Genomic DNA, 72,089 nt, shown 5'->3' with positions numbered 1-72,089 from the left:
TACCCGTGTGTGTTGTTCAGTGTGAACTGGTGAGTGAGTGAGTGGGAATTGCAGACTGACAGCAACACGAATATCGGCCACTCGCAGCTCCGCCAAAACTTGCCTGGGGTCAGGTAAGTCGCTTGCACCCTGGAGATGGTGAATTACAGAGGTTAGGGCAGTGGATTCCATCCAGCAGGTAGTGTCTGGCAGTTCCACGTGTTATTCCAGATGCAATATGACCCCGCAAAAAATGTATTTACGTTTTTATACTCAATCCAATATCTGTTTCTCGAAACGCACCAGAGGCTGGGTTGCTTCCCCGAACAAGCTCAGAGCGGACTCGCGGTATAGACACAGCTTATGAAAGTTTGAAGCCTCTTGACGTGGTGGTTGGTAGTAACCTGTTTGGGAGAGATTCAAGTATAATGGGGTTTGTGCCTGCACCGTGGCGGGTACAGGAGGTAGGACGGGCAAAGAGTGGAGTGGACCGTACTAACGTAACACCTGTACCTGTTTGGCAGGGGCCAAAGCCATGATCCCCCTCGGAGAGTGTATGTACGCGGGCAGAAAACGGAGGAAACCGATCCAGAAACAGTGAGTATCGCAAAAGTTGGCCGTGAAACTTTTCTTTTTTTAATGATCAATGCCAGGGACCCGGGTAGCGATCGCTCAAATTCGCCGTTTTTTTGTATTTCACTGTAAAATATCCACTGAAAGATACTAGTAAACCTTGCTGTGAATTGAACCGTCAAACAAGGACGTTGAGCGTTGAAAGATCCGAGACTTTTTAAGTAATCAGATTTGGGATTATTGACTTACTTGTAAAGAGAGTTTACTTTTTACTTGTAAGAAACTTAAAGCGATTTTAACTTGTCAAATTGATCATTATGTGGATACCCGGCATCAATTGTAAGAATTTCTAATATATATTTAGGAATATATCCATCTACCAAACTTTAAATATGTATATGCATATCAAATTCTAAAATATTTTAATGTATGTTCGGCCACTGAATGCGCAGATAGATGTCTATTCCACTATTAATTATACTCTCTGTGGGTATTCGCAATTCATTAATTCATTTATTGATATCCATTCACTGAGCTAATTGCTTGAAAACACAAAAACATGAAGTTTCAGGATAAAATCTTTAAGGTAATTTTTTTTAAGACTAAAAGATTTTAAATATTCATAAGCAGTAAATGAAATGTCAAGGTTTCAGATTATTTGACAAAAACACTCGTAATTCCATTATCATAGGATCTTCATGTCCCTTTATCTTTGCAATAATTAGTCATGCAATAAGTCAGGAAATCGTGCAATTATATCATAAAATATATCTTCACAAGCATAATTCTTGCAAAGTGGTTCAGAAAAATATCTTCAATATCTTTTTGACTTCTTGCCTGCTTGAGGACATAGACATTGCATTAATTTCTTAGCTGAAGTTACTGTTTAAATCTTTTTTACTAAACTTTATTTCGGACTCAAGGTCCAGACAAGGGCAACATTACATAAAAATATACATTGCATATAAAAACATCGTAAATACATATAAAATCTTAGTATATCTATCTATTATATATTAAAACTGTGTGCCTGTCGCCTGCCGTCCGTCCGGCTGCCTTTCTGCCTTTCGATTCGTTCCCATCGTGTGATGCCACAATGCCCAATGCTCGCAGATGTCCAATCGCAATGCCCGATGCTCGCAGATGTCCAATCGGAATGGAACCATTTACATGTACGGCTTCCGGCTGCATTTCTTCCTTTGATGCATTTCATCATATTGAATGGTGGTGCAGGCTAGAAGGGCCGAATGGCCTACTCCTGCACTTAATTTCTATGTTTCTATGTTTCCCTCTCCCACCCATCACTCTCTCCCCCACCCCCCTTCCCTCTCTACCCCACCCCCTTCCCTCTCTCCCCCCCGCCCCCTTCCCCTACCCCTCTGTCCCTCTTCCACCAGTCCCTCTACCCCTCCCTCCCCACTCTACCACTTCTCTCCCCTTCCACCACCCCTCTCCCTCCCTCACCCCTCTCTCTTCCCCTCCCTGTCCCACCCCTTCCCCTACCCCTCTGTCCCTCTTCCATCATTCCCCCGTCCCTCTTCCACCACTCCCGCTACCCCTCCCTCCCTCCCCTCTTCCACTTCTCTCCCCCTTCTCTCCTCCCCCTCTCCCTCTCCTCACCCCTATTTCCCCCACCCCTTCCCTCTCTACCCCACCCCCTTCCCTCTCTCCCCCGCCCCCTTCCCCTCTGTCCCTCTTCCACCACTCTCCTACCCCTCCCTCTCCCACTTCTTTTCCCTTACCCCACCCCTCTCCCTCCCTCACCCCCCTCCCTTCCCCTCTCTCCCCCACCCCTTCCCCTACCCCTCTGTCCCTCTTCCACCACTCCCCCTGTCCCTCTTCCACCACTCCTGCTACCCCTCTCCCCCTCCCCCCCCCCCACACTCTTTCCCCTCTCTCCCCCCACCCCTCTCCCCCTCCAATTCCACTCTCCCCCTCCCTCCACACTCTTCCCCCTCTCCCTCCTCATTCCCTTACCGTGCACGGTCTCTGTCTTTAAGAAGGAACTACAGATGCTGGAAAATCGAAGGTAGACATAAAAAAAGCTGGATAAACTGAGCAGGTGCGGCAGCATTTATAGAGCGAATTGAATGGTCAACGTTTTTGGCCGAAACCCGGAAGAAGGGTTTCGGCCAAAAACGTTGCCCTTTTCCTTCGGTCCATAGATGCTGCTGCACCCGCTGAGTTTATCCAGCTTTTATGTTGTTGTACCAGCCTCTCTCTCTCTCTCTCTGCCCTTTTCTCTTCTCTCTACTCATGCATGCACGCTCCAACCCCTCCCCCCCCCTTCACTTCTCTCCCCCATCCTCTTCTCCCCCCCCCCCCCCACTCCCCCTCTCCCTCTCCATCCTCCTCCTCCCCTTCCTCACAAAATATTTTTTGTGGGGGCGGGTCCTCAGTGTGTGTGACTGTTTGTGGAGGCGTCCACGCGCTCCATTCAAGAAGACGCTCATCTGTTTGTGGAGGCGCGTGCTTAGTATGTGACCAAAGATCTTATAGCGGAGCTCTCCGCTACAAGATCTTTGTGTGTGACGACACACGCTGCCCCCCCCCCCCCCCCTTTGGTGCAGGTGGCGCCCGCAGCATCTGAACGCTCAGCGAATATTCAATTCTTCACTAACCGTCATTCTGACTTTGCTTGTGAAGTGAAAAGTCCTGAATTGCATTTGTCTGATGCAGGAAGATTGTTTCCTGATGTTGGGGAAGTCCAGGACAAGCGGGTCACAGTTTAAGGATAAAGGGGAAATCCTTTAGTACTGAGATGAGGAAAACATTTTTCACACAGATAGTGGTGAGTCTCTGGAACTCTCTGCCACAGAAGATAGTTGAGGCCAGTTCATTGGCTATATTTAAGAGGGAGTTAGATGTGGCCCTTGTGGCTAAAGGGATCAGGGGGTATGGAAAGAAGGCAGGTACAGGATACTGAGTTGGATGATCAGCCATGATCATATTGAATGGTGGTGTAGGCTCGAAGGGCCGAATGGCCTACTCCTGCACCTATTTTCTATGTTTCCCTCTCATCACCCCTCTCCCTCTCCCACCCATCCCTCTCTCCCTCACCCCCCTTCCCTCTTTACCACCACCCCCTTCCCCCTACCCCTCTGTCCCTCTTTCACCACTCCCCCTACCCCTCCCTCCCCACTCTTCCACTTCTATCCCCTTATCCCACGCCTCTTCCACCCCCACCCCTCTCTCTTCCCCTCCCTTCCCCTCTCTCCCCCACCCCTTCCCCTCTGTCCCTCTTCCAACCACTCCCCCATCCCTCTTCTGCCACTCCCGCTACCCCTCTACCCCTCCGTCCCTCCCTCCCCACTCTTCCACTTCTCTCCCACTCTCTCCTCCCCCTCTCCTCTCCCTCTCTCCCCCACCCCACTCTACCCCACCCCCTTCCCTCTCCCCCCCCCCCACCCCCTATCCATCTGGCCCTCTTCCATTGCTCCCCCTACCCCTCTCCTCCTCCCTCCCCTCTACCACTTCTCTCCCCCTTTCCCTCCACTCTCCCTCCCCACTCTTTCCCCTCTCTCCCCCTCCCTCCCTCCTCCCAAACTTCCCCATCCCGCCTCCCCCACAACTCTCTCCCCATCTCTCACCCCCTACCCCGCTCTCCTTTCCCTCCCAAATCTATCCCATTTCCTCCTCCTCCTCTCCCCTCCCCCTTCTCACCCCCCCTCCCCCCACCTGTGTGTTTGGGCGGTGGTTAATGTGAGTTTGATGCCGCAGCCCCCCCTCTCCCCACCCCCACGCAAAACGCCGTTGGGGAAACAGACCCAACGGGTCTGCACTTGGTCTAGTTATATATTAAAACTGTCGCCTGCCGTCCATCCGGCTGCCTTTCTGCCTTTCGATTCGTTCCCATCGTTTGATGTCACAATGCCCAATGCTCCCAGATGTCCAATCGCAATGCCCGATGCTCGCAGATGTCCAATCAGAATGGCACCATTTACATGGACGGCTGCTGGCTGCATTTCTTCCTTTGATTCACTGCAACTCCGAAACCAAACGTAGAATCGCCGACATCTTTTCCATTTCGGTAGAGATTTCACTTTTCTTTCTAAGTATCCACTCCTCATTACATTTCGTCGTGTTTAAGTACACGTTTTTAATCAAATCCTTCCCCCCCCCCCAATATATCAAAAATAAACTGGCTTCGCACCCATAGAAGCAGGCCCCTGATGAACGTTCCATCGTGTGATGTCACAATGCCTGATGCTCACAGATGTCCAATCGGAATGGATTCATTTACATATGCCTTTGCAGGAGCCCAGCCAATGGTGAACGTTCCATTGTGTGATGTCACAATGCCCAATGTTCACATATGTCCAATCGGAACTTAAGAGGGAGTTAGATGTGGCCCTTGTGGCTAAAGGGATCAGGGGATATGGAGAGAAGGCAGGTACAGGATACTGAGTTGGATGATCAGCCATGATCATATTGAATGGTGGTGCAGGCTCAAAGGGCCGAATGGCCTACTCCTGCACTTAATTTCTATGTTTCTATGTTTCCCTCTTAGCACCCCTCTCCCTCTACCACCCATCCCTCTCTCCACCACCTCCCTTCTCTCTCTACCCCACCCCCTTCCCTCTCCACCCGCCACCTTCGCCCTACCCCTCTGTCCCTCTTCCACCACTCCCCCTACCCCTCCCTCCCCACTCTTCCACTTCTCTCCCCTTACCCCACCCCTCTCCCTCCCCCACCTCTCTCTTCCCCTCTCTTCCCCTCTCTCCCCCACCCCTTCCTCCTACCCCTCTGTTCCTCTTCCACCACTCCCGCTACCCCTCCCTCCCTCCCCCACCCCTTCTCTCCCCCTTCTCTCCTCCCCCTCCCTCTCCTCATCCCTCTCCCTCTCCCATCCCTCTCTCCCCCACCCCTTCCCTCTCTCCCCCCGCCCCCTTCCCCCTATCCCTCTGTACGTCTTCCATCACTCCCCCTACCCCTCCTCCCTCCCCTCTTCCACTTCTCTCCCCCCACCCCCTCCACTCTCCCTCCCCACTTTCCCCTCTGTCCCCCCACCCCTCTCCACCTCCCTCCCTCTTCCCCTCCCTCCCCATCCCCCCCTCCCCCACATCTCTCTCCCCATCCCCCTCTCTCACCCCCTACCCCGCTCTCCTTTCTCTCCCAAATCTGTCCCGTTTCCTCCTCCTCCAGTTCCCCTTCCTCCCCTCTTCTCACCCCCCTCCACCCACCTGTGTGTTTGGGGGGTGGTTAATGTGAGTGTGATGCCGCAGCCCCCCCCCCCCACCCCCACCACCAACATTTCAAAAAATATTGGCTTCTCACCCATAGAAGCAGCCCCAGCCCCAGCCCCTGGTGAACGATCCATTGTGTGATGTCACAATGCCCAATGTTCACATATGTCCAATCGGAATGGAGTCATTTACATATGCCTTTGCAGGAGCTCCAGCTCCTGGTGAACATTCCATCGTGTGATGTCACAATGCCCAATGCTCAAAGACATTGTTGCCATAGAGGGAGTACAGAGAAGGTTCACCAGACTGATTCCTGAGATGTCAGGACTTTCATATGAAGAAAGACTGGATAGACTTGGCTTGTACTCGCTAGATTTTAGAAGATTGAGGGGGGAATCTTATAGAAACTTACAAAATTCTTAAGGGGTTGGACAGGCTAGATGCAGGAAGATTGTTCCAGATGTTGGGGAAGTCCAGAACAAGGGGTCACAGTTTAAGGATAAGGGGGAAATCTTCTAGGACCGAGATGAGAAAAACATTTTACACACAGAAAGTGATGAATCTCTGGAATTCACTGCCACAGAAGGTAGTTGAGGCCTGTTCATTGGCTATATTTAAGAGGGAGTTAGATGTGGCCCTTGTGGCTAAAGGGATCAGGGGGTGTGGAGAGAAGGCAGGTACAGGATACTGAGTTGGATGATCAGCCATGATCATATTGACTGGAGGTGCAGGCTCGAAGGGCCGAATGGCCTACTCCTGCACCTGATTTCTATGTTTCTAAGTTTCCCTCTTATCACCCCTCTCCCTCTCCCACCCATCCCTCTCTCCCCCACCCCCCTTCACTCTCTACCCTATCCACTTCCCTCTCTCCCCCCGCGCCCTTCCCCTACCCCTCTGTCCCTCTTCCACCACTCCCCCTACCCCTCCCTCCCCACTCTGCCACTTCTCTCCCTCATACCACCCCTTTCCCTCCACCACCCCTCTCTCGCCCCCTCCCTTCCCTCCCCTCTTCCCCCCCCCCCACCCCTTCCCCCTACCCCTCCCCACTCTTCCACCTCTCCCCCTCCCACTATCCCTCCCCACTCTTTCCCCCCACCTCTCTCCCCCTCCCTCCACACTCTACCCCCTCCCTCCACACTCTTACCCCTCCCTCCTCCTCTCCGTCCCCATCCCTCCCCCCCACATCTCTCTCCCCTCCCCATCCCTCTCTCCTCCCTCTCTTCCACTTCACTTCTCTCCCCCCTTCCCCCTCCACTCTCCCTCCGCACTCTTTCCCCTCTCTCCACCCACCCCTCTCCCCTTCCCTCCCTCCTCCCCTCCCCCCCCCTCACCCACATCTCTCTCCCCATCCCCTCTCTCATCTCCTACCCCGCTCTCCTTTCCCTCCCAAATCTGTCCCGTGTCCTCCTCCTCCTCCTCTCCCCTCCCTCCCCTCTTCTCACCCCCCCCCCCCCTCTCCCCACCTGTATGTTTGGGGGGTGGTTAATGTGAGTTTGATGCTTCAGCCCACCCCCCCCCCCCCCCAGCACTTGGTCTAGTCTATCTATCTATCTATCTATCTATCTATCTATCTATCTATCTATCTATCTATCTATCTATCTATCTATCTATCTATCTATCTATCTATCTATCTATCTATCTATCTATCATCTAAATATCTTCTATTATTATATAAAACTCTCGACCCATCCGTCCGACATCCGTCCGGCTGCCTTTCTACCTTTCGATTCGTTCCCGTCGTGCGATGTCACAATGCCCAATGCTCGCAGATGTCCAATCGCAATGCCCTACGCTCGCAGACGTCCAATGGGAATGGATTCATTTACATGTACGGCTTCCGGCTGCATTTCTTCCTTTGATTCCCTGCAACTCCGAAACCAGACGCAGAATAGTAAGATTAAACGAGAACTTACCAGTTTGAAGTTTGATCCTTATTTTATGAGGAGGAACGTTGTGGGACTACGTGAAGAACCCCGCTAGGACGCATGCGTGTCATTCTTCAAAGCAGCGGTGTGGAATCACAGATAACTATAATGACTAAACATAGTAAGATTAGACAACAGATACCAGTTCAGACTATGATCAAGGGTGGGAGCGGAGGGCACGTAGTCCCTCAACGTTCCTCCTCATAAAATAAGGATCAAACTTCAAACTGGTAAGTTCTCGTTTAATCTTACTATTTTACTTCGGAGTCACGTGAGTGACTACGTGAAGATTTTAAAGCTCTGTGATTTCATGCCGTGGAACGAGTCCATGCATCACATCTGCCTTGATTTTTGGGGAGAATAAAGTTAACATCATTAGACATCAATACGATATTGAAGTCCAACAGTAAAATTATGAACACCAATTATTGCCCCTATTTATGGGTCTATTATATCACAGAACTTAAATTTGTTTCTGTAAATGTTTCAGGTTCAATGACTGGTTTGTTATAAAGTCGTTGGAAAATTCCTCCGTTGGCCATCCTGCTGTCTTGAGGATTTTGTCCATTGATACGTCCAACTTCATAGCTGCCAATGTAGCTGCAGCCCTGGTGGAGTGAGATTTGAAATGCTAGTTTCCACTCCAGCCTATTTAGGACTTGTTTTAGCCATCTAGAGATGGTCTGGACTGTCACTGTTTTAAATGGCTGTTATTAGCTGATTAAAGTGACATTCCTTCCCTCTGATAATCTTAGTATACTTCATGTATGATAGTAAGTGTGTTATAATACAGAGACGACCATCTGTAGGGTAGGCCCTGAATTCTGTTTTTTATTTATTTATTTTTTTAGGCGTGTTGACCCCTGTCTGTTCTGTATGACTATTACACTGATGTAAACCTTAAATTCCAGATGAATTAATCATGTTGTCCAACCTTATTTTCTGTGGTAACTGGACCCTTGTGGCATGACCAGGACCATCAGCATGACTGTTTTCATAGTCAGTTTCCGTAGGAACAGAGCTGTAGCTGGAGACCAGTTTCTTAACATGGTCAGTACAATGCTCACATCCCATATTTGGGAGTACCTGGTTCTTGGGGACTAATTTTAAAAATGCCCCTCATGAGTTTGTTTACCAGGGTTTGTCCGAACAGAATGCCGCTCTGTACCTTCGACAGGTATATTGACAGAGCACCTCTGGCGCAGTTGATGGCACTATGACTGAGCCTCTCATCGTAATGGAGGCTTGCCAGGAATTCCAAAACAGACGGGATGTTCATAGATCTGTGGGTGATGATTATAGTTGTGACAGTACTTCCCATTACTAGATGATACCAAGTACTGATGTTTAGGTGAGCTGTCTGTGACCCGCTGAAATAATTCCGCATTCGGTCCGTCAGTCCCAGGTGTAGAAGAGGTGCTTTCAACTCTAAATAAATAGGTTAATATATAATAGTGACATGGGTAACTCCCCTTGTTGCGGGAAGACCCAGTAAGTTAGGTCTATGATGGATGGTGATGTATGGTTGTGGCCCATGTTGATATCACCAGTACCCCGGTTGCGTAGGGCAATCAGGTATATCAAGATTCGAGACGTGGAGTCTATAGTTTCTTCCTAAATACCCGACTGATGAGGCAAAGGGAGGGATGCATACATGATACCTCAATCAGCGAAGATACATCTGAACCACTGCCCCAGGTTCTGGCTCCCAAGAACATAATTTGATAACTGGTAAGAGCATGGATGTGAATAGGTCGTTATCTGGTGTTCCATACCAGCTGTTCCAGCAATACATATTTTATCCAACATCCATACAGAGTTTTTAGACTTAGCGTGACCTGTTGTCTGCCACTAAATTCAGTTTCCCTGGTAGTTGGAAGCTGATATCCAATCTCTATCTGGATACCCTATTAATCCAGATTAATAGAGACAGTGACTCTAAGACTATTGCCTGCATCACAGTGTGGAGGTACCCGGTGAACTCACCGCGGCGGATGCCAGCCCGTGTCCATTGTGTGCTGCTAGTATTACATGTATGGCTGCAGGCAACAACATCTCGTTCAGACCGAAAGGTCTGATTGACAAGAAGGATTCAATTCAATTCAATTCACAAATAGTGTTGGCCAGATAGTCACATGGTGTCGATATGTTTCTACCCATATGGTTGACATATGCTACCCCGGTGGTGTTGTCAATTTGTAGATTAACATACTGGTGTTATAACCCAAAACAATTTGACTTAAAGCCATGACTAGCTCTCACTTCCCCAGGTATATATGCCCAACGTTAGTAATGATGCCTCCTGAGCATTCCATCTCCCCCACAGCTGGAGATGGAATTAGTAGCATCCCAATCCAAGGCCCATCAGTATGTGGTTCCATAGACGGGTAACTGTGTTTGGTTGTTTCATAAGTCTGTCAGAATGACCCCCACATAATTTCTTGAGTGACGCGTGTAGCGCTCTGTACTATGATTATGTAAAGGTCCGATATCATGTGGCTGTCACACAGCCCCTAATGCCAATTATTCCACTACCAGTCTGATGGCTGGTTTGGTTCCCTGGAAGCCTCCATAAAGGCTATACCCTTTCGTACGGCAAAGTTACTGCCATGCGAAGTGTGTTATCGGTGGACCACAGACGATCTGTTGTGTTAAATACATCTGTGGGCACCTTCAATGAGTCCTATATAGCAAGCGTATTTTATAATAATAATAATGATGGATGGGATTTATATAGCGCCTTTCTAATACTCAAGGCGCTTTACATCGCATTATTCATTCACTCCTCAGTCACACTCGGTAGTGGTAAGCTACTTCTGTAGCCACAGCTGCCCTGGGGCAGACTGACGGAAGCGTGGCTGCCAATCTGCGCCTACGGCCCCTCCGACCACCACCAATCACTCACACACATTCACACACAGGCAAAGGTGGGTGAAGTGTCTTGCCCAAGGACACAACGACAGTATGCACTCCAAGCGGGATTCGAACCGGCTACCTTCCGGTTGCCAGCCGAACACTTAGCCCATTGTGCCATCTGTCGTCCCATGGTATTTTAATACCATGCTTGCCATGTAGTACCCTAGGATCAATCCCTTAGTTGCACCAAAGGTTCCCATCTGTAATGAATATAAAGTACGAAGTATTCAAATTAGTCAATCTAAGATGAAGTGGCAACCACCTCTAAATTATGATAAGGATATTTAGGACACGAATTCCTGTGCTTCGTGTGGATGTCCTCCATAACTCCTATAATATATGGGCACGGTAGTTCAGTATGTGCTTTAGTTGTTTCTTTCCCTGTAAGCATGAACATTCAGTTCGGTACATGCTGAACTGGAGGATAATGGAATGAAGAATTCTAAGGTATACCCCTATACTTCTGAATTTTAAGTGTCGGTAGAATAATTCTATGCATACAGATAGATCTGTTATCCACTACCAACCTCCCTGGTTCCTATTAGTAGGTTAGTTACTATTTCGGCATCCTCCGTGGTCGTTGAGGTGCCGGTGTCTGATGAGGGTAGCACATTTCTCAGGAAGTAGTTTTTAAGACGTTCCTTAATGTGTCCCAGAGTTCCCTCTATGTGAAGATCTTTCCCTGTTAAGATAAGATGCCTCCAAATTTTAATATTGGAGGTTGGGAGGTTCCAGGTTATCATCTGTTAGGACTTAGAACATTCTTTCGTTTCAATTCCCTGCCCTACCATGTTTTGGTTGATACTGGGAACATTCAGGTTTTGCAGTTCCCTGATGGTAAGTGTTTCCCCATAGGTTTGCCGCACCCTAAGTGTACTAGGGGTATGTTCTGCTCCCCTGTTCAAGTGGAGCCCAAACTTGACCCCCTATACTCCCCTCTGATGAGGGAGAACACTGTGCAGCCCTACAAGAGGTACTGCTGTAGGACTCACTAACTGCCCCTCTGTGACTAGTCTCCATCTCATGGAGCTGCCACTTACATGCTCCAACAGCCGCTCCAGCTGGTCCCGATGCTCTCCGGCACCCAACCGGCTCCAATGCACATGATCACTGGCCATCGCGGCTGCTCCTGAAGCCGTTACTCCTGAGGCTGCTCCTGCTGCAGTTCCTGCAGCCACTCCATCCGGCTCCAATGCTCAGGGGCAATGGCCGTCACGGCTGCTCCTGAAGCTGCTCCTGTTCCAGCTCCTGCAGCCAGCCCAGGATTGAATCTCGGTGTTCCCCTCTGATGAGTGAGAAACTCTGTGCCGCCCCACAAGGAGTACTGCTGTGGGGCTTATTAGTTGCCCACTGTGGCTTTGCCACTGGAGTATTTCCACTCTGCAGCCCCACAAGGGGTACTGCTCCTGCAGCCGGTCCAACCGGCTCCAATGCTCTCGGGCACTGGCCGCTCCCGGCTGCTCTTTATCCTGCATGCTGCAGCCGCTACAACCGACCTCGGTGCTCACGGGCACCGGCCGCTCACGGCTGCTTGTCATGCTGCAGCCGCTCCAACCGACCCTGGTGCTCACGGGCACTGGTCGCTCGCGGCTGCTCCTCTCCCGACCGGCCGGGGCCGGCGCGGGAGCGAAATCGGGCACAGCTGTGGGAGATCAGCGTGCCGTTTGCTGCTGCTGCTGGCGGCTGCCCGCAATTTTGCGGTTCTCCCCCGCCAGCCTCTTCCAGCCCCTCGGACCCATGTATAGGTCCGTGGGCTGTAGTCCGCGTCGTCGGAAATGACTGCTCCAAACATGCTCCACCGCTGTCGGCGTTCTCCTGGAGCTGAAGTCGGCTCCGGCTCCCGTTTAAAGGAGATAGCAGGGACCCGGCCGTTGCTGGCTGCCTGCAGTTCTGCAGACTCTCCCCAGCCAGTTCTCATCAGCCTTCTGTAGGAAAAAAAAAGTAAGTAAAAGAACGACGTTCCCTCACCTTACTGTTGCAGGTTCAACCCCTGCCGTTTGGGAGGAACGTCCTTCCTCCAGCAATGACGAGTTCGAATGCGTGTAGCGTAATGCACGCATGCGTCCTAGCGGGGTTCTTCACGTAGTCACTCACGTGACTCCAAAGTAAAATCGCCGACATCTTTTCCATTTCGGTAGAGATTTCACTTTTCTTTCTAAGTGTTCCATCGTGTGATGTCACAATGCCCGATGTTCACATATGTCCAATCGGAATGGATCCATTTACATATGCCTTTGCAGGAGCCCCAGCCCCTGGTGAACGTTCCATCGTGTGATGTCACAATGCCCAATGCTCAAATACATTGTTGCCATAGAGGGAGTACAGAGAAGGTTCACCAGACTGATTCCTGGAATGTCAGGATTTTCAAATGAAGAAAGACTGGATAGACTCGCCTTGTACTCGCTAGATTTTAGAAAATTGAGGGGGTATCTTATAGAAACGTATAACATTCTTAAGGGGTTGGACAGGCTAGATGCAGGAAGATTGTTCCGGATGTTGGGGAAGACCAGAACAAGGGGTCACACTTTAAGGATAAGGGGGAAATCCTTAAGGACAGAGATGAGAAAAACATTTTTCACACAGAGAGTGGTGATTCTCTGGAATTCTCTGCCACAGAAGGTAGTTGAGGTCAGTTCATTGGCTATATTTAAGAGGGTTAGATGTGGCCCTTGTGGCTAAAGGGATCAGGGGGTATGGAGAGAAGGCAGGTACAGGATACTGAGTTGGATGATCAGCCATGATCATATTGAATGGTGGTGCAGGCTAGAAGGGCCGAATGGCCTACTCCTGCACTTAATTTCTATGTTTCCCTCTCCTCACCCCTCTCCCTCTCCCACCCATCACTCTCTCCCCCACCCCCCTTCCCTCTCTACCCCACCCCCTTCCCTCTCTCCCCCCGCCCCCGCCCCCTTCCCCTACCCCTCTGTCCCTCTTCCACCAGTCCCTCCACCCCTCCCTCCCCACTCTTCCACTTCTCTCCCCTTAACCCACCCCTCTCCCTCCCTCACCCCTCTCTCTTCCCCTCCCTGTCCCACCCCTACCCCTCTGTCCCTCTTCCACCACTCCCCCGTCCCTCTTCCACCACTCCCCCGTCCCTCTTCCACCACTCCCGCTACCCCTTCTCTCCTCCCCCTCTCCCTCTCCTCACCCCTCTTCCATCCCACTCTCCCCCACCCCTTCCCTCTCTACCCCACCCCCTTCCCTCTCTCCCCCACCCCCTTCCCCTCTGTCCCTCTTCCACCACTCCCCCTACCCCTCCCTCTTCCACTTCTCTCCACTTACCCCACCCCTCTCCCTCCACCCCTGTCTCCCCCTCCCTTCCCCTCTCTCCCCCACCCCTTCCCCTACCCCTCTGTCCCTCTTCCACCACTCCCCCTGTCCCTCTTCCACCACTCCTGCTACCCCTCTCCCCCTCCCTCCCCCCCCACACTCTTTCCCCTCTCTCCCCCCACCCCTCTCCCCCTCCAATTCCACTCTCCCCCTCCCTCCACACTCATCCCCCTCTCCCTCCTCATTCCCTTACCGTGCACGGTCTCTGTCTTTAAGAAGGAACTACAGATGCTGGAAAATCGAAGGTAGACATAAAAAAAGCTGGATAAACTGAGCAGGTGCGGCAGCATTTATGGAGCGACGTTTGAATGGTCAACGTTTTTGGCCAAAACCCGGAAGAAAGGTTTCGGCCAAAAACGTTGCCCTTTTCCTTCGGTCCATAGATGCTGCTGCACCCGCTGAGTTTATCCAGCTTTTATGTTGTTGTACCAGCCTCTCTCTCTCTCTCTCTGCCCTTTTCTCTTCTCTTGACTCATGCACGCCCGCTCCAACCCCTCCCCCCCCCCTTCACCTCTCTCCCCCATCCTCTTCTCCCCCCCCCCAACTCCCCCTCTCCCTCTCCATCCTCCTCCTCCCCTTCCTCACAAAATATTTTTTGTGGGGGCGGGTCCTCAGTGTGTGTGACTGTTTGTGGAGGCGGCCACGCTCTCCATTCAAGAAGACGCTCATCTGTTTGTGGAGGCGCGTGCTTAGTATGTGACCAAATATCTTATAGCGGAGCTCTCCGCTACAAGATCTTTGTGTGTGATGACACACGCTCCCCCCCCCCCCCCCCCCCCTTTGGTGCAGGAGGCGCGCGCAGCATCTGAACGCTCAGCGAATATTCAAATTCTTCACTAACCGTCATTCTGACTTTGCTTGTGAAGTGAAAAGTCCTGAATTGCATTTGTCTGATGCAGGAAGATTGTTTCCGATGTTGGAGAAGTCCAGGACAAGCGGGTCACAGTTTAAGGATAAAGGGGAAATCCTTTAGTACTGAGATGAGGAAAACATTTTTCACACAGAGAGTGGTGAGTCTCTGGAACTCTCTGCCACAGAAGGCAGTTGAGGCCAGTTCATTGGCTATATTTAAGAGGGAGTTAGATGTGGCCCTTGTGGCAAAAGGGATCAGGGGTTATGGAGAGAAGGCAGGTACAGGATACTGAGTTGGATGATCAGCCATGATCATATTGAATGGTGGTGCAGGCTCGAAGGGCCGAATGGCCTACTCCTGCACTTAATTTCCATGCTTCTATGTTTCCCTCTCCTCACCCCTCTCCCACCCATCCCTCTCTCCCCCACCCCCCTTCCCTCTCTACCACCACCCCCTTACCCCTACCCCTCTGTCCCTCTTTCACCACTCCCCCTACCCCTCCCTCCCCACTCTTCCACTTCTATCCCCTTACCCGACGCCTCTCCCTCCCCCACCCCTCTCTCTTCCGCTCCCTTCCCCTCTCTCTCCCACCCCTTCCCCTCTGTCCCTCTTCCAACCACTCCCCCGTCCCTCTTCTACCACTCCCGCTACCCCTCTACCCCTCCCTCCCTCCCCACTCTTCCACTTCTCTCCCACTCTCTCCTCCCCCTCTCCTCACCCCTCTCCCATCCCTCTCTCCCCCACCCCCCTTCCCTCTCTACGCCACCCCCTTCCCTCTCTCCACCCCCCCCCCTTCCTCCTACCCCTCTGTCCCTCTTCCATCACTCCCCCTACCCCTCTCCTCCTCCCTCTCCACTTCTCTCCCCCTTCCCCTCCACTCACCCTCCCCACTCTTTCCCCTCTCTCCCCCACCCCTCTCCCCAACCCTCCCCTCCTCCCCTCCCTCCCCATCCCCCCTCCCCCACATCTCTCTCCCCATCTCTCACCCCCTACCCTGCTCTCCTTTCCCTCCCAAATCTATCCCGTTTCCTCCTCCTCTCCCCTCCCTCCCCTCTTCACACCCCCCCCCCCCCCGCAAACGCCGTTTTGGAAACGGACCCAACGGGTCTGCACTTGGTCTAGTACACATTTAAAAGCCCACTACAAACTATACCCTCAACGGGACAAAAAAAACACAGACAGACTGCAGAGGCCGCTGTGACGTCGGTGGCAAACGTTTTGGTGGCAAAAACAATATGGGCTGAAAAGATGAAGTACGGGGGGAAGCTGGCCAGGAATATAAAGAAGGACAGTAAACATAGAAACATAGAAACATAGAAAATAGGTGCAGGAGTAGGCCATTCGGCCTTTCGAGCCATTCAATATGATCATGCCTGATCATCCAACTCAGTATCCTGTACCTGCCCTCTCTCCATACCCCCCGATATCTTTAGCCACAAGGGCCACATCTAACTCCCTCTTAAATATAGCCAATGAACTGGCCTCAACTACCTTCTGTGGCAGAGAATTCCAGAGATAATGGAAAAGCTTCCAGTAAAAGCTTCTTTAGATATGTTAAGGGAAAAAGAGTAACAAAGTCAAATGTGGGTCCCTTGAAGGCAGACACGGGTGAAATTATTATGGGGAACAAGGAAATGGCAGAAGAGTTGAACAGGTACTTCGGATCTGTCTTCACTAAGGAAGATACAAACAATCTCCCAGATGTACTGGAGGACAGAGGATCTAAGGGGGTAGAGGAACTGAAAGAAATTTTCATTAGGCGAGAAATAGTATTGGGTAGACTAATGGGACTGAAGGATGATAAATCCCTTGGGCCTGATGGACTGCATCCCAGGGTCCTCAGGGAGGTGGCTCTAGAAATAGTGGACGCATTGGTGATCATTTTCCAATGTTCAATAGATTCAGGATCAATTCCTGTGGATTGGAGGATAGCTAATGTTATGCCACTTTTCAAGTAAGGAGCAAGAGAGAAAACAGGGAATTACAGACCAGTTAGCCTGACTTCGGTGGTTGAAAAGATGCTGGAGTCAATTATTAAAGAGGCAAAAATGGGACATTTGGATAGCAGTAAAAGGATTAGTCCAAGTCAGCGTGGATTTATGAAAGGAAAATCATGCTTGACTAATCTTCTGGAATTTTTTGAGAATGTGACAAGTAAAATGGATGAAGGGGTGCCAGTGGATGTAGTGTATCTAGACTTTCAGAAAGCCTTTGATAAGGTCCCGCACGGGAGACTGGTGACTAAAATTAGAGCACATGGTATTGGGGGTAGGGTGTTGACGTGGATAGAAAATTGGTTGGCAAAGAGTAGGAGTGAACGGGTCCTTTTCAGAATGGCAGGCAGTGGCGAGTGGAGTGCCGCAAGGCTCAGTGTTGGGGCCACAACTGTTTACCATATATATTAATGATTTGGAAGAGGGAATTAGGAGCAACACTAGCATGTTTGCGGGAGACACAAAGCTGGGTGGCAGTGTGAACTGTGAAGAGGATGTTAGGATGTTGCCGGGTGACCTGGACAGGTTGAGTGAGTGGGCAGATGCGTGGCAGATGCAGTATAATATAGATAAATGTGAGGTTATCCACTTTGGTGGCAAAAACAAGGGGCCAGATTATTATCTCAATGGGGTTATGTTATGTTAGGTAAGGGGGAGGTACAGCGAGACCTGGGCGCCCTTGTGCACTGGTCACTGAAAGTTGGTGTGCAGGTACAGCAGGCAGTGAAGAAAGCTAATGGAATGTTGGCCTTCGTAACAAGAGGATTTCAGTATAGGAGTAAAGAGGTTCTTCTGCAGTTGTATAGGGCTCTGGTGAGACCACATTTGGAATATAGCGTACAGTTTTGGTCTTCTAATTTGAGGAAGGACATCCTTGTGATTGAGGCAGTGCAGCGTAGGTTCCCAAGATTGATCCCTGGGATAGCGGGACTGTCATATGAGGAAAGATTGAAAAGACTAGGCTTGTATTCACTGGAGTTTAGAAGGATGAGGGGATATCTTATAGAAACATATAAAATTATAAAAGGACTGGACAAGCTAGATGCAGGGAAAATGTTCCCAATGTTGGGCGAGTCCAGAACTAGGGGCCACAGTCTTAGAATAAAGGGGAGGTCATTTAAGACTGAGGTGAGAAAAAACGTTTTCACCCAGAGAGTTGTGAGTTTGTGGAATTCCCTGCCACAGAGGGCAGTGGAGGTCTAATCACTGGATGGATTTAAGAGAGAGTTAGATAGAGCTCTAGGGGCTAGTGCAGTCAAGGGATATGGGGAGAAGGCAGGCACGGGTTATTGATAGGGGACGATCAGCCATGATGACAATGAATGGCGGTGCTGGCTCGAAGGGCCGAATGGCCTCCTCCTGCACTTATTTTCTATGTTTCTATGTTTCTAACCGAAGATTTCTCCTTTTGTCTTATTCGAATTCCATTTAACTGCAGCAGCTGTAGGAAATAGCTCATTCTGAATACAGAGTTTAATTGAAGTTATGACTCATTACTGCAACATTTTTTTTGTAGCCTCTGAGGCATCGCTTTCTGGAAACTCTTTAAATATTACTGCTTTCTTTTGATGAATTTGTTCAGCAAATTATATTATATGAACGTTAAAAGGTGAACATAAAGAAACCCAGGGTTGGGAAGATACAGTATTATTGATATTCACACAGCAGAAGACAATGAACATTAGAGCAGTAGAACAAACCATTCTTCAGAACAGTCTGACGGAGGCATCAAGACCCCAAACGGTGCCTACCCATGTTCTCCAGAGATGCTGCCTGAACTGTAGTTACTCCAGCACTTCTATGTTTTTTTTAAACTTCTCACCTTCTTGGTGTTGGCGCTCAGCTAGGTGAAACAACATTTTTTGCAGGGCAGCCTGATTAAGCGGCCTTATCTAATCTGCTTCGGAAAGCCGTATGTTTTGAGCTCAAACAATTAAGAGCGGGAGTGACTCAAATGTATGTGTTAATTACAGCACGTATAGTTTGAAGAAGGGTCCTGACTTGGAAACTTCACCAATCCATGTCCTCCATAGATGCTGCCTAACCTGCGGAGTTACTCCAGCACATTGTGCGTGTTTTGTTTGGTAAATCACCATCTGCAGATCCTTGTGTTTACATTTAGAAGGGCTTCAATGTAGCAGGAGATTTTATGGCCGTCCTTGCCACTAGCATTGTCAATGGGAGATGGGCCAAAGACGGTTCACCACTCCATCCCCACCTCAACACTCATTGATGTCTTCCTGTCTGATGTGTTGGTTGCAGTGAGGATCCATTAGGACATCTCTCTTAGCGACTGGATGGAGAAACCTACGGTAATACTGAAAGTGCTGAATTACTGCAGGATTAAGCATTGGGTTCAGAATCACGAGGAGTTGTACGAATGAATGATACTTTATTGAATTAATTTATTAATTACTGAGAAGTTGTACGGCGATATGTTTACATCCATCCTATCCTAAAGAGCATTTTACCCGCACCCCTCAATCTAATTTCTTAACTCCACTTAGACATGCCACTGGTCAATGCAAATTTGCATATGGTTCTCTCTGCTCGGGCACCTTTCTGCAATATTCCATGACCACAGGTGAAGTTGGCGAGGATAGGGAGTAGAGTGCTGAACCTGCTTTGGAAAGCATCTTTCAACCTCTGCACGGCTGGCAGCACACGGTGCAGGGGTTAGGTGCCAGGTGCTACCAAACAACGGGGCGATTCGGGAGCGGCAGAAAAGGGACGTCCGCAGAAATCTGCATTCATGTGCCGAGGTTGGTGGTGTCTGCAGGTGAGAAACAGCTAGGGACTAGCTGGGGATCTATGATCTCCCCCTGGATGCTGCCTGACCCGCTGAGTTACTCCAGCATTATCTCTCTAGTATTATGTTATCTCACCTTCATATCCACACCTGACATACTAGGGGATTATTGTTTTAAACAAAGGCCAACTAACCTTTCAAACCTGCACTTCTTTTGGAGGTGAAACGAAACGTGAGCACTTGGTGGAATCCCACAGGGTGGTGGTGGTGCTGGGGGTGTTATGGCCTGGGCATGAATGGCTGCTGAAGGAACTGGCTCAATTATCTTCATTGATGATACATTACGGTGGCGCCCGTAATGGTCGCCTCGCCAACAGTCTGTCGCGTCCCTTCTCTGTTTTTATTATTTTAAGTATGTCTTAAATGTATGTTTCAATGTTTCTTGGTTAGTTTATGTGGGGGGAGGAGGGGGAAACTTTTTTTTAAGGCACTTACCTTGACGGAGTTGTGATTTTCTTCGTTTCGCATCTACGCCCAGATGGATTAATTAAATTGTGAACACGTGAATCATTAAAACCGCAGTGTTCGATTGTCACTGCTGCCGTTGACACGTTATTACAGAATTCATTTTAACGGCAAATCAATGCTCTTAATATGGAGTATCAGTACTGTAGTTATTTAATGAGCAACATTCACAACTATACGTACGCATATATGTTACCATGGTCCAGGATTTATTGACACAGGTTGATCATACGCTGAATAATCTAATCACATTTTTGTTTGGAAGTGGAAAGAACTAATAGAAATTGCATTAATTGCAATGTGTAAAAAGAGTTAGGATATTGTCTTATAATTTTGCTGCATTGTGGGATATATCATGTCTTGATTGGTGAATATGTTTAGTTTGTGACTTTATTTGAAGAAGAAATAATATGTGAATGCTTCATTGAGCATAATTCCGACTGGTAACTACGCACTTTGTCCGAGCATATTATCGCACACGTCATGCAAACCGTCTTAAATGACCACCTATACTGTCATTTGGCAACCTAAAAAGCTGCCAAGGTTGCCCGGCTGGCAACAGGGAAAAAAAGTTAAGCGAGAGCCCTGGAGATGGTCGACTGGGAGCTCCAGGCCGTGGGGTGTGCTCGACCTGTGCCGACGTCGGTGTTCCGACCAGAGGGCTTGAGCATCGGGCCGTCCGTAGCGGCGACTATGGAGGGTCAGGTTCCCGACCACGGGTGAACAAGGTAGGAGGAGGAGGACTGTCTGAACTGTATTGCCTTCCACCACAATGAAGAATGCTGTATGTGTGTTGAATTATGTTGTGTGTTATATCATTCTTTAATTGTTACACTGCATGGTAAATTACATTTCACTGCACCTTATGGTGGATGTGACAAATACATTTGAACTTGAAGACAAGCATAAGCTCGAGATGGCTGCAATACAGGCCTGGCGGAGCATCACCAGAGAAGGCAACTGGTGATGTCCATGAAATGCAGACTTCAAGCAGGAAAATACTAAACATGACTACTTTAATTCACATGACATTGCTGCGTCCCAAACATTATGGTGCCCTGAAATGGGGGGGGGGGGGGAACCATGAATAAACACTGCTGTAATTTCTACATGGTGAAACCAAAATGTATAAAAATGGCCTTTATTAAAATCTGACAATGTGCACTTTAACCACATGTGATTTTTTTTCTATTACTAATCTCAAATTGTGCAGTACAGAGGTAAATAAATGACAGGTCTTTGTCCCAACATTATGGAGGGCACTGTAAGCCTATTCTACATTGAAAATGCAGAGTTTCGCTCAAGAGTATTATATTAATTCTTTATTACAGCTCCTGAAAAACCTGAATTATACATCAATTATATTTTAACTTCAAACTGAGCACATGGCTCTTTCAAACAGAAAAGCATTTTTTTTGTTGCAAAATCACAAAATTGGAACAAGAGATATTGTCTGAAGGCTTGTTACATTTGCACATAGAAAACTCAAAATATCTTCTGTATATTAAGAGACATTTTATTTCATCACATTCTCAGTCAGTGATGCTGAATATCAGAAAAGAAAGAAAATCCACCAATGGAACAGCTAAAAAACAATGTTTATGTCATGTCAGCAAAGTGCTCTAATTCGGTTAACATTTTGCACTGAGCATTATTAATAAACAATGAAGTGGCACGTTATTGCTTCAACCTTGCACTATTTTTGACCAGTTGCTGCCTGGATTAGAGGGTTTCGGCTACAGGGAGAAGCTTGGATGGATGGAAGTCAGAGTTTGAGGGGGGACGATAGAAGAATATAAAATTATGATAGATAGGGTAGACATTCATAACCTTTGTTCCAGAGTGGTCAAAGACTAAAGAATATAGCTATTAGGTGAGAAGGGGAAAATTTAATGGAGATGCGTAGTGCAAGTTTTTTTAAACACAGAATGGGGGGGGGGGGGGGGGGGGGGTTGGGGAGTGGAACACATTGCCAGGGGTGGTGGTGGAAGTAGATAAGATACTGGTTATTCACGAAGCTTTGAGATAGGCACATGGAAGTGCAAGGAATAGGGGGATACGTAACATGTACAGGTTGATGAGATCATTGTGGGCCAACGGACCCATTCCAATGTTGTACTGTTCTATGTTTAATGCAAAATGCTGCCAATTAACCCACAATTGGTTGTCCTTTAATTATTTTGCAACATCGCAGACGAGCACACAGATTTGCTCAACCCACTTGAGAGGTTATGCAAACTCAGCTGATCGTAGCTCCCCCCCCCCCCCCACCTCCTCCATTGGCTGCCTGAAACCTCATTCTCAGAGGCAATTCTGGAAGTTTCCATCTACAAAGCTGCAACTTCTCCCCATGAATCCCAGAATTATAATTGAACACTTGCTGAACCAGATGTTATAAAATGTTTAATTTGTCCAAGTGACTGAGTCGGACTCAAGTTGGGATGCATCATATCAGATCAGCATATTTACTCTTCAATCTGTTAATTCTTTCTTCCTTCCATGCTTTGTAATTTGCATCTCCTGTAAGAGATGGTCAGAGTTTCCAGAATGGCTGCGGTGCTGAAGGGAATGGATAACTTTGCTTTGGATTTTGAATGAAGTATAGTTTGTTCTGTTCTTTCAGTGTGGGGATCTCTCTTTCGATGTCTTCAAGCTCTTGACTGGTGAACTGCGATCTGTTCGTTGTAATCTTCTCTACTACCAGGTCAATTTTGACTTGTATCTTACTTCTACGATAATCACCCAGCTCTCTTTCTTTGGATTTCAGATTGGCAACTTTGGATAGGAGGTTAATCTTATGTCCAAGGGTGGTCAGCTTATGCAGACTTATATTGGATTCTTGTAGCTGAGATTGTAGATCCAGGGTTTCCTGAGGATAATATTCATATAATTCTTCCTTTTCTTCCAGAAACCTTTCAAGGCATGCCCTGCGGCATCTGACCTCTTTCTCATCTCCCACAATCTTGACTTTGAGACGCTCAATCTTAGCCAGAACATTTTTAATGAGGGTCCCGTAGCGGACATTGTTATGGATTGGGGTCAAGCATTTGGGGCAAAGAGGGAGCTTCGATGCTGAGGATTCGTCGGCTTCTGACTGTTGCATCAATGTGTCAAACTCTTTCACCGCAAAAATGTGCCGGCAGTCTTGCAGCTGCAGGAACCTGGTTTCAGGGTCGTCTTCCCCACCAAAGAATATCTTGGTGACTTTCTCCACGTGGCACACGCGGCACTTATTGGGGCAGGGCTCTCCGCACAGGCCGATGCAGGGATGGCCGCAGTCGAGCGTCAGGTGGCAGGGCTGGTCGCAAAGTGCCCGGTCACAGGGCTCGTGACACAGCCGGGTGCACTTGGCATGGGGGCAGGCCCAGAGGCAGGGTTGCTGGCAGGGTTGGCAAGGCTCGCCGCAGCTCCCGGGCACCTGCCGTGCGGGCAGCAGTTGCCGCAGGGCGGGCAAGCAACGCCGCAGATGCCCTTGCACAGGTGGGAACAGGGCAGTGGGTGGGCGCAAGGAACGGTGCAAACAGCGTGGAACGGCAGGCCACTGCATTCGAAGCAGCGAGCTGCGCAGGGATGATCGCAGGACAGCGGCGCCCCACAGATCGCGAGGCAGGGCTCGGGATCGTCCTCAGCCTCCTCCCGCTGGTGACACTTTATCATTCTCGTGTGGCCGCACGGCAGTGCCATCTCGACCCTGCTGGGGCACTTCTCAGTGCAGGCTTCCCCGCAGCAGCGCAGGCATCGGTGGCTGCAGTCCAGGGTCTTCTCGCAGGGTTCCTGGCAACAGAAGCGCTTTGGATTCACATAGCAGGGAACCTGCTGTCGGTGACCACACCCGGGGATGATCTGTTCCACCTTCACCGTGCAATCGCCGCAGGTCTGCCAGCAAGCTTTGTGGCAGGGGTGTCCCACTTTGCATTTGGTCTGGCAAGGTTCCGGGCACCGGTACTCAATATGCTTGGGGTCAAAAGGATGGCAGGGCAAAGTGCACTTGTGGCCGCACGTCAAGCTGAACTCACAGGGCACCAGGCACCCGCCTTTGGGAACCTGACTGAAATCCTCAGCCGTGGACACGAGGGTGTCTGTTCCCGGGTGGTTCTGGCAGCACAGCCGCAGCGAGGGGCCAATCTGGTTGTTCTCACGGAGGGTCCCCACAATGTTTGCCCACAGAGGGACCTGCTTTGCCAGCATGCCCATGTTGCCGATGCAGTAGAAGCCCTTCTTCGCCCTCGACAGAGCCACGCAGACTCGATTCGGTATCCGCAGGAACCCGACCACGCCCTGCTTGTTGCTTCGAACGAGAGACAGAATCACAATGTCATTTTCTTCCCCTTGATACTTGTCGACCACGCAGACCTTGACTCCATCAAATATCCTTTTGGGCATTATATTCCTCAAGCAGAACAGCTGACCAGAGTATGTGGTAAGGATGGTTATCTGTGATGGCTTATACTCCTGCTGGATGAAATATTTGCAAAGTAACTTGACAAAGTTCGCTTCATGAGAATTTTGGAAGCTTTTTCCTTCCTTGATATTGTCCTCTGGCTCCTGGTGTTCAATGAAGTAGAGGTTTGTGGAGATTCCCTGATTTAAAACAAAACACACAGTTAAGGAATCTTGATAATAAGGAGGGAATAAAATTTTGGGCAAAGCACAATGAGCTGGAGGAACTCAGCGAGGTCAAGTAGCATCTGGAGAGGGAATGGGCAGATGACAGCTTGGGTCAGTACCCTTCTTCAGACTGATTACCAATTTGGATTTGGTTATGTGGATAGATTCATACGTCTGCATTTTTAGCTAACACCCATTAATACCACAAAGACTGCAGGGGGGATCCAACGGAGATTTACGAGAAAGGTAACATGGATTAAAATGATGTTTTATTCACAATAAATGGGTGACAGCGAAAAAAAAAATTTCAAATCCAAGACTCAATTTTGAATCCAAGATCTTGAAGAGTTAAGGGCCTGTCCCACGAACATGCGACCTCCATGCATCAAGCGCGACCTAAAGGGCCGGTCCCACCAGCATGCGCCTGCATGTGGCAAGCGCGACCTAACGTGGTCGCTTGAGCCGTAAGGCCTCGCGGGGCCGGTCCCACTTCGATCGCCGGAGCCGTATGGAGTTGTGCGGAGCTGGTCCCGAAATCGCGCGGGGCTCCGAAAAACTGACCATGTTTAAAAATTCCGCGCGCCAATGGCCTGCCGGCCTGCAGCCGCCTCGACCTCGGCGCGGCTCCCGCTTCTGGTTTGGTCGCGCTTGCCGCATGCCGTACGGCTCAAGCGACCACGTTAGGTCGCCCTTGCCGCATGCAGGTGGGACCGGCCCTTTAAGTCGCGCTTGCCGCATGCAGGTCGCATGCCCGTGGGACAGGCCCTTAACTCTTCAAGATCTTGGATTCAAGAATGAGTCTTGGATTTGAATTTTTTTTCCGATGTCACCCATTTATTGTGAATAAACCATCTTTTTAATCCATGTTACCTTTCTCGTAAATCTCCTTTGGATCCTCCCAGCAGTCTTTGTGTTGTTAATGGGTTTTCTCGTAAACATGTTCCCGATGTTGGGGGAGTCCAGAACCAGGGGCCACAGTTTAAGAATAAGGAGTAAGCCATTTAGAATGGAGACGAGGAAACACTTTTTCTCACAGAGAGTGGTGAGTCTGTGGAATTCTCTGCCTCAGAGGGCGGTGGAGGCAGGTTCTCTGGATGCTTTCAAGAGAGAGCTAGATAGGGTTCTTAAAAATAGCGGAGACAGGGGATATGGGGAGAAGGCAGGAACGGGGCACTGATTGGGGATGGTCAGCCATGATCACATGATCACACTGGCTCGAAGGGCCAAATGGCCTACTCCTGCACCTATTATCTATTGATGCTGTCTGTATGGAGTGTGCATGTTCTCCCTGTGACTGCATGGGTCTGTGTCTATGCTGCATCTCTTAACGAATGTAATAAATAGAGATTGGCAATAGTTACATATTGATCAGAGGCAAGAAAAAAGGTTTTCAACTCATGTAATAGGACTATAACATCCAATCCAGGAGATGTCATTATAGAAGCTACACAAAATTGCTGGAGAAACTCAGCGGGTGCAGCAGCATCTATGGAGCGAAGGAAATAGACGACGTTTCGGGCCGAAACCCTTCTTCAGACTGATGGGGGGGGGGGGGGGGAGAAGGAAGGAAAAAGGGGGGGAGGAGGAGCCCGAGGGCGGGCGGAGGGGAGGGTGGGAGGAGACAGCTAGAGGGTTAAGGAAGGGGAGGAGACAGCAAGGGCTAGCAAAATTGGGAGAATTCAATGTTAATGCCATTCGGACGCAAGGTCCCCAGGCGGAATATGAGGTGCTGTTCCTCCAATTTCCGCTGTTGCTCACTCTGGCAATGGAGGAGACCCAGGACAGAGAGGTCGGATTGGGAATGGGAGGGGGAGTTGAAGTGCTGAGCCACCGGGAGGTCAGGTTGGTTATTGCGGAATGAGCGGAGGTGTTCGGCGAAACGATCGCCCAACCTCCGCTTAGTCTCCCCAATGTAAATCAGCTGACATCTAGAGCAGCGGATGCAGTAGATGAGGTTGGAGGAGATACAGGTGAATCTTTGTCGCACCTATTGTCATTATAGAACCCTGTTTGATTCTGCTCTGCAGTCTTAATGGGGATTTGATGCTCAATTCTCTGGACCCGACCTCTCAGAATCAGAATACACAAAATAAAGCTGGGAAACAAGGAACAGGATTTGAGTATAGGAGCAGGGAGGTTCTACTGCAGTTGTACAGGGTCTTGGTGAGACCACACCTGGAGTATTGTGTACAGTTTTGGTCTCCTAAACTGAGGAAAGACATTCTTGCCATAGAGGGAGTACAGAGACGGTTCACCAGACTGATTTCTGGGATGTCAGGACATTCATATGAAGAAAGACTACATAGACTCGGCTTGTACTCGCTAGAATATAGAAGATTGAGGGGGGATCTTATAGAAACTTACAACATTCTTAAGGGGTTGGACAGGCTAGATGCAGGAAGATTGTTCCCGATGTTGGGGAAGTCCAGAACAAGGGGTCACAGTTTAAGGATAAGGGGGAAATCTTTTAGGACCGAGATGAGAATAACATTTTTCACACAATGAGTGGTGAATCTGTGGAATTCTCTGCCACAGAAGGTAGTTGAGGCCAGTTCATTGGCTATATTTAAGAGGTAGTTAGATGTGGCCCTTGTGGCTAAAGGGATCAGGGGGTATGGAGAGAAGGCAGGTACAGGATACTGTGTTGGATGATCAGCCATGATCATATTGAATGGCGGTGCAGGCTCGAAGGGCCGAATGGCCTACTCCTGCACCTATTTCTATGTTTCTATGAACTGCAGATGCTGGTTCAACAAAAATAGATACTAGTGTTTTAGAGTAACTCGGAAGGCCATGCAGCATCTCCGGAGATTATGGATAAAAGACATTTTGGGTCAGAACCCTTCTTCAGACTGATTGTAATAGGGGGGAGAAAAATGTAAAAGAAGTAGGGTCGGGTCAAACCTGGCAAATGATATGTAGATGCAGATGAGGGGATGGGGGGTTTTGCGGGGACTTGCATCATGATGTGGAAAATTAAACAAATCTTTTTCTTTTTAAATATGCTCGTGGAGGTTAACAGCTCACAGCGACTCAAATCCTAACTATTTTAGCATATTAGAATAAAATAAAAATACCTTAATGTTTTCATACTCCTTCACAGACTCAGTGTTTTTCAGTTTGTCATAGATGTGTGGTGTTATCAGTTTTGCGATTTCAGGGCGCATTCGATGCTAAACAGGAAGACAAAGCAAGGATATTATTTTTAAATGCCGACATGCATAAATCAATAAAGAAGGATAAGGGGAAACTAAAACACAAAGCTGTTGATATTTAAAGATTAAAAGCTTGTGTATTGAACATTTCAGAAATATTCTGTCAGCTCTATCCACCCCTCTCCACTCTGCAACTTAAAACTCTTGTGCAGGAAGGAGAAGTGAAAACACAACTTGTAGCCCTGTCCCACGGTACGAGTTCATTCCAAGAGCTCTCCCGAGTTAAAAAAAAAAAATCAGACTCAAGGTAAGCACAGAGAATGAACGTAGCGGGTACGTCGGAGCTCGGACACGTCTCTTAGCGCTAACGACAGGTATTTAGGAAGACTCGCTAACGGCAGGTAAATACGGGAAGACTCGTGAAGATTTTTTAACATGTTGAAAAATGTCCACAAGAGCCCCGAGTACCGACAAGTGGCCATTACCGTAAATCTCGGAGTTCGAATCAGGGCAAACTCGGGAGAACTCTTGGAACAAACTTGTACCGTGGGACAGGGCTTTTAAAACTAACTGGTTTTCTCACTTTTTCAACTCTGATAAAGAACCATTGACCCGACACATTAAACCAGTTTCTTTTTCCACAGACGTTGCTTGGCCTGCATTTTCTGCTTTAATTGCATACCAAAAGATCCTTTGACTCAAGTAAGAAATAACCCTACTATTTTATAACAAGCCAGCACAATTTTGATTTGACACTATTTTGATTTGGTACATGGGACTTTATCAAATCCTTTGACTCAATGTCTCTCTACCGCTCCCCACCCACTCACCCCCTGCTACAATCCGTCGCAGACCCCCTTTTAAATAGAAAACATGGCAAGGAAAGTTAAAGGAAGAAAGACATATCAATAGTTTAATAGCGAGGGGGAAGCAAACATTTATCACAAGGTTGAATTCAAATATATTCGCTTAATTGACATACATCAGAAACTGCCATTATGAGAAACTCACTTGGTAATCAAGTCGGACAAAGGGCACTTTCATTCGTATCAGCCGCTCAAATAAGGAGACTTCCAAGTTGAACTTTCTTGCCAGCTCATACACTGTTGCACTTGGACGCAGCTAAAAATAAAAGATGGCACGGCAGTGAGTCACCGAATGTTGAATATGCAGTGCAGTTTCAATTTGTATGGCAGGCCAGGGGAGAATTGAAGCATGTGAGTGAAGTGGCATGAACTCAATGGAAGGATGGGTGTGTGTTTGCAAAATGTTGCTAAACCCAGGCGAATAGTTGTGTGCTAGCCTCAGAAGCAAATCTATAATCACATATTACACTCATTATAGACTCCGTATAGACTCGGCTTGTACTCGCTAGAATTTAGAAGATTGAGGGGGGAATCTTATAGAAACGTACAAAATTCTTAAGGGGTTGGACAGGCTAGATGCAGGAAGATTGTTCCCGATGTTGGGGAAGTCCAGAATAAGGGGTCACAGTTTAAGGATAAAGGGGAAATCTTTTAGGACTGAGATAAGAAAAACATTTTTCGCACAGAGAGTGGTGAATCTCTGGAATTCTCTGCCACAGAAGGTAGTTGAGGCCAGTTCATTGGCTATATTTAAGAGGGATTTAGATGTGGCCCTTGTGGCTAAAGGGATCAGGGGGTATGGAGAGAAAGCAGGTACAGGATACTGTGTTGGATGATCAGCCATGATCATATTGAATGGCGGTGCAGGCTCGAAGGGCCGAATGGCCTACTCCTGCACCTATTTTCTATGTTCCACATACCTAGCACCCTTTGGTTAAAAAAGTTGCCCCTCAAACTCCAATGAAATCTTCCACCCCTCATACCCATGTCATCTGGTTCCTGATTCCCCAACTGTGGGTAAAGGTCTCTGTAGTAGTTGCTTCGTACATTCATAGGCCCGAGTATTGTGTTGAGTTTTGGGCACCATGTTATAGGAAAGATGTTGTAAAGCTGGAAAGGATACAGAGAAGATTTATGAGGATGTTGCCAGAACTCGAGGGCCTGAGTAGGGGAATCAAGAGCCAGAGGACTTGAGTTGAGGGTGAGGGGGGAAGATTTAATAGGAATCTGAGGGTTAGCTTTTTCACACAAAGGGTGGTAGGTGTATGGAACGATCTGGCAGAGAGAAAGTTAGACAGGTACATGGATAGGACGGGTTTAGAGGGATATGGGCCAAATGTAGGTAGGTGGGACTAGTGTAGATGGGACATGTTGGCTGGTGTGGGCAAATAGGGCCTAAATGCCTATTTCCATGCTGTAAGACTATCTATCGTCAATAGTGAAGATGGTTGTGAAGCATTGCAGCAGGATCTTGATCGGTTGGACAGGTGGGCCTTAACCACAATAATTCCTACCTGCTGATGGTCACCAATTAAAATGAGATGTTCACAGGCAGAGCTGAGAGTGGTGATGATGTGGGCTTCCAGGACTTCAGCTGCCTCCTCTACAATGACAATCTTTGGTTGAATATCTTGCAGCAGATTTCTGTATTTTGCAGCCCCTTCAAAAGAAAACAGTGGACATTCTTTTAATACACCAGTCTGAAGAAGGGTCTCGACCCAAAACGTCACCCATTCCTTCTCTCCAGAGATGCTGTCTGTCCCGCTGAGTTAATCCAGCATTTTGTGTCTATCTTCGCCTTTAATCTCTGTCAGAGGAGTGGTGGAAATAATTTCCTTTGTGTGAGTATAGTTTTTCGGCAGGAATAAGCTGAAATTATTTAAAAAGTTACACAAACTCATATCCCAAGATGCTGTGGGGCATTCAATCACATGATGAACTTTTAAAATAGCTGTATATTGAAAAGAGATATTTTACCATACTAATCATATGCTGACTGATCACGGTCATATAGCAGGAATCTGAGGAAAGACATTCTTGCCATAGAGGGAGTACAGAGAAGGTTTACCAGACTGATTCCTGGGATGTCAGGACTTTCATATGAAGAAAGACTGGATAGACTTGGCTTGTACTCTGTCTAGATGCAGGAAGATTGTTCCCGATGTTGGGGAAGTCCAGATCAAGGAGTCACAGTTTAAGGATAAGGGGGAAATCTTTTAGGACCGAGATGAGAAAAACATTTTTCACACAGAGAGTGGTGAATCTGTGGAATTCTCTGCCACAGAAGGTAGTCGAGGCCAGTTCATTGGCTATATTTAAGAGAGAGTTAGATGTGGCCCTTGTGGCTAAAGGGATCAGGGGGTATGGAGAGAAGGCAGGTACAGGATACTGAGTTGGATGATCAGCCATGATCATATTGAATGGCGGCGCAGGCTCGAAGGGCCGAATGGCCTACTCCTGCACATATTTTCTATGTTTCTATAATAGGTTGAGCAAGTTGAGGATAGTACAATAGTTATGTCAAGTTATCACAGGTGACATTTTCAATTGTCAAATTATAAGGGATTATGAAACTGATCATCAGGGAGAGTTCTGCACAAACTCACCTAAAATTAAAAAAAGTAATACATAGAGGAAAGCCTTTAAGGCAGCAACCGTCAAACGTAATCACCAGTACAGAAATAGGTTAGGACTTCATCCCTTGGTGCACAGGGGATAATAGATGTGTATAAGATCATGAGGGGAATAGATAGGGTTGATGCACAGAATCTTTTACCCAGGGTAGGGGAAACCAAGAATCAGAGGACATACGTTTAAGGTGAGAGAGGCAAGATTTAATAGGAACCTGAGGGACATCATTTATAACTCGCACGGTGGTGGGTATATGGACAAAGTAGTTGAGACAGGAATTACAACAGCTTGTAAAAGACACTTGGACAGGTACATAGATTGAATAGAATAGAATAGTTTCTTTATTGTCATTGTAACATGAACCATGTACAACGAAATTGTGGCTTGGAGATGTTTAGAGGGATATGTGGAAAACGGGACTGGCTTAGATGGGGTATCTTGGGTGGGATGGACAAGTTGGTATGAAGGGCCTGTTTCCCTGCTGTATATGACACTATAACTCTATGACTGACTGCACAGTGTTACGTTCCGCTTGCAAATCTACAGATAATTAAGTGGTAAACACCCTTCAGTAAGACTTGGAGAGACAATTAGCTAGAAATATTTCCCACACACAAATGACAACCCAAAGATCAACTCAATTTAAAAAAACTGACCTACTCCTCATTTCATTTAAATAATGGAAAGTGAAGGGTATTAATATATAGCATTGTCTATGGTGTCCTTTCAGAAAGACAAAAAATATCACATCAAAATAACCTTAAATGATAGATGCATTTTTCTGCATTGTAATGCAAATAATAAATGAAACAAATTAAGAATTGCATTTATAATATCCAAAAAACAAGCAATCCAGAACTCAGAACAAGTTTTGTGTACCTGTGGTGGTCATTCCAACAACTTTTGACTGTCGGAGTATCATTATTTCTTCTTGTGTTCTCAGCTCTGCAAGACGATTAACGATTTCCTGGTATTTCTGCTCATACTTCAATATTTCATGTTTGATTTTAACTTGGTACTTTGACAACCACAACCTATAAAAAGATCACCCCATCACACCAATATCCAGACAGATATAACTGATGAGCACGGCCCTAGTTCACAGGCATGAATTTGAAATTTGTGCTATCACTCCACTTTACTATGTTAAGTGGACTCTCTCTAACTTCTACAGGTGCACAGTAGAGAGCATGCTGACCGGTTGCATCGTGGCTTGGTTCGGCAACCTGAGCGCCCTGGAGAGGAAAAGACTACACAATGTAGTAAACACTGCCCAGTCCATCATCGGCTCTGACCTTCCTTCCATCGAGGGGATTTATCGCAGTCGCTGCCTCAAAAAGGCTGGCAGTATCATCAAAGACCCACACCATCCTGGCCACACACTCATCTCCCTGCTACCTCCAGGTAGAAGGTACAGGAGCCTGAAGACTGCAACGACCAGGTTCAAGAATAGCTACTTCCCCACAGCCATCAGGCTATTAAACCTGGCTCGGCCAAAACCCTGAACATTAATAACCCATTATCTGTTATTTGCACTTTATCAGTTTATTTATTCATGTGTGTATATATTTATATATAATGGTATATGGTCACACTGATCTGTTCTGTAGTCAATGCCTACTATGTTCTGTGTGCTGAAGCAAAGCAAGAATTTCATTGTCCTATCAGGGACAAATGACAATAAACTCACTTGAACTTGAAAAAGTCACATTTCTGATATGCAACGGGATATAGAACCAATATCTGGGGGCGTATGATTTGCAGATTTCCGACTGTCCGGCACATGGAAGTAAATAAGAGTATTGCCTTTTCAAACAGTGTCACACTGTAAGATGCAATTATTTACCTTTTACAAGGAACTCGGTTGAGTGATATATTTGTGGACTTGTGAATTTACTGGAGAGTTCTTTTTCTATTTGCTTGGATTAAAAATGGCACTCATGGTGCAATTAGACTTTGGTGCATGATGTCTTTGAAATAACTGACACCATGATTTTCATTGGTCTACTGGACCAAGTGGGGGGGGGGGGGGGGGCGCGGGGGCGTGGAGTTGGAGCTCACCTCGGAGACAGGCGCCCTCCAGAGCCAATCACCCCCCACAAGGAAAGTTATGCAATTTATGGAGGCAAACAATCATCCCCACATGGGGGGCAGCTGAGAGGGGGGGGGGCAAGAATCAAGAGAATTATCATATGTCCCAGTTAGGACAATGAGATTCTTGCTAGCTTGGCTGTAGGGATGAAGCTGTTCCTGAACCTGGACGTTAGTTTTCAGGCTCCTGTAACTTCTTCCCGATGGCAATGGTGAAATGAGTGTGTGGCCAGGATGGTGTGGGTCTTTCATGATGTGGGCTGCCTTCGAGCGGGGGTGGTGAAATGAGTGTGTGGCCAGGATGGTGTGGGTCTTTCATGATGTGGGCTGCCTTCGAGCGGGGGTGGTGAAATGAGTGTGTGGCAGGGATGGTGTGGGTCTTTCATGATGTGGGTGCCATTTTGAAACGGGGGGGACGTATAAAATCCGGGGGGGGGGCGGGGGGAGTGGTGTGGTGAAATTAGTGTGTGGCCAGGATGGTGTGGGTCTTTCATGATGTGGGTGCCATTTTGAAGCGGGGGGGGACGTATAAAATCCGGGGGGGGGGGGGGTTGGTGGTGAAATGAGAGTGTGGCCAGGATGGTGTGGACCTTTGATGATGTTGGGTGCCATTTTGAGGCAGCAGGGTGGGGGGGGGGGGGACGTATAAAATCCGGGGGTGGGGTGGTGTGGTGAAATGAGAGTGTGGCCAGGATGGTGTGGACCTTTGATGATGTTGTGTGCCATTTTGAGGCAGCAGGGTGGGGGGGAGTGGGGGAGGGGGCTGTGAATAACCCGGGGGGCGATGGTGTGGCACTTGGCAACTTGAGAGGCCATTGTGATTGGTGCACTGAGAGTGGCATTGTGATCTCATCAATGGAAGCTCCTGGAAAAAAAGTCTGCCTGTGAGAAGCTGCAGTTACCGTTGGCAACGTCCCATTGTGATGTCATTTGTAAATGAGATCCATTGTGATTGGACCTCTGCGAGTGGCATTGTGACATCATCATTGAATTCTGCTGGAAAAAGGCTGTCTGTGAGAAGTGTCTTTTGGCTTTATGGTTAAACTTTAATCATGAATAACTTGCGAAATATAGCATGAAATGTGAAGGGAGCCCATTTATTGCGTCGCCCGGGTTAACGCGAGTAATAATCTGGAAACATTTCAACTGTAGCAGGTAGTGTTTTGACAAACGTAGAAAAACACATACGGAAACACACACACACACATACATACAAGATGAGTGTTTATGCGTATATATAGATAAATGTCATTTAGGAAGAGAAATGTATTGTTCTTCGCCAATCTAACTTACACATGACATCTGACCCAATAGATAGGCATGGGGCTAACTCCAAAATAAACTAGTAAGCCACTCAGTTGTATAGGTATTGGTGAGGCCATCTTTAGAATATTGTGTTCAGTACTGGGTGCCATGTTATAGGAAAGATGTTGTCAAGCTGGAAAGGGTACAGAGAAAATTGACAAGGATGTTGCCAGGACTCGAGGGTCTGAGCTACAGGGAAAGGTTTAGTAGACTGGAACTCTATTCCTTGGAGGGCAGGAGCACGAGGGGTGATCTATAGAGGTGTATAAATATAGAATGTTCCAGTATCCTTCCACACTCTACAGACGCTCAGGTTTGTAGGATAATTGGCTTCGGTAAAGATTGTAGACAGTTCCTAGTGTGTTGGATGGTGCTAGTGTACGGGGATCGCTGTTCAGCGCAGGCTCGGTGGGACGAAGGGGCTGTTTCTGTGCTGTATCTCTACTAAACCAAATGATCTAACCTGTACAGTCGCCAGCGATCAACCATGTCAAGATCCCAGATATTGACTATTTTTGTGGCTTCATCTTCTGACATGATGTCTGGGAGTTGCAACTGGTGCTTCATCTTTCTTTTCATTTTCGCCATGCTTTCTTTGGTGACCTTTACAAAACAGAAAAAAAGGGACTTGTGAGGTGATCATTTTGTCAAACAATGGCCACACATTTAGTTTATCTTATTATTATTATCACATGTACGGAGATACAATGAAAAGCTTATGGTTGCATGCTATCCAGTAAAAACAAACTGTACAGTAAACCCTTGTTATTACAGATCTCTTTATAGTAGATTTCAGTTATAGAGGATGTATCTGCAAAGCTTCACTGCCAGGCCAGACTGCCTCCCTGACCCCTTTTAGGCCGGGCCGCCAATGCTACTCTCGGCTCGGCCCGCACAGCCTCTCTGCTCGTTTCTAAGGCGGACCTACCAACCTTCACCACCAGGCTGGGTTGCTGACACCAGCCTTCACCGCCTCTTCAAAGGTCAGAGCTATGGCCACAAATGCTGGCCCACACAGTTCCCTCAGCCATTTCATTGTTATCCTGGGCAATATTTATTTGCCTGCCCTGCAATACTAAAGCTGATTCTCATCTTATTCTCACAGCAATGTGTGTTTGAAGAAGGACCTCGACCCGAAATGTCACCTATCCATGTTCCCCAGAGATACTGCCTGACCTGCTGAGTTCCTCCAGCACTTGTTGACCTTTTGTGTTTGAACTCACTATGCTGAACTTGCCTGCCTCCTTTACCAGAGTATAACACTAACAACATTGTATAATTGCTAATTATAATTAGTAATTATACTAATTTGCTGCTAATTAGCGACTACAGTTGCTAATGTAACTAATTATAGTTGATTATAACTACCCAGCCCCCCCCCCCCCCCCTCCACCACAACCGGGCATTGAAGGAACAGACCCAACGGGTCTGCACGGTCTAGTATATATTATAACTCTAGAGAGCATATGTAGCCGCTCCCTCTACATGACTTTCCTTAAAGTGCAACATTGTATGTCAGCTGTTTGGCAATGTCCACGACCTACAAATGAATCCAAAAATCATACCTGCCATTCACCACCATCTTGGTTCTTAGACTGGGATTTCAAAGGGGGTGCATCCTCGTTGGGATTGAATGCCAGAAATTGTTTTTCCAACGCAGCCCGGCGTGCACGTGCATTTTGAATTTGTTTCTGCAGGTCATCCTCATCAATCATTCTCTCCGCTTGTATCAGTTCTGCCTCCACAGTCACCTTAATCAGCTCATCATCGTCACCCCCCTCATCAATCAGGTCACTGAGGTTTCCTGCAATCAGCAAAGATTAGCAGGATCAAACTTTTAGTGGGGGAAACAAATTATTTGATAAAACTGAAAAAAAGTTCACTAACCGAGGAGAAAACAACATTGAGAGATGTTTATATGTAGGAGGGAACTGCAGATGCCGGTTTAAATCGTAGACAAAATGCTGGAGTAACTCAGCGGGACAGGCAGAGAAGGAATGGGTGACGTGAATCTGTGGAATTCTCTGCCAGTTGGGGAAGTCCAGATCAAGGAGTCACAGTTTAAGGATAAGGGGGAAGTCTTTTAGGACCGAGATGAGAAAAACATTTTTTCACACAGGTGAATCTGTGGAATTCTCTGCCACAGAAGGTAGTTGAGGCCAGTTCATTGGCTATATTTAAGAGGGAGTTAGATATGGCCCTTGTGGCTAAAGGGATCAGGGGGTATGGAGAGAAGGCAGGTACAGGATACTGAGTTGGATGATCAGCCATGATCATATTGAATGGCGGTGCAGGCTCGAAGGGCCGAATGGCCTACTCCTGCACCTATTTTCTATGTTTCTATGTTTCGGGTCTTCAGACTGATGTCGGGGGAGAGGGAGGTACATGGATGCATAAGGCATGAAAACAGGATAAGGGATGGAAAATGTACAATAGATCTTTGTTAGCAGGGAGACGGTAACAACAAAGCAAACAAGAGATAAAATGTACTCGGCAGACATGTTTAAAATAAATGCAAGAGTTTCAATAACTTCCATGATTAACATTTTTCTACTTAAAATTCTAGAAACACTATTATTTTTAAGTTGTATTTTGACCAGAATTACAATCTTGTTCAAAGTTGGATGTTCTATTTACCTAGGTCTCCCTCAGTAACACTTGAGGCAGTTTCATCCCAGTCATCTTCTTTGGACTGTTGTTGTGTTGCTTTGGTTGCGAAATAAAATTTGTGTGCTGAGGTCAACTTTAACCATTCCAGAATATCATATCTCTTCGATGGATTATATAGAGAGCCCACCTTAAAACATAAATCATCTCCTTATGTTAACACTTAATTTCCCTTTCATTTTCCCCCTGATTCGGGAGGCCATTGGGTCCATGCTGGCTATCAGACATTCACATCCATCCCACTCCACACTTATTCTCCTCTAACCTATTCTCCCTCACATGCCCATCAACTCCACTTTGATTTTCCTACCACACTTGAACACCAGGGACAATTTACTGCAGTCAATTAGTTTTATTTTAGTTTAGTAATACAGCGAGAAATAGGCACCGAGTCGCTGCCGATCACCCGTTCACACAACTTCCATGTTATTCCACTTTCCTTACGCATTAGGCCAATTAACCTACAAACTCGCACATCTTTGGGATATGGAAGGAAACCGACGCGGTCACCGGGAGAACGTTCAAACTCCACACAAACAGCACCCGAGGTCAGGATCAGACCCGGGTCTCTGGCACTGAGGCAGCAACTCTACCAGCTGTGCCACTGTGCTGCACAGTAGCTCTTCCCACATGGTCACAGAAAAAACATACAATCTCCACAAAGTTTTCAGTTGTCTCTGTACTGAAAACATACAAACTTTCCGTTGTCTCTTTACTGTAACTTTTCATTGTCTCTGTACTGTACACTGCACAATGACAATGAAGATTGAATCTGAATCTGAATCTGACATACAACAGCTCCTGAGGTCTGGATCAAACTCTGTGGCTTGAGCTATAAGCCACAGCACTACTTGCTGAGCCAGTGTGCCATTCATTAGCAAATATTTTCACTAAAACTGTCATTTAGTGAAATTGGCTTTAGATCCTTTCTTTCTCCAAAGGGTTCATTCAGTTCAGTTTATTGTCACGTGTATCGAGATACAGCGAAAAGCTTTTGTTGCGTGCTACTCAATCAGCAGAAAGACAATACATGATTCCAATTGAGCCATCCACAGTGTACAGATGTATGGGAAGTGAATAACATTTAGTGCAAGATAAATCCAGTAAAGTCCGATCAAAGATAGTCCGAGGTATCTGAGAGAAGATTGAGAAGTAAGAAATGTTGGTGTCGGAGTAGAGATTTAAAAGTGTGGAGCGATTGTAATGTGTGATTGCAGATCCGTTTTGGTGACTAGCACCTGGGTCAGAAATAGTCACCTGGGTTGGATGCCATCTTAGAAGCATCTTACGTAATCACATAGCCATAGATTAACATCCAAATAGCAACAGAGCTAGATAGATGGCCCTGAGAGAGCCAATCACCATCAAACAAGTGAGCAAGATCAGTTTAACACTACGGGTGAACAGTAAGGAGTTCGAGATGTTTTTAACAATGAGATTGGTAATGTATATTTTGAATGAAAAATGATAACTTGAGAAGAGCCAAATTCAAACCTCCGTGCTCAATGGCCTATGTTGGCTATGAATGGCCAGAGATTTGAACAGGAGGAGGCCAATTCTGGAGTATGGTGTACAATTTTGGTCGCCAAATTATAGGAAAGATGTCAACAAAATAGAGAGAGTACAGAGGAGATTTACTAGAATGTTGCCTGGGTTTCAGCAACTAAGTTACAGAGAAAGGTTGAACAAGTTAGGTCTTTATTCTTTGGAGCGCAGAAGGTTAAGGTGGGACTTGATAGAGGTCTTTAAAATGATGAGAGGGATAGACAGAGTTGACGTGGATAAGCTTTTCCCACTGAGAGTAGGGAAGTTCAAACAAGAGGACATGATTTGAGAATTAAGGGACAGAAGTTTAGGGATAACATGAGGGGGAACATCTTTACTCAGAGAGTGGTGGCTGTGTGGAATGAGCTTCCAGTGAAGGTGGTGGAGGCAGGTTCGATTTTATCATTTAAAAATAAATTGGATAGGTATATGAACAGGAAAGGAATGGAAAGTTATGTTCTGAGTGTAGGTAGATGGGACTAGGGGAGAATAAGTGTTCGGCACGGACTAGAAGGGCCGAGATGGCCTGTTTCCGTGCTGTAATTGTTATATGGTTATATGGTTACATGTAAAAGTCTGCTTGCAGGATGATACAATTGAAACTTAACGCAATGTCCAAAGGGAGCAAGTGACCCAGAATTTCCTTATGCCACTCTGGTGGATGTGCTACACCCACTTTATTGTGTCAAGCATCCTGGTCACAATGTTCTATCATGACATTACCTGCAATGGACAGGATTTGCCCATAATAAAAGTCGCAAAAGATCTTTCTTTAGCATTGCAGGGCTAGCAGAAGATATCAGGTAGGCCAAGGGTGACCTCAACCCCAGAAGCAGTGAGGGGTCAGGAGCAGCGTGTGACAATGGAGGATTAGACTAGGAGGAGATTAAGGAAATGGGCACGGTCAGGAGAAAGGACATATTAGAGGAGTAGAACACATGATTGTGTAGCGGTGGAAGTCTGGGCTAGGATACAAGAAGACAGTAATAGTCAGAGGTTCAATCAGGATCTAAAGAATATTCTTAGCGCAAGCTATGGGAGCAAACTAAGACAAAGGCTTGAAAGACGCCTCATTTGACAGATGATCAAAGCCTTGGATCCACAGCCATAGAACAAGCGATGGCACGGTTGTGCAGCACCGGAGACCCAGGTTCGATACTGACCACGGTTGCTGCCTGTACAGAGTTCGTACGTTTCCCCCCCATGACCACGTTGGTTTTTTCCAGGTGGTCCAATTTCCTCCCACATTCCAAAGACGTATAGGTTTGTAGGTTAATTGGCTTTGGTAAGAATTGTAAATTGTTCCTAGTGTGTTGGATAGTGTTAGTGTACGGGGTGATCGCTGGTCGGCATGGACTCGGTGGGCAGAAGGGCCTGTTTCCGTGCTATATCTCTAAATTAAACTAAAGTAGGTGAAATTGAGTCGCTTTTAAATTATTCAGAACCAGACATCAATATTCCTGCTTCAGACATGCTTTCATTAAATATTTTATCTTGGATGTTGCTTGTTACCCAAGCAACATCAGAATGTGAAATGTTTAAGTAGAAACTGCAGATGCTGAAAAAAAATCGAAGGTAGACAGAAATGCTGGAGAAACTCAGCGGGTGAGTCAGCATCTATGCTGTGAAGGAATAGGCGACGTTTCGGGTCTGAAGAAGGGTTTCGACCCGAAACGTCGCCTATTCCTTCGCTCCATAGATGCTGCCTCACCCGCTGAGTTTCAACAGCATTTTTGTCTACCTTCAGAATGTGAAATGTACACTTTGGACATACGCTTCTGAGATGCCCAACCACTTCTGAGTTTAGAAGCTACACAATTCCTAATTGTGATTTAGATAAGATTTCTTGAGGTTTGATTTTTTAACTCTGTGACTTTACAAGAAGTCAATAACTTGATCAATGAATAGTTGGGACTCATAATTTTGAGTTATTTTGAGTTATCTTGGCTGGTTTGTTGGAAAAACAGGTAGTGGAGAATCTGGAAGAGCAGAGAATGGAATTTTGTGTGGATTGAAAATTGCGGAGTGAAATTTGACATGACTGCAGAGTGACGGGGAAAAAATATGTTGCAAAGTATAAAGGGAGAAGGTGAATGATAATGGAAAATATGTGGTAAAATATAGGCAGTAATATTTGTCCCCTGGCAACTCAAATTATATTCCTGCTCGTATATGTAGATCTAAATCAGGAGACAGCATTCTCACCTGTAGACTCTTCAAGTGATTCGGTTGAATGTATTCCGATAAGATGCATAACTTAAGGACTCCCTTTGCACTTGCTTCCAAAGACACAGCCAATAATTCAATATCCTGCACGATCGCTTTGCTTTCTTCAATCAGCTGCAAGAATAAGGATTTCTGAGGTGAAGACATTTGGATCATAACGTGCAATGTGCTTTTCCCATTCTTTCCGAAATGCCAATGACTTTAATACCCATGCAATTCCGCCAGCCATCAAGAAAGGAGGTAAATAACAGAAGCATAGAATATATGAGAGGCCATTTGGCCCATCATGCCTCTTCCAAATGAAAACAAATTAACTCAACCTTAATCCCGCCTTTAAAGTCAAATACAATTTAAGTGCACTTTAATTATTATCTAAATGGTGGCCGATTAGGAAAGGGGGAGATGCAACGAGACCTGGGTGTCATGGTACACCAGTCATTGAAAGTAGGCATGCAGGTGCAGCAGGCAGTGATGAAGGCGAATGGTATGTTAGCATTCATAGCAAAAGGATTTGAGTATAGGAGCAGGGAGGTTCTACTGCAGTTGTACAGGGTCTTGGTGACACCACACCTGGAGTATTGCATACAGTTTTGGTCTCCTAATCTGAGGAAAGACATTCTTGCCATAGAGGGAGTACAGAGAAGATTCACCAGACTGATTTCTGGGATGGCAGGACATTCATATGAAGAAAGACTGGTTGACTCGGTTTATATTCACTAGAATTTAGAAGATTGAGGGGGGATCTTATAGAAACTTACAAAATTCTTAAGGGGTTGGACAGGCTAGATGCAGGAAGATTGTTCCCGATGTTGGGGAAGTCCAGAACAAGGGGTCACAGTTTAAGGATAAGGGGGAAATCTTTTAGGACCGAGATGAGGAAAACATTTTTCACACAGAGAGTGGTGAATCTCTGGAATTCTCTGCCACAGAAGGTTGTTGAGGCCAGTTCATTGGCTATATTTAAGAGGGAGTTAGATGTGGCCCTTGTGGCTAAAGGGATCAGGGGGTATGGAGAGAAGGCAGGTACAGGATACTGAGTTGGATGATCAGCCATGATCATATTGAATGGCGGTGCAGGCTCGAAGGGCCGAATGGCCTACTCCTGCACCTATTTTCTATGTTTCTATGTTTAAATATGGGGAGTATTTCTGCTTCTATAAAGGGCCTGTACCACGAGCATGCGAGTGCATGCGGCAAGCGCCACCAAACCAGAAGCGGGGGCCGCGCGGAGGTCGAGTGATCCCGTGCGAGTTGATGTGAAGTTTGAGCAAAGTCCGCGGGAGGTTCGCGCTAGGCGTATGCCGTCAAGACGCTGCGTACGCCCGTCGGGGCAGTGCGTACGGCCTAAATGCGGCTGCGGGCCGGCAGGCCGTATGCCGCGCTGAATTTTTGAACAGTGTCAGTTTTTCGGAGCCCCGCGCGATGTCAGGACCAGCCCTGCACAACTCCATACGTCTCCAGTGATCGAAGTGGGACCGGCCCCGCGAGGCCGTACGGCTCAAACGACCACGTTAGATCGCGCTTGCCACATGCAGTCACATGCTCGTGGGACCGGCCCTTTACTCTTTCAGGCAGTCAATTCTTGACCATGACCCCATACAGTGGCGATAGTGAAGAATTGACTCCTTGGAAGAGTAATAAAGAGGCAGAAATCCTTTCCGTATTTAAAATGCCCTTAAATGTTCCCCCACTGTATGGATGAAAACATTGTTTTCTTGTACTTCTAACAATGATGTCAAATCTATGCCTTCTGGTTTTTGTTTCTACTGTTGAGGGAATACGCTCTTCCCAGTTATTCTTTCAAGATTCCTTATAATATTATGCACCTCAGTTACATCACTCCTTAGCTTACTCTGCTCCAAAGGAAAAAAAATACAAACAAGTTAGTCAGGTTCACATGTTCCCTCAACAAATAGCTGACCATCCCCGAATATTCTTTGCCTTTCTAAATGAACATTAATCTTGCCCAATAATTTGTAAACCATTGGAATGGTTGTCAAAGCATATACAAGCAGTAAAGAAGTGAGGTCTGAAACCAGGAGATATTAATATATAACTGACCGAAGAATCAAGGACAATGTAGTTTATTGTCATGTTTACCGAGGTACAGTGAAATGCTTTAACTCACAACTGGATATTTTTTTTAAAGCTGTAAAAAGATTTGAAAACAGCAATGGCAAGAACATAGAAAATAGGTGCAGGAGTAGGCCATTTGGCCCTTCGAGCCTGCACCGCCATTCAATATGATCATGGCTGATCATCCAACTCAGTATCCTGTACCTGCCTTCTCTCCATACCCCCTGATCCCTTTAGCCACAAGGGTCACATCTAACTCCCTCTTAAATATAGCCAATGAACTGGCCTCAACTACCTTCTGTGGCAGAGAATTCCAGAGATTCACCACTCCCTGTGTGAAAAATGTTTTCCTCATCTCAGTCCTAAAAGATTTCCCTCATCCTTAAACTGTGACCCCTTGTTCTGGACTTCCCCAACATCGGGAACAATCTTCCTGCATCTAGCCTGTCCAACCCCTTAAGAATTTTATAAGTTTCTATAAGATCCCCCCTCAATCTTCTAAATTCTAGCGAGTACAAACCGAGTCTATTCAGTCTTTCTTCATATGAACATACCATTCGCTTTCTTCACTGCTTCACCTGCATGCCTACTTTTAATGACTGGTGTACCATGACACCCAGGTCTCGTTGCATCTTAGATTAGATTAGATTAGATTAGGTTAGATTTGTTTATTGTCATTCAGACCTTTCGGTCTGAACGAAACTTTGTTTCCCTGCAGTCATACATATAATAAAAAAATGACAAGAACACACAATCAACACAGATTTAACATCCATAAGGCAAAATCTTAAAATCTCCCCTTTTCCTAATCGGCCACCATTCAGATAATAGTCTACTTTCCTGTTTTTGCCACCAAAGTGGATAACCTCACATTTATCCCCTTTATACTGCAACTGCCATGCATTTGCCCACTCACCCAGCCTATCCAAGTCACCTTGCAGCCTCCTAGCATCCTCCTCACAGCTAACACTGCCCCCCAGCTTCGTGTTATCCGCAAACTTGGAGATGTGGAATTCAATTCCCTCGTCCAAATCATTAATATATATTGTAAATAGCTGGGGTCCCAGCACTGAGCCTTGCGGTACCCCACTAGTCACTGCCTGCCAGTGTGAAAAGTACCTGTTTACTCCTACTCTTTGCTTCCTGTCTGCCAGCCAGTTCTCTATCCACATCAATACTGAACCCCCAATACCATGTGCTTTAAGTTTGTATACTAATCTCTTATGTGGGACCTTGTCGAAAGCCTTCTGAAAGTCCAGATATAACACATCCACTGGTTCTCCCTTATCCACTCTACTAGTTACATCCTCGAAAAATTCTATAAGATTCGTCAGACATGATTTACCTTTCATAAATCCATGCTGACTTTGTCCAATGATTTCACCACTTTCCAAATGTGCTGCTATCCCATCTTTAATAACTGATTCTAGCAGTTTCCACACTACCGACGTTAGACTAACTGGTCTGTAATTCCCCGTTTTCTCTCTCCCTCCTTTTTTTAAAAGTGGGGTTACATTAGCTACCCTACAATCCTCAGGAACTACTCCAGAATCTAAAGAGTTTTGAAAAATTATCACTAATGCATCCACTATTTCTGGGGCTACTTCCTTCAGTACTCTGGGATGCAGCCTATCTGGCCCTGGGGATTTATCGGCCTTTAATCCATTCAATTTACCTAACACCACTTCCCGGCTAACCTGGATTTCACTCAGTTCCTCCATCTCATTGGATAAACACTCAAAAATGAAACAAACTTGGAGGAGTAAGAAGGAAAAGATTAGGACTAATTGAATATCACTTTCCAAAACCCAACACTAGCACAATCTGTGCTGCAAGATTCTACAAGGTCAAAATCTCTCCACACACTGTACTGTACGATCCCTGGAGCAGGGTCGTACATTGCCCAGCACGGCTTCATGGCCGTGGGACATTCCAGCGCCCGCCGGGGGCTCCAACTTTGTGACATTTAGACCGGGAGCGGGGCCGTAAATCGCCCGGCACGGCCTAAATTGGCCGTGGGACTTATCATCGCCCGCCTGGGGCTTGGACATCGGGAGAGACATGGAGAACAGGGGAGAGAAAAGACTTTGCCTTCCATCACAGTGGGTTCACTGTGATGGATGTTTGTGTGAATTAAATTGTGTGTATGTCCAGGAAATTGTCTTTGTTTGTATGGCTGTGGAAACAGAATTTCGTTTGAGTCTCACTGAGGCTCAAATGACAATAAATTGTATTGTATTGTATTGTATTGTACTCCTCTTCTGAAATTCAGTTTCATTTTAGCTATTTAATTTCTTCACTAAAATAAGTACAAGTGTAAACATTTCCTCATCAAACCTACCATAGGATACATGCATTTCATATACTTGGGGAGATTTCTCCTGAAGGCAGTCTGCTTTCTTAACGCGTGCAAATTAAAATCGGCTAGAATTTTACTGTCGCTCCTTCCTCCAACTCTGACCAGCCCAGTTTCCAGAAAGTTGTGGATTCCTAAAATGACAATATAGTTTCATTAGCACTTTCTTTTGAGCTGGTAGAAGGCAAGTTGTGGAATTGATCATGTACACATTTTGCTGCACTATGATGGTGAAAAATACATGCTTAATTAAATTGTTGCATCCATCCAACATTGAAAAGATGATGAAGCAATCTATACTGTTACTAAAACACTCATCTTGTCCTCTTCCGGTTTTCGTTTTTTTTTTAAATTTGCGCAAAAATGGTACCGTATATCGCTAGGATTTTTCACCACCTTATTCACCATTTTCCTCTGCTCCAAGCACACCAAGTTTTGTTCCGATCAGTGGACTATTACAAAAGTTATGATGGTTTAAATAAATTGTGAGTTCAGCAGATTGGTCTTCTCGCCTGTCAGTCACCATGAAGGCAACGCCTCTTACGACACGGGGGCGAGGAGAATAAAGACCTGGAGGCGGAGCTCAGTCCACAAGCCATGCTGATTGAGTCCACAAGAGTGGAGGCGGGTCAGCCGTTGTGTGGAGTCGTGTCAGCCGCCGTGTGGAGGCGGGGCAGCTGTCGTGTGGAGCTGGGAGGTGTTGTGTGGTGCTGCAGCCAGTGGCTGCTGAGTGCCTCCCCCCCCCCCCCCCACACCCCCCTTTGCCCCTCCCCGTTCCACCCCACACACCCCTCCCAAACATACAACCCCCCCTCCCCAACACTCCCCATCCCCCACACCATGGTGGAATATTGCATTGGGGAACGGGTTGTGTTGGGGGACCAGGCGTCTCGTGTGACTGGGACCCAATGGGCCCCACTTAGTCTAGTATATATTAAACCCACTAACCTTCCAAAAACTGGTCCAATGCATGATTTGTGTAGCAGACCACCAATATAGGGGAACCAGTAGCGGACTTCCAAATATCTATGTTGGACAGGAGAACGCTGACAATTTTCAGTCCCAAAAATGTCTTTCCTGCAAGGTGAGAATCAAGTCATTAATAAATGATTTTTTTTCAAATGAATAGGTAGTTAAAACATAGGCTAAGGTAGTTTTCCTGCCTCAAACCTGATTTTATCAGCAGGAGGGGGGGGGGGGGGGGGGGGGGGAGGGGGGAGGGGGGGAGGGGGGGGGGGGGGGAGGGGGGGGGTCAGGTATCAAAAAAGGTGAAGGGTGGCTATCTGATGGGAACAGGTGCTAGCACAACATTTAAGATACATTTGTACAGGTACAATGGATAGAGTAGGTTTAGAGGGTTTGTGTAGAAGGGGCATGTTCGTCGGTGTGGGCAAGTTGGGCCAAAGCCTCTGTTTCCACGCTGTATGATTAGTTGCTAATCTTGCTCTTTGTTTAGCATATGCTTGCAAATAGATACATTAGGAGCTAGCACAGAGGAAATAATACAGATGTGAGTGAATGAACTAATGGAAACTGTGTTACCTCAGTGCTCACTAATTGGAGCTTGCTGTTTTTCAAGCAGCAATAATGACACAATAATGAAATACTTTAATACCTCCAGAGAAAGTGAAGGGCTTTTTAAAATGATTTGACTATATTCAAAGCAAAGAGTTATGGAAACATAGAAAATAGATGCAGGAGTAGGCCATTCGGCCCTTCGAATCTGCACCGCCATTCAATATGATCATGGCTGATCATCCAACTCAGTATCCCGTACCTGCCTTCTCTCCATACCCCCTGATCCCTTTAGCCACAAGGGCCACATCTAACTCCCTCTTAAATATAGCCAATGAACTGGCCTCAACTACCTTCTGTGGCAGAGAATTCCAGAGATTCACCACTCTCTGTGTGAAAAATGTTTTCCTCATCTCGGTCCTAAAAGATTTCCCCGTTATCCTTAAACTGTGACCCCTTGTTCTGGACTTCCCCAACATCGGGAACAATCTTCCTGCATCTAGCCTGTCCAACCCCTTAAGAATTTTGTAAGTTTCTATAAGATCCCCCCTCAATCTTCTAAATTCTAGTGAGTACAAGCCGAGTCTATCCAGTCTTTCTTCATATGAAAGTCCTGACATCCCAGGAATCAGTCTGCTGAACCTTCTCTGTACTCCCTCTATGGCAAGAATGTCTTTCCTCAGATCAGACAATTAGTTCAAGTCTACTTTACCTGTTCCTGGGGGCCCCTGGATGATAGCAAGTTCTTTGGTTAAAGCTGTCTGCACAGCCAGCATTTGAGATTCATCAAATTTTAATTTCTCCTTAGAGGGCCATTTTGCAAAGTCAAATACATTGAAATTATTACTCCGGGACAATGGTTCCAGGGTGTAGTTTTGAGAAGTGCGTTTTAGATATTTTGGTTCTGCAATATTAGTCTGGCACTGAACTATGTATTTCTGAAAGGGTATCTCATCGTCTCTGATCTGTTTAAAGCCTTCGAGAACATGGCGATAGGCTTCAAAGTATGCAATTGATTCAACCATCAGAAAAGAATCCGTCGGTTTTACGTCCACCAAGTCCAGCCGACTGTCTTCCGTGAAGCTGAGTGTGATAACACCGTTCATCAGTTCCCGAACATTTTTGTCTGCCACTGTTGCAAACAGCATTGTTTCAAAGTTGTCTTTTGAGAGACAAAGTAAAGACCCATACAGTAGCCGCTTGGAGCTCTCCCACTGAACAAACTTTAACTGTTTCACATTAAATCTAACCCGATAGTAGACACCGGTGTGTGTACACATTGGACCCAGGACATGGGCATCAAAATAAATTCTGATGTCATCTGTTTTTCCTTTACGCAAATCCTGTTGGTTACAGCTCAGCAAGTTGGAAATACCCTCTCTTAGAGGCCGAACAAAGTCTTCACGCAGCAGGCGAAATTGTATGTCCAGGTATGTGGCAGTGTCTGGATATTTTTCATTGATTATATTTGGTCTCACAAAAGGCTTGTCGATTAAATGGATGTCAGCATAGGTCGGGTATATTGAAATGTGTCTAAATTCATTCCCCTCAGGTTTCACAAAGTAGGTGTAGGTATCTGACTTCAAGTTCCCATATTGCTGTCTCTCCTGCAAAAAAGCAACCATCTGGTGTAGGTTCTCCAAGCTCTTCCCAGTTTCCTCTGAGACGGGGAATCCAATAGATTGCATGTGGTTAGACGTGGATTGCACTAACGTAGCTAGAAGAGACACTTCCACAAAAGCGCTTGCAGGATAGACAGTGATCAACTGACAGAGCAACTTCAATGTATAACCAAGATATCTAGAAGTATCCAAATGTGCCTCGGGCAAGACTTCCGTCAGAGCACTCATGATGAATTTTGGCAGGGTGATTTTCAGAAACATGGATTTCTTGATTAGCTCCAGCAGATAATGCAAACTGTGCTGGTTGGATTTGCAATTGAATGTCGCACTAAGAATTTTCAGAAAGAATGCGATCAAGTTTTTTTCAGTATTTTCCTCCTTTAAGAATTCGATGAGCCCACTTATTGGAGAGGCCAACTTCATTACAATGTCCACTGGTGCCATTGCTTCCAGCTGCATGAATTCTTCTTCATCCAGAGTTGCCGGCTCAAGATGATTAGGTTTACTGAATTCCTTAGCAGCTGGCTTAGTGTCCTGGCGCTGATGAGCGTTTCCACGATTCCGTGGAGTCCACGGGCGTTGGTGATGTTGCTGTGAATCATTTTCAGATCTAATCGGAACGTAATTCTTCCCCTTTCCCTGTTGGAAAGGCTGTCTCCCTATAATGACAACATTAAAGAGAAAGTCAAAATATTTTGCATTCACCAATATTTGTAGTCTTTAGTAAGCCACGATGCTCAACATGTCTATTTGGAGAAACAGTCCACTCAACTGACAGCACATTCACCAGTTTAATAATCCACTCTCTCCTATTGGTGAAGCAAGTGTAAAATCTACATGATGCAATGAAGCAATTCACCGAGGATTATTAGGCTCAATCTGAGAATTCTATCACTCAGGGAAACAGGACCGAGGTTGTGAGGTTGTGAGGTTATCCATTTTGGTGGCAAAAACAGGAAAGCAGACTATTATCTAAATGGTGGCCGACTAGGAAAAGGGGAGATGCAGCGAGACCTGGGTGTCATGGTACACCAGTCATTGAAAGTGGGCATGCAGGTGCAACAGGCAGTGAAGAAAGCGAATGGTATGTTAGCTTTCATAGCAAAAGGATTTGAGTATAGGAGCAGGGAGGTTCTACTGCAGTTGTACAGGGTCTTGGTGAGACCACACCTGGAGTATTGCGTACAGTTTTGGTCTCCAAATCTGAGGAAGGACATTATTGCCATAGAGGGAGTGCAGAGAAGGTTCACCAGACTGATTCCTGGGATGTCAGGACTGTCTTATGAAGAAAGACTGGATAGACTTGGTTTATACTCTCTAGAATTTAGGAGATTGAGAGGGGATCTTATAGAAACGTATAAAATTCTTAAGGGGTTGGACAGGCTAGATGCAGGAAGATTGCTCCCGATGTTGGGGAAGTCCAGGACAAGGGGTCACAGCTTAAGGATAAGGGGGAAATCTTTTAAAACCGAGATGAGAAGAACTTTTTTCACACAGAGAGTGGTGAATCTCTGGAACTCCCTGCCACAGAGGGTAGTCGAGGCCAGTTAATTGGCTATATTTAAGAGGGAGTTAGATGTGGCCCTTGTGGCTAAGGGGATCAGAGGGTATGGAGAGAAGGCAGGTACGGGATACTGAGTTGGATGATCAGCCATGATCATATTGAATGGCGGTGCAGGCTCGAAGGGCCAAATGGCCTACTCCTGCACCTAATTTCTATGTTTCTATGTTTCTATGTTTCTATCCTTCCCCAACTAGAGAGCAGACATGAACCACTATCTACCTCATTGGAGACTCTCGAACTATCTTTGATCGGACTTTACTGGATTTATCTTGCACTAAACTTTGTTACCTTATCATGCATTTGTACACTGAATGTCTCGCTAGTAATTATGTGTTGACTCTCCACTGATTGGTCAGCACGCAACAAATGGCTGCACGAGACCAACGTTTCAAAGCTTTCCTCCAAGTCACATGGAGTTGTCATCGTTACTTAAATGTTGGGATAGTCCTCAACTTCCTCGTCTGGCAGCTTGTTCCATACATCCACCACCCTATGCGTGAAAAAGTTACCCCTCAGATTCCTGTTAAATCTTTTCCCCTTCACCTTGCACCTATGTCCTCTGGTCCTCAATCCCCCTACTCTAGGCCAAAGGCTCTGTGCATCTACCCGATCTATTCCTCTCATGATTTTGTACACCTCTGTAAGATCTCCCCTCATTCTCCTGCGCTCCAAGGAATAGAGACTCAACCTCTCCCTATAACTCACACCCTCCAGTCCTGGCAACGTCCTCGTAAATCTTCTCTGAACCTTTTTAAACTTGACAATATCTTTCCTATAACATGGTGCCCAGAACTGAACACAATATTCTAAATGCTGTCTCACCAACGGCTTACACAACTGCAACATGACCTCCCAACTTCTATACTCTCTGATGAAGGCCAAATACTTTTTGACCGCCTTATCTACCTGTGACTCGTCCTTGAAGGAACCATGCACCTGCAGTCCTAGATCCCTCTGCTCTATAACTCCCTAGAGGCCAACCATTTACAGTGCAGTTCCTGCACTTGTTTGACGTCCCAAAATGCAACACCTCACATTTCTCTGTATTAAATTCCATCAACCATTCCTCAGCCCACCCGGCCAATCGATCCAGATCCTGCTTCAATCTTTCACAACCATCTTCACTATCTGCAAAACCACCCACTTTTGTATCATCAGCAAACTTGCTAATCTTGCCCTGTGTGTTCTGATCCAAATTATTGATGTCGATGACAAACAGTAACGGGCCCAGCACCGATCCCTGAGGCACACCACTAGTCACAGGCCTCCAGTCCGTGAAGCAACCTTCCACCATCACCCTCTGCTTCCTTCCATGGAGACAATTTGCAAACCATTCAGCTATTTCTCCTTTGAGGTCATGCGATCTAACATTCCAGAGCAGCCTACCATGCAGAACCTTGTCAAACTCCTTACTGAAGTCCATGTACACAACATCTACAACTCTGCCCTCATCTACCACTTTGGTCATGCCTTGTGTGAGACACGGCCTCTCACATACAGCGCTGACTATCCTTAATCAGCCCTTGCCCATCCAAATGCCTGCATAACCTATCCCTCAGAATACTCTCTGGTAACTTTCCAACTATAGATGTTAAGCTCACCAGCCTTTCCTACATACATACTAGTGGTAATTTACAATTTTTATTTAACCAATGCCAATTAACCTAAAAACCTGTACGTCCTTGGAGTGTGGGAGGAAACCGTGTGTGGGAGTACCCAGAGAAAACCCACGTGGTCACAGAGAGAATGCATGAACTCCGTACAGGCAGCAACATAGTCAAACCCGGGTCTCTGGTGCTACAAGGCTGTGCCACTGTGATGCCCTAGTTTGCAGACATTTCACATTTTAGGCTTAAGATCATCTCATTACGGACTTCCGGTTGGCGCCACGATGTGAGTGGAATCGCGCCATTACAGCTCCGCAAAAAAATGAATTTAAAACGGGGGTTAAAGGGTCAAACAAACGCACTTACCACAGGAGATCGATTGCGAACGGCTCCGGCAGCGTTTAAAAGGTGCGTGACGTCATCAGGCGCGCGATTTTAAGAAGAAATTATGACCCAGCGCTCCCCTCCCCCCACCACTGGAAAAAAAGCTACGAGAAGGGAAACTGGCCTCAGCTCGGGTGCAGCTGCTGCTTCTCAAGAAGATGTCTCACAGAGGAAAGCTGAAATGGAGGAACTTAAGACTACCATTCTAGGTGAGATAAAGAAGCAGAGGAAGGAGTATATGGAGGAGATAAAGAAGCAGAGGAAGGAGTATATGGAGGAGATAAAAAGTTTAAAAGCGGATATGCTGGTGTCTCACGAGAAAAATAAAGAAGATAAAGAAGACTTAATAAAACAAGTTATAACGACGGTAAAAAGTATGATGGATGAGTGGAAGGAAAAGGCTAATGCCGAGTTACAAACTCAAATTGAGGATGTAAAGGAAATAGCTGCTGGGATGGAAAGAAAGCTGGATGACAAGATAGATCCTACTATAATTTCGCTAGACCAACAAGGCGAAGCAATTAAAGAGCTAACTAAAATTGCTGAAGTGAATACTAAGGAGACCGAAAAACTCCGTGCCGAGAACAAACGCCTCTTAGAATTATTACATAAAACAAACGAGAAATGTATTGATCTGGAGGGACGCCAACGCCGTAAAAATTTGCGTATAGTTGGTCTGAGCGAAGGTCGTGAGGGGAGTCAAGATCCTCGAAAATTTGTTGCAAAACTTTTAATGGATATTTTGAATTTGGATCATGAACCCCTGTTGAGCCGTGCACATAGGGCTCTAAGACGGGCCCCTGGGATAGGTTCATCGCCCAGACAAATGATTGTAAAAGTGGCCTTTGACCATGTCTTCGAAGAAATGATGAAGATAATAATAAAAAAGAGAAACCTGAAATACGAGGGAGACAACATCAGTATTTTTAGAGACTTCCCAGCAGAAGTGGCCAAGAAAAGAGCACTATTTAAAGAAACAAAAGGTATCCTGAGGAATTTACAGAATACTAAGAATCTGAGATATGGCTTGATGTACCCAGCAATACTGAGAGTAACTTATGATGACAAGGAATATCGTTTCGTTAAGCATACTGAAGCATTGAAATTCGCCCGAGACATACAGCAGAAGCCAGAAGATGAAGAGAGAGAAGATGCGGAGGAAGAACCCGAGGGAGAAGGAGAGGACTGAACTTTTATCATCGACCTGTGGTTATGAAATACTCACTTAGAAGGAAGTGGAATAATGGGCATTTAGTAGTAGTTCTGTATTAATTATTAGAAAATATTTAATTATTCCATGATAATAGTATTACATATTATAGTATTAAATACAATTGATATTAGTAATTAGCAAATAGTAATATGAATAATAGAAATAATTACTAAGTACTAAGTATATAAAGTTAGTACCCCACCCCAATATATATAGCATTTGAGATAGGAGCTGGTATAATCAACATCTTTTTTTTTTATTAAAAAAACGGAAGTCTTTAGATTAATGGCCACGTTAGTGTGGCTTTCACCTTCACATACTACACACTATACAAGTGTAGTTTCTTTTTTTTCTGAGCACCCTATTAACACCCTTTACGTTTTTTTTATTATTGATATTTCTTATTGTTTTTGTTTTTTATTGATCTTATATTATATATTATTTGAATGTAGATGTGAAGGATATTGTGTATTTAGTTTAAGAAGACATAGATGTGGATTAAGGTGGAAAGAAATTCTCATTGGATTGATGTCCGGGTGCAACGGGGAGCTGGGGGAGTCAAGAAGGCTACTCCAAAAAAAGCCGCCCTAATAGTAAAATGCATGATATAAAGGTGAAGACTGGGGGTGATGGAGTAACCTTCTGTAGTTGGAATGTAAAAGGAATTAATGAACCAATTAAAAGGGGAAAGGTGTTAGCTCAGTTGAACAGATTGAAGACAGATGTCATTTTCCTTCAAGAGACTCATCTTAAAAAAGATGCTCAACATAGATTAACAGCTAAATGGATTTCTAAGGTGTATCATTCTACATTTATTCATAAATCTAGAGGAGTTGCAATAATTATTCGCAAAGGTATACCTTTCATACAAAGTTCTATTATAGAGGATAAAGAAGGCAGATATGTAATAATTACAGGGGAATTATATTCAAAAAAGGTAATTTTAATGAATATATATGCCCCTAATTTTGATAATCCATTATTTTTTAAGAAAATATTTAATAATATTCCTATATCCACTCAACACAATTTAATAATTGGAGGTGATTTAAATTGTACTTTAGATAATTATCTAGATAGATCATCTGCAAAAAGGAAAGCTGCCTCGAAATCAAGTAAATTCATAAATGCTTTTATCAATACATCTAATATTAAAGACATCTGGAGGTTAGATAATCCATCCGGACGAGAATATTCTTTTTTCTCGCCCGTACATGGAACCTATTCGAGGATAGATTATTTTTTAATAGATTCTAAATTACTTCCTTTTACGTATGATGCAAAATATCATAATATTATCATCTCGGATCATGCGCCATTAACATTTAAGATAAAATTAAAAGATATATCTAATAAAACTACTACCTGGAGATTTAACCCTCAGATATTAAAGGACAATGACTGTTGTAAATATGTGATGGATCAGATTAAATTATTTTTTGAAACTAATGATAATCCTGAAACTTCTCCATCACTATTTTGGGACACATTTAAGGCATTCATGCGTGGCGCAATAATATCCGCACAAGCACATCTCAATAAAGAAAATCGAAAAATAGAACAAAATTTAGAAAATGAGATAAAACGTCTAGATAATGAAAATATAAAACAGCCTTCCAAAGAGTTAAGTAATAAAATTGCATCAGTAAAATATAGATTAAATAAAATATATTCTAATCAAGTGATTAAACTTTTTCAACAAACTAAGCAAGTGTATTTTGAATTTGGAGATAAGCCACAAAAATTACTAGCACGACAGCTTAGAAAATTAGAAGATGAGAAGATGATACACGGAATTAGATCCGAGTATGGAAATATATTAATTACTCCAAAAGATATTAATGATAGATTTTTACAATATTATAAAAATCTTTATTCGTCAAAACTAACAGGACAAACAGATAGTATGGAAATATTTTTACAAGAATGTCAAATCAATAGCTTAGATCAGGAAGGTAGAGAATTGTTAAATGCTGAAATAACAGTAAAAGATATTATAGAATCAATTAGTTCGCTAAAGAACGGAAAAGCAGCGGGCCCAGATGGCCTGAGTGCAGAATTTTATTAAAAATTTCAAGATCTGATTTCCCCAAGATTACAAATAATGTATAGATATGCATATGACCAAGGAAAATTACCAGATTCTTTAAATGAATCCACAATTACACTCATCCCTAAAGTAGATAAGGATTTGGAAGATCCTGGATCATATAGAGCGATTGCCCTTTTAAATACAGACCAAAAAATATTAACTAAGGTCTTATCTAGGAGATTAAGTTTAGTGATCTCTAAATTAATACATTATGATCAAACAGGTTTTATCCCAAAACGTTACTCATCCCATAATCTCAGACGTTTGTTTAATATTATATATTCAAAAAGAATACGAGATACGGAACTAGCGGTTATATCACTAGATGCAGAAAAAGCGTTTGATCAGGTGGAATGGATGTATTTATTTAATATAATGGAAAAGTTTCAATTGGGGGATAGATTTTGTAAATGGGTAAGAATTTTATACTCGAATCCTATGGCAAGAATTTTGACTAACCAAATTTTATCAGCCAAATTCAAACTCTCTAGGGGATGCAGACAGGGATGTCCGTTATCACCCTTATTGTTCGCATTGGTGATAGAACCATTGGCGGAAAAAATTAGATCTGAACCTGAAATATATGGCTATAATACTGATACAACAATTAATAAAATTTCTTTATATGCAGATGATGTTTTGATTTATATTACAAAACCGGAAATTAGTATTCCCAACCTGCTAAACATTATAACTAAGTTTGGTGCATTTTCTGGGTATAGGATTAATTGGGATAAAAGCGAGATTATGCCAATAACAGGAATAAATCTAAATACATTACAACAATACCCATTAAAAGTAGTTACAGACAAACTTAAATATTTAGGGATTAACGTAACTAAAACTCATAACTCATTAATAAAATCCAACTATCCTCAACTATTAGATAAACTTAGAAAAAATATTTTATATTGGAAAACACTTCCTATATCCATGATTGGTAGAATAAGTGCCATAAAGATGGTATTTCTACCGCAGTTGTTATATTTGTTTCAGGCTATTCCTTTTTTTCTTCCGAAAACTTTTTTTAAAAAAATTGATAATATTGTCAATAGTTTTATTTGGGATTATAAAAATCACAGAATAAATAAAAAACATCTATGCAAAGCTAAGATAAATGGAGGATTAGCACTTCCAAACTTTTTATATTATTTTTGGGCTGTTCAGATTAAGAATATGAATTTCTGGTGGGTAAATATGGATCATGAACCGACATGGTTAAATATAGAAAAGGAGGACTGTCTACCTTTCAATGTAGGTTCGATAATTTTTGCACCAACGGAAGTACAAAAAAAATATTATAAAGACAACCTAATAATATATAATAATAGACGTATTTGGAAACAAATAGTTAAGACTCTACACTTGGATAATCTCTCATTTAGATTACCAATTATGAATAATCCATCGTTTAAACCTGCTATATTAGATGGGGGGTTTAAACAATGGGATGATTTAGGAATTACAAGGATAGAACACCTGTATAGAAAAGGAAAATTTCTTTTATTCCAGGAGTTACAAGATATTTATGGATTGTCTCCACAACATTTGTTTAGGTATTTACAAATTAGAGATTATATTAAATCCAATACACAAGATTATAAAAATAAAGAAGCAGGATTGTTAGACGAACTGTTTAATTTATATCCAAATACAGAAAAATTAATAGCCTATATATATAACATCATTTTGGATAAGGAGAATCCAATAACGGAAGTATATCGTCAAGCATGGGAAAATGAAATGGGATTGGCTATAACAAAAGAAAACTGGGAAGAAAGTCTACAACGAATACACCGGTGTTCATTAAACGCCAGACATATACTGATACAATTTAAAGTATTATATAGGTTACACTATTCGAAAACTAAATTAAATAATATTTTTCCGAATCTCTCCGCTATTTGTGATAAGTGCAAGAAAGCAGAGGCAAATTTAATACATAGTTTCGTTACATGTCCTAAATTGAATTATTACTGGACAGAAATTTTTAAAGTTATTTCTGAAGTCATCAAAGTTAAATTGGACCCTAACCCAAAGCTAATAATATTTGGAATTCCGGATTTACATCTATCACTTACAGTAAATCAAAGAAATTTCTTTGATTACTGTTTGATAATTGGGAAAAAAATCATATTGAAATTTTGGAAGGGAACATTATCCCCCACAACCAAAATGTGGGCAACAGAGATGATGGAGACGTTACATCTGGAAAGAATTAGATTTGTCCTATTGGACAAGTATAATTCTTTTGAACAGATATGGTCTCCATATATACAGTATTTAGAGAAGTAGCTGTTCTTGGCAACACAGCTCGGCGTGCACCCTGCGGGATTTGGTGAGAATAATTCATTTTTATATTGGAATTAACATATATGCCTTTATTGATACTATCACTTATTTAATCACTCTCTTAATGATTTATAACTGTTCTATTCTTTCTCTATCATTATTTCTAAAAAAATAGTAGATAAGTATTACTAGTGTTTTACTTAATGCAAATTGAATTAATTTGATATAAAGTTGTTTGAAGCATTGTAATTGATTACCTTTAATAAAAAAATATATTAAAAAAGATCATCTCATTACTTTTGAGTTTCCAGATTGGTTGTTTTAACATTTTGATCTTTCTCCCCATTTTCTCCTGTTATAACATGCCACAGATTATGGTTAATGCTCAATGAAACAAATAATATTTGTTTCAGGATGTTGGTGATGACAGGTGTACAGAAATGGTTTCAGAGCATAAACACCAACCTCTGACACACACGATACAGTGGCTTGCAAAAGTTTTCATACCCCTTGAACTTTTCCACATTTTGTCACGTTACAACCACAAACGTAAATGTATTTTATTGGGATTTTATGTGATAGACCAACACAAAGTGGTGCATAATTGTGAAGTGGAAGGAAAATGAGACATGGTTTTCAAATTTTTTTACAAATAAAAAACTGAAAAGTGTGGTGTGCAAAATTATTCAGCCCCCCTGAGTCAATAATTTGTAGAACCACCTTTCGCTGCAATTACAGCTGCAAGTCTTTTGGGGTATGTCTCTACCAGCTTTGCACATCTAGAGACTGAAATTTACATTGATACTAAGCCAATTAGCCTACAAACCTGGACATTATGAATGTGGGAGGAAACCGGAGATAATCCACGCAGGTCACGGGAAGAACGTACAAAAAGCGCCCATAGTCAAGATCGAACCCGGGCCTCTAGCGCTGCAAAGGACCTGTCCCACTAGCATGCGACTCCACGCGGCAAACGCGACCTAACGTGGTCGCTTGAGCCGTACGGCCTCGCGGGGCCGGTCCCACTTCAATCGCCGGAGCCGTATGGAGTTGTGTGGAGTTGGTCCCGACATCACGCGGGGCTCTGAAAAACTGACCGTGTTCAAAATTTCCGTGCAGCAACGGCCTGCCGGCCCGCAGCCGCCTCGACAACGTACGCACCGCCTCGACGGGCGTGCGCAGCGTCTCGACGCCGTACGTCACGTGCAAACCTCCCGCGGACTTCGCTCGAACTTCACGTCACTCACTCGACCACCTTGCGGCCCCCGCTTCCGGTTTGGTCGCGCTCGCCGCATGCTGGTGGGACCAGCCCTGTATGGGGATCACTCGACCTCCGCACGACCCCCGCTTCCGGTTTGGTCGCGCTTGCCGCATGCAGGTTGCATGCTCTTGGGACAGGCCATTAAGGCAGCAACTCTATCACTGCACTAGTGTGCCGTCTTTAAATGTTGTTGACTTATGCATAATCAGGATGAAGGGTATTGTGAACTAATCTTTAATGCAATGAATTACTCATTTGTCACTCGGAATCATTAATTTTCCCCACATGCAACAGACTGTAGTCTTACCTGCTGATTTTGGCCGAATGCTTTCTTCCTGGGCTTCCTTTGGACCACTTGTTGAAAGGGGTGGTTTTCTTTGGTTCCTGGCACCTCCAGGAGCTTGATGCACATGATGAGGTCTTCTCATTTGGCTTCCAGGTGGCTGCACCTTTTGGACCTGGGAACCTAGAATAGTACGAGTTTTGTCTTGTTATGTCCGACTGTGGCATGGTAAACAACGACTATTTATTTCCTCATTCAAACTGTCCGGTGTTTGAAAAGGACCGGGATAAAACATATATCTTGCGTTTGTGTGATAATGGAATGTCATTATTAGAAGTAGCTTCTGTACATTCTTCACATTGAAATCAATGGAAACATTAACATCAGGAGAGATGGAAAATGGGTTGTCAACTCTCTTTACACATACATACAAACTCAAGACCAACCTCTGCTCATCAAATGCAACAGTTTAATGATTAAAAATCTGATAAACAAAAAAAGTATTGCTGTGTATGCAAGTAGATTGTATCAAGGGGGCAATGTTACTTTTCCCAAATAGATTTTGTTTTTAAATAATAAATTAATTATATCGTTCTTGATTTTAAACATATCTTTCCCCTCTGCTGATGCAATGAGAGGTTTCCACTTCTATGTCTATTGAAGAGGTGCAATTTGAAATACAAGCAAGGCACAGAAACAAGCTATTTTGGCTCACCTCATCCATGTCAACCATGATGCCAATCCATATTAGTTGCCACTATTGGACCCATAACTCCCTAAAACTTTCCTATGCAAATACCTGCCAAAATGCTTTTTGTACCCAACTCTACATCTCCTACTCTGGCAACTCTTTCGATATATATTCACTATCCCCTCTGTGGCAAACATTATCTCTCCTCTCATTCCTTAAACTAGTGCTCTTCAGTTTTAGACACTTGTTCCCTGGGAAGAAGACCCTGACATTAGAGAAAAAAGGTTTAAAAGATTGACAGTGTCTTGGGTTTTTTAATTGCCAACTGAAATACATTTAACAATTCACATGTAAACAAAAGATGAGACCTATCAACCTGAAAATAATATGTACATGTTTGTGGACTGAAGCGTGCTACGTTTTGACAACTTCTTCTTGGTGCGTATGGCGTGCACAGCCTAAAGTTGTAGGACAACTTGTTCCATTTGATCTTATTTGATTGTGCACGCCAGGTTGATTGCATTCATCGAAACAGGGCGGACCACGTGAAGGTTGCAATCTCCCACCCCGTTTTGACAACTAAGAAACAGATTATTAAATGAATTGGGAATTAAACACAGAAAATGCTGGAAACCACAGCATTTCATGCAGTATCTGTGGAAAGAGAAGCTGAGATATCGTTTCAAATTAAATCCCTTTCATCCACATTAGAAAAATAATGAGAAATTAGTCAGCAGTCAGTTGCAAGTTGTAAAATGGATCGATCGGACAAGCAGTTAATCTCTGACAGAATGAGGGCAGGATTACTGTAATGTGTGATTTTATGAAGCCATCAGGTTTATAAACAGCAATTCCCCTTGACAACTCTGTCCGCACTCATCCGAAATATTCCCTTTGTCCTCTCCATCCCTCCCGCTATTTTCACTACAAATTAAAACTTGTTTTCTCACTTTCATGATTCTGACAAAGGGTCTTCAACATGATACGCAAACTCTTTTCATTAAATAATTTGTTCATTATCAGAATCTTAGTTACAGCTAAAGAAGAATGACTTGTTTTTTATCAGTTATTGGAGGGTCAACTGGTTAATTCATTTGGTACCCTGGTGTTTAAAGTCTACCTTTGGTCTACCCTGCAAGGTGCTTATTTGCAACAGTGCTCTTTAGCCTGAACACTTACTGGTACAACAAAAAAGATATCTACTCAGGCTGCAGCCTTAATGCTGCTGCACCAGCATCCTGGCTAAATTCCTACTATCCTCACTAGTGTGCTGCCCTGCTGAGCTGTGAAATTTGACACAAATCCCCTTCCCTCCACCGACAATCCCTCAACAACGTATTAGAAACATAGAAAATAGGTGCAGGAGTAGGCCATTCGGTCCTTCGAGTCTGCACCGCTATTCAATATGATCATAGCTGATCATCCAACTCAGTATCCTGTACCTGCCTTCTCTCCATACCCCCTGATCCCTTTAGCCACAAGGGCCACATCTAACTCCCTCTTAAATATAGCTCATGGCTCAGTGCAGATAGGCTGCCTGTGAAGGCTGAGATTGAGGGAGGGGCAGTGCGGGACTGTGATGTGGCGCTCAGACGTGCACGCGGGTTGTTACTGTGAGTGTGTATCATTGCAGGGGACTGGCAGCTACTGGTCCACATTCAGTTAAGTGTCACATGTACCGAGGTATAGTGAAAAGCTTTTGTTGCAGGATCACCAGTCAGCGGAAAAACAATACATAATAGTAAGATTAAACGAGAACTTGCCAGTTTGAAGTTTGATCTGTATTTTATGAGGAGGAGCGTTGAGGGAATACGTGAAGAACCCGCTTCCAACGCATGCGTGTCATTCTTCAAAGCAGCGGTGTGAGGTCACAGAAACTATAATGACCTAACATAGTAAGATTATCAAAGAGATATCAGTTTATTGATATGATCATAGGAGGGTGGGAGCGGAGGGCACGTATTCCCTCAACGTTCCTCCTCATAAAATACAGATCAAACTTCAAACTGGCAAGTTCTCGTTTAATCTTACTATTTTACTTCGGAGTCACGTGAGTGACTACGTGAAGATTTCAAAGCTCTGTGACCTCATGCCGTGGAACGAGTCCATGCTTCACAACTGCCTTGAGTATTGGGAGAAAGGTATCGTTAGCAATTTTTGAACACACCCATACAAAAACTTGTGTGATATTACGAAAAATAAATTGATTAAGTTGAAATCATAGCCCTGTAACCTTTCGGGCAAATTATATTATTGAACGTAACGTGCTTTCAGAAATTGATGATGGATCCAAAACTGGTTTGTTATAAAACCTTTGGAAAGTCTTTCCCGATGACCATCCTGCCATTCTGAGGATTTGGTCTGTGGGCACCTCCAGAATTTTTGCTGCGTACGTCGCCGCAGCCCTGGTGGAATGAGATTTAAAACATTAGTGTCTATTCCTGCCATCTTTAGGACATATTTCAGCTACCTTGAGATAGTTTGGGTCGTGACCCTTTTGTGCGGTTTCTTGTAAGAAATTAACAGAGCCATTTCCTGACCTCGAATGATCTTGGTATTTTCCATGTATAATTGGATATGTTTGGCTATACACAGGCTTTCGTCATTTGGATATGCCATAAATTCAATCACTTGCCCCGATGAGCCTGGTCTGTTTTGTTTTATTAAATCATGTATGACAAATACCAGTTTCTCGGGTGAGATCATCAAGCAGTCCAGCCTCAGTTTGTTTAATGACTGGACTCGTTGTGCGGTAACTAACGCCATGAGCATAACCATCTTCATGGTCAGTTTCCGAAGTGATAATGCTGTTATGGGCGACCAACTTCTCAGCATGGTCAAAACGACACCCACATCCCAGATTCTGTAGTACCTGGTTTTTGGGGGTTTTGCATTAAATATGCCCCTCATAAGTTTTGTTACCAGGGGGTGCGTTCCCACCGTGTGCCGCTCCGTTCCTTGCGATAGGTAATTGGAGAGTGCACTTCTGGCACTATTAATGGCACTGTAGCCCAATTGTTTATCACAATGGAGGCTTGTTAGAAATTCCAATACGGCCGGAATGTTCTTGGCCCTTTGGTCGAGGTTGTTGTCAAAGCAGTATATGCCCCATTTCTTGATATGTCCGAGGCACTGCTTTTGTGTTGACAGTCTTTGTGCTGATGTGATGGGATTCATAGTCCTGTCTGACAGCCCCATGCCGTGTAGTGGGTCTTTCAGACTCTACAAATCAACAAATCCATATTCTTATGGCATGGGTGACTGCCCTCAGTCACTGGATGAATTAGTAAATTTTGGCTATGTCCAGTAAGGGAACATGGTTGTAACACCATCCCCTGTATAACCGAAACCACGGTTGAGTAGGCCAATCGGGTACTATGAGAATCCCAGATGCCGAATCTTGTTGAATTCCTTAGTATCCGATTGATGAGGCAGAACGGAGGAAATGCATAAAAACACCATTTACCCCCCAATGCAGTGAGAAATCATCTGTAGCTTCTGCCCCAGGGTCTGGTTCCCAGGACACATACCTTGGTAGTTGGTGATTCAACCTGGATGCAAAAAAAAATCAATATCTGGCGTACCATATTTTGCTGTAATTTCAGCAAATACTTTTTTTATTTAACATCCATATAACCATATAACAATTACAGCACGGAAACAGGCCATCTCGACCCTTCTAGTCCGTGCCGAACACATAATCTCCCCTAGTCCCATATACCTGCACTCAGACCATAACCCTCCATTCCTTTCCCATCCCACGAAACCATTCCGTGTTTTCGTTAAATTTGCGTGACCTGGTGTCTGCCACTGAATTTAGCTTCCCTGGTAGGTATGTTGCCGATATCCAAATGTTTCTTTGGATACACCATTGCCAAATTAATTTTGCCAATTGATCACAAGATGTCGATATATTTCCACCACTGTAGTTCAATTATAGCTTTTGTAGGTAGCTCCATAGGCCTATCAAAATGACCCTTGTTAAATTTGAGTGCTCTAATTTTTGCTCTTTGCAAATTTTGATAATGTAATGGCCCAAATTGTGTGGCCAGGAATGTAGCCACAAACTTCCCCATTTATCCGGGCTACCCGTCTAATGGAGGGTCTGTTGGTGTTAAGAAGCTTGCTGCAGTCCTCCTGTAGGGCTGCGGCTTTATCTCTTGGTAAAGTTACTAACATATTGACCGTGTTAATGGTGAATGTATGTTCCACCTTTTAGTACCATGGTGGCCTCTGTTGGTTGCTTCATTGGTCTGTCAGAATGATCCATAAATTATTGAGTGACACGTGTTAGCGCTCAGTAATTTGATTATGTAAAGGTCACGATATCATGTGGCTGGCACACACAGCCCCTAATGCCAATATTCTACTCCCAGTCTGGTGGATGGTTTAGTTCCCTGCAAGCATCCCTTAAGGCTGTACCCTTCCTTACGGCAAAGTCACTGCCAAGTGAACCAACCTTCTTCCTGCCTTAATTTAGTAAGAACCAGACTTCCTTAGTTGCCAGTGGGTTTCCGTTTCCTTCTGGATCCCCGAGGCCGTGTGTTGTGGGTGTATACATCTTCCAGCATAAGGCGATACCTTTGAGGACGATGTTTGGACGTCTAGGTGAGCTCCAGATTGGCTTAATCGTCCAACTCCTTGACCTTCTAGCTGGGTCACCTCCAAATAAAGGGTTTTGCTTGGAGGTTTGGGGTTAACGCAGGCCCGCGTCAATCCCGGTTGGATGTTCCAGGAGCATAAATAAATGGTTAGTACATTCAGGGATTTACAATCCTCGGTGGCCAGCGACAGCTATGGCTAATGTTAGCCCCACCAGTTGATAGCAAGCCACGTGGTCTATGCTAGCTTCTAATCTGGTTAATAAATCTTCCCCAGTTAGCTTTAACTTATCCCTGTTGATTTCCCCTGAAACATAAAACAGACACTCCCTTGTGACTGCCAGATGAGGATGGAATATGCCATCAATTTTGGCCTGCTAAATCCTTCATCTCAACATATAATTCCTGTATTTCTATCAGGAAATGACCAATAATGCACTCTTTGACTTGGTGACTAAGAATGGCATCACCTCATAATTACAGCAATATATCTATTACCTGTCCAGGACTTGACCCCAGCATTCTTCTGATAGAAGAGTCTGCTGGGGAGGGAGAAAGCATGATATAGCCCTATAGAAGGTGCTGCTTTCATCTCCTGGACCTGTCATTCCCTCAAGCACTTCCCTGTAGTAATAGAAGTGAGCTACAGCCCTGTAAAAAGGTGCTGCCACGGGACTTACCCACTAGAGGCTTTCTTCTTGGACCTGCATCCCTCCAACGAGGTATGTTCTCCCAGGTGTAGGTCCTGCAGTGCCAACGCGGTGCAGTGTTCACGGCCCCTGTGCCGTCAGTACTTCCCTGCGGCGCTGCAACTGCAATTCCAGCACGGTGCAGTGCTCACGGGCACTGTGCCGCCCGCACACCGTTGGCCTGAGCGTCCCTCAGGGAGTTCCAACATGTTTCCTGTCACCCCAGACTCACTGGAGGTGAGTAGTTCTGCGGCCCGTTCAGGGTCTGCCCAGAACTGATCCTCCGTGTTCTCCTCTAATGAGGAAAAAACACTCTGCAGCCCCCGAGGGGTACCGCTGTGGGGCTTACTAGTTGCCCACTGTGGCAGCCTCCATCTCCCGGAGTCTGCCACGGAGGGTCTGCTGGGGGTGAGTATTTCTGCGGCCAGTTCAGGGTCTGCCCAGAACTAATCCTCCGTGTTCTCCTCTGATGAGGAAGAGACACTGTGCAGCCCCCAAGGGGTACCGCTGTGGGGCTTATTGGTTGCCCACTGTCCTCCATCTCCCGGAGTCTGCCACGGAGGATCTCCTTGAGCAACCGCCGACCCCGGTGCTCACGGGCACTGGTCGCTTGCGGTTGTTCTCCAGTCGGTCAAACCTGCTCCAATGCCCGTTAGCTCCAACCGCTCGGGCCGACCCCGGTGCTCACGGCACTGGTCCCTTGCAGTAGTTCCGCAGCCGGTCAAACCGGCTCCAATGCCCTCAGCATTGGCCGCTCCCGGCTGCTCGTTAATCTTAAACCGCTGGGACCGACCCCGGTGCTCACGGCACTGGTCCCTCTGCGGTCGTTTTGCAGCCGGTCAGACCGGCTCCAATGCCCTCAGTACTGGCCGCTCCCGGCTGCCATAGGGACCCCTCGGACCAACCCCGGTACTTACAGCACTGGTCCCTCGTGGTTGTTCCCTGTCCTCGAGCTGTTTCAACCGGCCCCGGTAATCTCGGCATTGGCCGCTGGCGACTGCTCCAAGCCAGACTCGCTTGAGACCGGCATATGGGACGTCTTTTGCTTCGCTTCCCGCCCGGCCGAGAAGTGAATTTTGCCGGTGCGGGAGCGAAGTCGGGCACAGCTGTTTCCTCTCCGGAAGTTTCGCGTGCCGTTGCTGCTGCTGCCGGCTGCCCGCACTCCGCGGTTCTCCCCCGCCAGTTTTCCGCAGCCTTCATGGATCCGGTCCATGTCTCCACCTAAAAGGTAAGTGGAAGGAACGCAGAGTCTCTTACCTGCTGCTCCCGACTTTCAAATTCTCCACTAGGGGAACGTCGTTCCCCCTGCTGTGACTCGTTGCAATGCGTGTAGCGATATGACACGCATGCGTTGGAAGCGGGTTCTTCACGTAGTCACTCACGTGACTCTGAAGTAAAATTAACAATCAGGCCATTCACAGTCTATAGATGCATGGTGAAAGGAATAACACTAATAATGTTTAGTGCAAAATAAAGCCAGTAAAGTCTGATCAAAGGTAGTCTGAGGGTCTCCAATGAGGTCGATAGCAGTTCAGGCTGCTCTCTAATTGTGGTAGGATCGTTCATTTGCCTGATAAAGCTGAGAAGAAACTGTCCCTGTACCTGGAGGTGTGCGTTTTCACACTTTTGCCCGATGTTAGAGGAGATAAGAGGGAGTGGCCATGGTGCGACTCGTTCTTGATTATGCAGAGAACACCTGGATCGTAAAGGATGCAGTGTGATTGGAAAAAGGCTGTAGAGTGTAATGTTTGGTGCTGTTCCCAATATGGTATCCTTGATATCGTCACATGATGAAGATCAAATCCACTGATCCTCCAGATGTGGTTTAAACACACATGTGTGAACAGTTGTGATGCAACAAAGAGCATTGTCCAACTAAATCTGGATTCAATAACACAGAACACCTGTAGTAAACACACAAAAAGTCTTCTTCAGATATGGGTGTTTCTGTAAATACAGCACTCCTGTAGTGAAACTGAAGGTCTCCAACTCTCAGGCTATTTCCTATTTTTTATGTAATATCATTTCATTTCCTATTTTAAGTAGTATAAATCATGGTGTTTAGACAAAATAATGAGGTGAAGCAAAAATAAATAAATCTGGTTTTACAAAGAGAAATATCAGATCTGTCCATGTGTTTTCTTGCCTTTTTTTGAGACATTTTTCCATGCAACCTTAAGGGCCGGTCCCACGAGCGCGACCTAACGTGGTCGCTTGAGCCGTACGGCCTCGCGGGGCCGGTCCCACTTCAATCGCCGGAGCCGTATGGAGTTGTGCGGGGCTGGTCCCGGCATCGCGCGGCGCTCCGAAAAACTGACACTTTCAAAAAATTCCGCGCGGCAACGGCCTGCCATCCCGCGGCCGCATTGAGGCCGGACGCACCGCCTCGACGCCGTACGCAGTGTTCGACGCCGTACGCAGTGTTCGACGCCGTACACAGCGTCTTGATGCCGTACGCCTTCGCTCGAACTTCACGTCAACTCGTACGGGATCACTCGACCTGCGCGCGGCCCCCGCTTCCGGTTTGGTCGCGCTTGCCACATGCAGCCGCATGCTCGTGGGACAGGCCCTTTAGGCTAATTTATACCAGAAAGATCACGTTAATTTTGTAATTAAATAAATAATATCCACAAGAGTCTAAAGCAGGTTTTTTTAGATGTTGATTTTTCTTTTTCTTTTAAATACATTATTATTAGAGGCATCTGCATATCATAATCCAAACCAGTACAGTCTATGTTTAACGGTTACATATTAAGTATCCAGGTTTCCAGGGACCCAGTTACCAAAGTAGCTGGGATCCTCCTTTATCGGTTTCATATTAACATTGCCTCTAATTATTTATTTATATTTATAGATAGAAAAAAAGAAAGAAAGAAAGAAATTAGAAAAATAGAATAAACTATCAATAATACAACTTGGTAGATTGGTCCGTAGGGCAGAGAACATAATTATTCATGTTGATTTTTCTAATTGACATCTTGTAGCATTGTGAAAATAGTCCTTGCATTGTCATAACTCTTCTGTCGAAAAGTTATCCCATCAACAGTGATTCAGTTTGGTTCCCCACTTACATAATAAACCATGATTGTCCACATTGCACAAGATACTCAAAAAGTGAACAGCACGAATTCAAACTTAAAATTCCTTATTGATTTCACGAAATATACAAATTAAGCTTCTAAAAAACAAATGTTTCATTATGATCTAATAACGTTCAAATTTGGCCACGCATGTCATAGGGTGGTACACACTTATTTACAGAAACACCCATATAGGCTATTAAACCTGGCTCGGACAAAACTCTGATTATTAATAACCACTTTCTGTTATTTGCACTTTACCAGTTTATTTATTCATGTGTGTATATATTTATATCATGGTATATGGACACATTTATCTGTTTCTACTATTTTCTGTGTGCTTAAGCAAAGCAAGAATGTCATTGTCCTATACAGGGACACATGACAATAAACTCACTTGAACTTGAATATACCTCACAATCCCTGACCACACCTTAGTAACCAACATCTTGCAGCCTTGAGTCACCTTCTCCACCACTGTAACAAGAGGTTTAACTTGCATTCTGTGGGCGTCTTTGAGAAACTCAAAACATACTTGGAGATATTTTAAGATTTCCTAAAATATTCTGTAGTCTAACTTCACTCTTTATTGAAAGTATCTCCACCTCATCGCAAAACATGGTCTGAAGTTAACATGAGTATTCTGACAGAACATTTTACCTGCCATTTTTGGGTCTTTGAGTGTCTCCCTCATAAGATCCAGCTTGGACATCATGGATAGTAGGTGTTTATCACGGTCCATTGTCTGTTTCTGTAAAAGATAAAAACAAATTTCCAACAACAAGTTAAAAATTACACTTCATCTAATGCCTTTAACACTAGAGACTTGCATCCCAAGTCTTTTACCTGCTTGCATACAGGTCAAGTCAAGTCACACTTATTTATATAGCACATTTAAAAACAACTCTCGTTGGCCAAAGTGCTTTACATTTGTTATAAGAATAGTATAAACAAACAAACTACATACATATATACATGTAGCCCTCACTCAGAGGACGTCAGGAAAGGCTTGGGAGTATAGATAAGTCTTTAGTCTTGACTTAAAAGAGTCGATGGAGGGGCAGTTCTGATGGGAAGGGGGATGCTGTTCCACAGTCTAGGAGCTGCAACCGCAAAGGTGCGGTCGCCCCCAAGCTTATGCCTAGACCGCGGGATATTCAGCAGCCCCAAGTCGGCCGATCTGAGGGGCCTGGAGGTGGAGTGGTGGGTGAGAAGACTTTTAATGTAGGTGGGGGCAAGCCCATTGAGGGCTTTGTAGACATGGAGGAGAATCTTGACGTTTATACGGAACCGCACAGGGAGCCAGTGGAGAGAGGCCAGGGTCGGGGTGATGTGGTCCCTTTTTCAGGTGCCCGTCAGGAGTCTCGCTGCAGCGTTTTGGAAAGGTGTTTTTCTAACTTTTTTCAGTTCAAATTAAAGATTATTGGCTGGAGATATTAACTGTGTTAGCGTTCCCACACATGCTGCTGACCTGCTGGGCTCTTCCACGATTTTTCATCATTTACTCGATTTTGCTTTTGTGTTGTATTACAGAAATAGATGCAATTCTGTAATATAACTCTCCATCTTGCAATGTTATTTTCTGAGAATCCACATTGCTACCGATTGCAAAACAAACAGGAAAACAAGCAGCGGATCTGTGTCATGCTCAACAAAGCAGAAGTCCTCTGAGACAATGCAAATTAGATATGAAGAGAGACTGGATGCACTGAGTTTGCCTTCTTTGGAGTGGAGGAAGCTCAAGTCAAGTTTATCCGTCACGTACACATACGAGATGTGCAGTGAAATGAAAAGTGGCAATGCTCGCAGACTTTGTGCAAAAAGACAAACAAACTTCAACAGAAGGGAACAGAATCGCATCATCTTTTACATATTGCATTTTGTGGGAGGAAGGAAAAGGGAAAAAAAACAGCAATTTAAAAAAAAAACAGTAGAGTGGTACAGTAAAGTGAGGTAGGAGTTTACAGTTCTAATGGCCTCTGGGAAGAAACTCCTTCTCAACCTCTCTGTTCTCACAGCATGGCAATGGAGGCGTTTGCCTGACGGTAGCAGCTGGAACAGTCTGTTGCAGGGCTGGAAGGGGTCTCCCATGATCTTGTTGCACCTCCTGATGTATACTTCTTGCAGGGGGGCAAGTGAAGTTCCCATAGTGCGTTCGGGCTAACGCACTACTCTCTGCAGAGCCTTCTTGTATTGGGCAGAGCAGTTCCCAAACCACATCGTGATATTTCCGGACAAGATGCTTTCCACAACAAGATGCTTTCCACTGCTGAGAAAAGATCTAATACTGATGTACTAAATTCTGCGAGTCAGAAGTAAGGTGGATAGTGAGAATCAATCCCTCATAACAGATATCTAAAATTAGTGGGGGCCGGTTTAAACGAGTAACAGGGTTAGAGGAGATCTACGAAAAAGTCTTCATGCAGAGAATGGATGCAATCTGAACTGCACTATCTGAAAGGTGGTGAAGGCAGGTACCATCACAGCATTTAAAGAGTATCTGGATGAGCACTTGAATCGCCATGGCATTGAAGGCGATAGACCACATCCTAATAAATGGAAGCAAAATGAATACTTGATGATTGGCCTGGACATGGTGAGCCAAAGGTCCAATTCCTGTGCTGCCTGGACTCAGGATCAATGATTTAAAACATAATAGATATTATTTTGGTCTTTGGGACAATACAATGTTGAATCAGCTGTCTGTTTTAATAACCAATTTTCATTTCCATTGACTTATTATTGCCTAAATATATATAGAAACATAGAACATAGAAAATAGGTGCAGGAGTAGGCCATTTGCACTGCCATTCAATATGATCATGGCTGATCATCCAACTCAGTATCCCGTACCTGCCTTCTCTCCATTTAGCCACAAGGGCCACATCTAACTCCCTCTTAAATGTAGCCAATGAACAGGCCTCAACTACCTTCTGTGGCAGAGAATTCCAGAGATTCACCACTCTCTGTGTGAAAAATGTTTTTCTCATCTCGGTCCTAAAGGATTTCCCCTTTATCCTTAAGCAGTGACCCCTTGCCCTGGACTTCCCCAACATCAGGAATAATCTTCCTGCATCTAGCCTGTCCAACCCCTTAAGAATTTTGTAAGTTTCTATAAGATCCCCCTCAGGGTAACAAGGGTAAACATATTAGACCTGCAAATGCAGAACGGTGGAACGGTGGAATTAAATGGTGTAACATTCTCTTCATTCACAACTTAGAATATACTTACATCCATGCTTCTCTAGATCGGAAATGTTGAGTCACTTTCTCTCTCCACCGATTCTGCCTGACCTGTTGAGAACGCATGCCATTTTTAATTATTGTTTTTCCCATTTCATAACTTATGCTTTGCTGAACTTATTAGTTATAAATTTAGTCACATCACAATTTTTCTTCTGCCAGAGCTTTGAGTAAGGACCTGGACCCATTACAATTCACCTACCACCACAACAGATCAATCAGAGTATGCAATCTCGCTTATGCCCCTGTCCCACTTAAGAAACCTGAACGGAAACCTCTGGAGACTTTGCGCCTCACCCAAGGTTTCCGTGCAGTTCCCGGAGGTTTTTGTCAGTCTCCCTACCTGCTTCCACTACCTGCAACCTCCGGCAACCAACTGCAACCTCCGGGAACCGC

The 72,089-nt window shown here is 45.1% G+C and overlaps 1 protein-coding gene across 1 annotated transcript; it reads right to left on the bottom strand.

The window, feature by feature from the left end:
- Window positions 1–22,300: 22,300 nt before the first annotated feature.
- On the bottom strand, window positions 22,301–71,688 carry LOC116985464 (NFX1-type zinc finger-containing protein 1-like). The gene is given in 16 exon segments (XM_033040250.1): window positions 22,301–23,441; window positions 23,444–24,611; window positions 27,716–27,811; window positions 28,805–28,915; window positions 30,174–30,319; window positions 32,170–32,324; window positions 35,150–35,289; window positions 36,252–36,490; window positions 37,324–37,483; window positions 41,104–41,238; window positions 45,542–45,690; window positions 46,505–46,633; window positions 47,784–49,352; window positions 59,414–59,572; window positions 69,111–69,201; window positions 71,683–71,688. Coding segments are annotated over 16 exon segments (5,331 nt in total). The 3' UTR covers window positions 22,301–22,563.
- Window positions 71,689–72,089: the final 401 nt, after the last annotated feature.

The sequence above is a fragment of the Amblyraja radiata genome, chromosome 2 (assembly GCF_010909765.2).
Source record: "Amblyraja radiata isolate CabotCenter1 chromosome 2, sAmbRad1.1.pri, whole genome shotgun sequence".
Lineage (NCBI taxonomy): Eukaryota > Metazoa > Chordata > Chondrichthyes > Rajiformes > Rajidae > Amblyraja > Amblyraja radiata.
Note: the sequence above shows the minus strand (reverse complement) of the source record. Positions and strands in the feature narration are given on the sequence as shown.